Source organism: Mytilus trossulus, chromosome 1 (assembly GCF_036588685.1).
Source record: "Mytilus trossulus isolate FHL-02 chromosome 1, PNRI_Mtr1.1.1.hap1, whole genome shotgun sequence".
Classification (NCBI taxonomy): Eukaryota; Metazoa; Mollusca; class Bivalvia; order Mytilida; family Mytilidae; genus Mytilus; species Mytilus trossulus.
In genome coordinates this window covers 11808307-11869254 of record NC_086373.1, presented here as the reverse complement: position 1 = coordinate 11869254, position 60948 = coordinate 11808307, and the positions used below count along the sequence as shown (strand labels likewise).

The 60948-nt window shown below is 31.7% G+C and overlaps 5 protein-coding genes across 8 annotated transcripts; 2 read left to right on the top strand and 3 right to left on the bottom strand.

Annotated features, from left to right (window-relative positions):
* Positions 1–927: 927 nt before the first annotated feature.
* Positions 928–5710, bottom strand: LOC134715317 (general transcription factor 3C polypeptide 6-like). Its single transcript, XM_063577430.1, has 4 exons — positions 5598–5710; positions 4144–4252; positions 2347–2505; positions 928–1581 (listed from the first exon to the last, which is right to left on the bottom strand). The coding sequence occupies exons 1-4, from the start codon at positions 5637–5639 to the stop codon at positions 1496–1498; spliced, it is 396 nt and encodes a 131-aa protein (XP_063433500.1). The 5' UTR covers positions 5640–5710; the 3' UTR covers positions 928–1495.
* Positions 5711–10339: 4629 nt separating this feature from the next.
* On the bottom strand, positions 10340–14705 carry LOC134715306 (general transcription factor 3C polypeptide 6-like). The gene is made up of 4 exons (XM_063577422.1): positions 14590–14705; positions 13145–13253; positions 11349–11507; positions 10340–10586 (listed from the first exon to the last, which is right to left on the bottom strand). The coding sequence occupies exons 1-4, from the start codon at positions 14629–14631 to the stop codon at positions 10501–10503; spliced, it is 396 nt and encodes a 131-aa protein (XP_063433492.1). The 5' UTR covers positions 14632–14705; the 3' UTR covers positions 10340–10500.
* A 6368-nt stretch (positions 14706–21073) lies between these two features.
* LOC134715282 (general transcription factor 3C polypeptide 6-like) lies at positions 21074–26013 on the bottom strand. Of its 4 annotated transcripts, none has more exons than XM_063577387.1 (5): positions 25834–26013; positions 24751–24828; positions 24385–24493; positions 22088–22246; positions 21074–21320 (listed from the first exon to the last, which is right to left on the bottom strand). In XM_063577387.1, the coding sequence occupies exons 1-5, from the start codon at positions 25873–25875 to the stop codon at positions 21235–21237; spliced, it is 474 nt and encodes a 157-aa protein (XP_063433457.1). In that variant the 5' UTR covers positions 25876–26013; the 3' UTR covers positions 21074–21234. The 4 variants fall into 4 exon arrangements, with proteins under 4 accessions (XP_063433457.1, XP_063433471.1, XP_063433480.1 ...); XM_063577401.1 differs by having other exon boundaries at positions 25946–25967; XM_063577410.1 differs by lacking the exon at positions 25834–26013 and adding an exon at positions 25690–25712.
* A 2809-nt stretch (positions 26014–28822) lies between these two features.
* On the top strand, positions 28823–36940 carry LOC134715279 (high mobility group protein B1-like). The gene is made up of 5 exons (XM_063577374.1): positions 28823–29000; positions 30865–30989; positions 32270–32519; positions 35034–35140; positions 35998–36940. The coding sequence occupies exons 1-5, from the start codon at positions 28997–28999 to the stop codon at positions 36130–36132; spliced, it is 621 nt and encodes a 206-aa protein (XP_063433444.1). The 5' UTR covers positions 28823–28996; the 3' UTR covers positions 36133–36940.
* A 7428-nt stretch (positions 36941–44368) lies between these two features.
* LOC134715275 (pleckstrin-2-like) lies at positions 44369–56645 on the top strand. Its single transcript, XM_063577360.1, has 10 exons — positions 44369–44464; positions 47970–48128; positions 48845–48970; positions 49801–49853; positions 50909–51000; positions 52481–52653; positions 53001–53150; positions 54161–54250; positions 54753–54819; positions 56401–56645. Exons 1-10 carry the CDS (start codon positions 44417–44419, stop codon positions 56571–56573), a joined length of 1131 nt encoding a protein of 376 aa, XP_063433430.1. The 5' UTR covers positions 44369–44416; the 3' UTR covers positions 56574–56645.
* The last annotated feature ends 4303 nt before the right edge of the window (positions 56646–60948 follow it).

The following is a 60948-nucleotide window of genomic DNA, read 5'->3' as shown; positions in this document are numbered from 1 at the left end:
TTTTACCGCTAAACCACGAAAATGAGGTCAAGCCGTCAGATGAGACCTCCCAGTTGGACATATACACCTTACAAGCATTCCATACACCAAATATACTATTGCTTATAGTATCTGAGATATGGACTTGACCACCAAAACTTAACCTTGTTCGATGATGCATGAAATGAAGTGAAGGTCAAGGGAAAACTGTCTGAGGGGCATGGAACCTTGCAAGGTAGATTTTGGTATTTTAAAGTTATCTTCCCTGTCAGATTGTCTCATAATTAAAGATAATAGATTTTAACTCCTTGTGCTATTTTTAGGTTTGATATAAAAAAAGAAGATGAGGTTTGATTGCCACTGAGACAACTCTCTTCAAGAGACCAAAATGACACAGAAATTAACAACTATAGGTCACCGTACAGCCTTCAACAATGAGCAAACCCATACCGCAAAGTTAGCTACAAAAGGCCCTGAAAATGACAATGTAAAACCATACAGACGAGAAAACTAACAGCCTTATTTATATAAAAAGATGACTATATTGGTTGGCGGACTGGATCATCAAATGCCAAATTCAATACTCAAAGGTGATTGTGATCTAGTTTAGGTCCAAATGGCACAATAAATTCAGAGAAAAATTTTGGTAAATATTTAACAACTTTTGACGCCAAGTGATAAAAAAAGTTAACCTAACCTTAATCTCTCTGTTCCAGAAGCCACACAAGAAATAGACAACATGGCAGTTTAAATCAGATCAATATATGAAGCCATAATAAAAAAATAAAAAAAAAGACCTGAAAGATTTGTAATTGGTACCACAATATTCTCAAGCCACTTAGACTAGTGACAGGCATAATAACATTTTATCTTGCATAGCCAATGTGAAACAACAAAAATAATGCTCAATATTTCCCCATGGTTAGTTCAGTGTATAATAAAGACAAGTGCAATTGACGTTATTTATTACATAACAACATATTGATGTACAAGTAATACATTACTTATATTTATTAATTGAATGCTTCTTTTTGTAACTTCATTGGGGTGTTACTGTCAAAGTAAATTTTGTATGAAGCGCATAAGCACTTCATTCTAAAAATGTTTGCTCAGTGAACACTTTTAAAACCCTATAAAGTTACAAACAGAAGCAATTTAATACTTAACATTACATTTTTTAGCTAGAATCATGAAAACACGATTTTCATCAAGTTTTAATTGAATTTACCTGTGCACTTTATTGTGGGACCTCGTATAATGAATTTGATTAAGGAATAACGCAAGATTGCGGTGTAGCCAATCAGAATAACGTATTATAAAGAAAAATACATCTAATGTAATTATTAATGAATACATTCAGTCAGATCTTCGATTTATTTCAAGAACATAGTGATGATACAATTGTCTTCAACTATGTATTTCAATATTTCTCAAATGTTATGTCCTTGTTCACTTCTCACATAGCAAATCATAAATACAGATCGGCACTTTTGACAGCCTTTGAGTTTAATAGATTTCATCCGTCTGGACCTGTACTTGTCCTTGAACTTTCATCTTCTGCTGTCATATCTACATTCTCAACTGTATCTGAAGTTGATGGTTCTGAAAAAAATACCAGAAAAAAATAAAAATTGATAACCATGTCATCATACTGGTCATCCTATAAAAATGAAAAAAATCTCAGGTCATAATGCAGACAAACTTTTTTACAGTTGAATTTTTAGTATTTAGGGGACATTTCTTTATTTATCTTAAATCCAAAATATGCTCACATGGTGAATTACTAGCTGAACATAGGCTTTAATTTTATGTATGTAACCTATTTGAAAATAATACCATACTCACCCCACATATGAGTTTTAACAATTCAGATAATATAAATTGATTTTTTTTGGGGGGGGGGGGGGGGGGGTTGCAATAAGTTTGTGCAGTTATTTTCTGTATTTACAGTTGGCATAGTTAATTTTGATGCATTTAAGCTTCTTTTTTCAAATCAAAAGCTGTCATAACTCAGTTTTGGCAAATCAAAAGCTGTCTTAATTTTACAAATCCTGATTATTGTGTCAAGTTTCCCTTAACCCTGAGACAAAAAAAACTTTTTAACAGACTTCAGGCCCAAGGCTTGTCACAAACATTTAAAATATGATATGTTTCAAGTTAAAAATGTGTGCAAGTTTATAGGTGTAAGAAAGCACAAAAAAGATAAAGACTATGCGGTATGGGCTTTGCTCATTTTTGACGGCCGTATGGTGACCTATAGTTGTTAATGTCTGTGTCATTTTGGTCTCTTGTGGACAGTTGTCTCATTGGTAATACCACATTTTCTTTTTTTTCTCACATATATATGTTATAATTATTTTTGTATACCTCCATCAGTCTCATCCTCTGGTGTTAGAAATGCTCGCTTCATGATAAGTTTTTTGTTGACAGCATGAGAAAATTCTAAATCAACTGCTGTATTAATACTATCTTCTCCTAACAAATGATGTAATATATTTTGTCTTGTTTCCTTTAATTGGCTGGCTTCTGTATAAAAAAAAAAAGAATATTTCAAATGTTATCATGCCATATTTTGATATTGAAGAAAATTTTCGTTTATCACATGAATGGTTTCTTAAGTCTTTGATAATTTGATATGTTTTTTATTTAAATCTAAAGATTTTCATCAGTTTAAGATACAGAAAAATAATTCAGAAGATTAAATATGATCCCTTTGACTATGTTTTTAAACAGAACCTCAACATTGTTCAAGACTTAGCTGTTATAGATACACACAAAGACTTTCTTGAAAAGAGGGACAACATTCTAAAGCAAGTTAAAAACAAGAATGTGTCCAAAGTACACAGATGCCCCACTTGCACTATCCTTTTCCATGTTCCAAAATACGAAAGATTATATTATAGGGAACATGTGTACTAAGTTTCAAGTTGATTGGACTTCAATTTTATCAAAAACTACCTTGACCAAAAACTTTAACCTGAAATTCCCACTTTCATTTTCTATTTTCAGTGGACCGTGAAATTGGGTTATAATCTAATTTGGCATTAAAATAAGAAAGATTATATTATAGGGAACATGTGTACTAAGTTTCAAGTTGATTGGACTTCAATTTTATCAAAAACTACCTTGACCAAAAACTTTAACCTGAAATTCCCACTTTCATTTTCTATGATCAGTGGACCGTGAAATTGGGGTCAAAAGTCTAATTTGGCTTTAAAATTAGAAAGATCATATCATAAGCAACAAGTGTATTAAGTTTCAAGTTGATTGGACTTCAGCTTCGTCAAAAACTACCTTGACCAAAAACTTTAACCTGAAATTCCCACTTTCATTTTCTATGTTCAGTGGACCATGAAATTGGGGTCAAAAGTCTAATTTGGCTTTAAAATTAGAAAGATCATATCATAAGCAACAAGTGTACTAAGTTTCAAGTTGATTGGACTTCAGCTTCATCAAAAACTACCTTGACCAAAAACTTTAACCTGAACGGACGAACGGATGCACAGACGGACGCACAGACGAACGAACGAACGAACGGAGCCACAGACCAGAAAACATAATGCCCCTCTACTATCGCAGGTGGGGAATAATATTGTAGGTGGGGCATAATAATCTTAACATATCTAGAGAAAATTGTGACTGAATTTTTAAAGTTTTGTTCTTGTTAAATTCTTACCTTTTTCAAACTATACGTGTATGTGAAATAATCTGGAATATAACCGAACTCTCTATTCAATATTAAAAAAAAAATTGTTGTTTTTTAATCAACTCTCAGCCTCCTTAATTTTTATGCCCAATTTATGGATATTATGTTTTCTGATCTGTGGGTCCGTCTGTCTGTTGGTTCGTTCATCTGTTCGTCCGTCCTGCTCCAGGTTAAAGTTTTTGGTTGAGGTTGTTTTTGATAAAGTTGAAGTCCATTCAACTTGAAACTTAGTATGTATGTTCCTTAAGTTATGATATGATCTTTCTAATTTTAATGCGTAATCAGAAATTTTCCACCATTTTCATAGTTGGTTTAACATTGAAAATGATATTGCAGATGTGGCATCTGTGTACTTTGAACACATTCTTGTTTTAAATCTAGTTGAATTATTGTCACTTAAAAGTAATTGTAAATAAAGGATAGTGTAATTGTCCTTTTGGTAGGTGAGTTCTGTGTACCTGATTTGTCTCTTTCTTCAAATACTAGCCCTGTTCCTAGTGTGTCCTCATATTCCCCAGTAAATGTGTATTGTTCTAACTGTAGCAGTGGCTTGTCTGTATCTATGCCCTAAAATTAATGATGATTTAAGTGTCAGAATGTTTACTACAACATGTCTCCCCTTCAGTTTTGGGTAGATTAAAAATGTTACCTGCTATATCCTTATTTTTTCTGAATGTAAAATGTTGACTTACAATTCAACTTCATATCACACTCTGCAGTTAATCATTGAAATTTTTCAGAGTAACATATGTTCTTTATTTGCAGGCCAACTTATGCATTCTTGTTTTTCCAAACTAATTTAGTTTTAAACCCAAACACCTTATCAGTACTTGACAATTCCCTTTCACTTTACTTAGGAGATCAGAGTCCAGTATACCAGATAGCTCCACAATAAAAGTCATCTGCAAAATATTTAAAGTTAAAACTATTACTTTTTTTATAGCCAATTAAAGGATAATAAGACAACAGATTTATCATTGATACAGGATGTAGTTCTATCAGACTAACCTTGTTCTTGCTCTTTGATCATTCTCTTTTAATATTTAATTTCATGCATTTGTAATTAAAAGAGAAAATAAATACTAATAAAAAAGGGGGCTAACCCAGGACAGTGGAAAAAGGGGGGGGGGGGGTCCAACTACATGTCCCCATTCAAATGCCAAATGCATTGATCATCCCAAAAAAGGGGGGTTCCAACAAGTGGGTTAAAAAAAAATCTATAAATCTGTGAGTATTTTACTAGATCTGTTAAAGCTGTTTCAATTTTTTTTCTCACAAAAATTAATCTTACATAAACATGATAAATGCTCAAGCCAGACATGCAAAGAAATTATGAAATTATGAAAATCAAAACATTTAACAAAGTTACATACATTCAATATGGAACCATTATACTAGTATAATACAGAATCAATTGTATTAGTTTGGGTTATTTTTCTCCATTTTTTTTATAATTATTTGTAAGTTTGTGATTTATTTATGAGATTTTCTTTATATATATAAAATCAGAGATGAAGAACAGGAAAGCTTTAGATTTGATTTCTTACGTTGTTTTTATTCATATAAAAAATGTTATAATGAAAAAATTCTACCATGGCTGGGAACAATATATCTATCAAAAGATATGTTCCTGGTTATGGTCCGAATTTATTTTATGCCGAATTTGTATTGTAGATCAAGTTTTATGCGGCGAATGTGTTTAGTACGACACTAAATCGAAGTTTTAATTCGATACATGTGTTAGTCAAATTCATCACATCAGTTATACAATAAAACGTTATATTAATGACGAAGTCCAAGGGACTAACGCCATGTAGGCGATAGGGAATATGAAAGTAGAGGAAGGACGAAATGAACCAGGGTCGAAAGGACCCGGGTTCGTGTCATGTAAACACTTGCATAACTAACCTACCTCTTCTTCGTCATTAATGTCGGGAACGTTTTTATTTGACATTTTCTCGTATGGCGTTACAACTAAAACCTGTGAAGAATAATTCACTATATTGTATATATTTTTATTATACTGGTTTTATTATGAAAATTTCTTCAAAAAATATTTATTGCTTAAAAGGCATTCAAATATTTATATATGTTTCTAAAATTTGGTAATATACAAAAGTTTTCATAAATGTACAAATAAATATCTTCTCCTTTCCGTGTCAAATCAGAAGAAGTATGTTTCATCATAAACTTTAGAAAAACATGAATATTATGAAAATTTCTTCAAAAAAATATTTATTGCTTAAAAGGCATTCAAATATTTATATATGTTTCTATAATTATTTCAAAAAAATATTTTGATTTAATTTTCAATTTAAATGAATTACGATCATTGAATATGATTTTATTGTTATTTATTTTTTAATCCAGCTGAATCCAGGCAATGAATCGATATAAAGTTTAAATTGTGTAAAAAAAAAAAAGATTTATTATATACATTCCAACAGAGACGTAAGTATAATACGATTGGTCTGGTTTTAACAATATTGTATACTATACCCGATAATATCTATCGACAGAGTTATCGGTCCTGAATAGGACTGATATATATATAGTTGGGTATGATATGAAAGAATTAAGCAACAAAACTATAGAAAATTTAAATTTAATAAATCCAGCGTATATTGCTGTTTTTCATGTAACAATAACGCAATGTAACCGTAGCCTCAATAATTATTGTTACATTCTTAATTAATCGGTTCCTTACCCAACTTTGCATTCCGGCAATTAGTCTCCAATGTAACAATAATATTTTTATTAATATTGTTACATTTCCATGTAACCGTAGCCAGTGCCTTTTTATAAATGTACTGTTTGCAAAAGTATTAATTATTCGAAATACTAAGGATTTTCTTATTCCAGGCATAGATTACCCTAGCTGCATTTGGCCCAACTTTTTGGAATTTTTTGTCCTCAATGCTTTGTTTGGCTTTCTAACCATTTTGATCTAAGCATCACTGATGAATCTTATGTAGACAAAACGTGTGTCTGGCGTATCAAATTACAAGCCTGGTACCTTTGTTAAACTATGTATAAAATGATACACCATAAAATATTTTCATCCACCAAATATAGCTTACCTATTGCATATAGTATAGAGAAAAGTCCAAAACTCAAAAACTTATGTTTTACCGCTAAACCACGAAAATGAGGTCAAGCCGTCAGATGAGACCTGCCAGTTGGACATATACACCTTACAATCATTCCATACACTAGTTGATAGTTTATTAGAGAAAACTCAGCCGCAGAAGACTGCGTAACAGGAGCATATTTATATACACAATATTAATTACAACATAGTTCATCATACAAACATAATACATTTTTAAATTATACATCTTCAAAAATAAGTTTGTGTTTATTACAGTTTTAAATTAGACAAGCATCTTTTCTACCTTTTGAATAAAAATTGACAGCTTAGACAGCACATTACTATTACTATATTTAAGCATGCCAAGTACTTTTTTTTCATTTGGATATTTTAAATAATATGGAGGTATGAACTTCCCCCTTAAATCCTTAACTTCATAGTTAGTACATTTACATATATAGTGGTATACATCTCCAAGACCAGCTTTACAAAGTGGACAAATCCTCTCATTTCGTGGTACATTTCTCCATCTTCCTGTTTCGATGGGAAACTTTGTATTACATACCCTCAATTTACATATGTTTACCCTATGATCCCGCCTTAATTTTAACAGATATGGTTCCAAGCAAAACTCTTCTTTAAAGTGTAGATAAAATTCCCCCCTTGATGAATTGTTTATATCTGAGAACCATTTTTGAATAAACTGGTCCTGGAGACGCTGCCTTACATTAATTTTAATATAATTATAATCAACTTGCTCCGGAAAATTATATAGTTAACAAAAGCCACAATCATTAAACACAGATTTTACATAGTTAAACCACTTAAAATTACAACCTTCATGCTCATGCATGTACCAAAGTAACTTATAAAGTTTACCCGATAGTTTTTTATCATTTGTTGCTAGCTTGTGCCAAAAACATACCATTTTTAACTTGATCTGCAGTTCAAGCGGAAATCTTCCAAGTTCCCCATATACCATAAAATTTGGCGTAGATGATCGCACACCCAAAGTGCGCTTACAAAACTGTAGATGTAACTTTTCAGTATTATTTTTATTTTCAAACCCCCATATTTCCGAGGAATAGGTCAAAATAGGAACCACCAAAGCATCAAATAATTTTAGCTGTAGATCAATCGGAAGTGAGATATTTTGTATCTTCTTGTAAAGAGCATAAAGTGCTTTTTGAGCTTGGTCTACCAATTTTTTACGAGCTTGAACGAAATTTCCGTAGTAATTAAACAGCAGACCAAGATAAACATATGAATCTTTAATTTCAATAATTTCATTACATAATTTAAAAGTAACATTCTTATTATACTTTCTCTTTGAAAAAATTACAATCTTTGTTTTTGTAACATTAACAGTGAGTTTCCACTCAAAACAATATTGCTCAAAAACATCCAGAGCCTTTTGTAACCCTTCTGCCGATTCCGCAAAAATGATTGTGTCATCGGCGTACAGAAGAATAAATAACTTGATATACAAATCAAGATTCTCTGTAAATTTTCCATTAATAAATTTTAGACCATCCACAGAGTTTTCATCCAGATATTCCTCCAAGTCATTAAGGTATAAGGCAAAGAGAAAAGGTGACATTTTTTCTCCCTGTCTTACACCTACCTCACACGGGAAAAAATCTGTTTTCAGTTCTCCATTTTTAACACAAGACTTAATATCTGTATACATGCTCAATATAACTTTAAACATTTTCCCACCAATATTATATTTTAATAGTTTTTGCCATAGTCCCACCCTCCACACTGTGTCAAACGCTTTTCTAAAATCTACAAAAGCGCAAAATAATTTCTTTCCCGAACTCAAATATAATGAAATTAAAGCATGCATGATAAACATACTATCTTGGACAGAATATCCCTTACGAAAACCACCCTGGGCATCAGTTATAATCCCGATCTCGTCTGACAGAGCATTAAGTCTTGAATTAAGTATAGAGGTGAACACTTTTCCTAAATTCGATGTAAGACAAATAGCTCTGTAATTATCCAAATTATTTGGATCCCCCTTATTTTTAAATAACGGCTTAATGATACCAATAAGCCATGAATTTGGAACGATTCCAGAATCAAACACTAAATTAAATAACTTAGTGTAAATAGGCAAAAATTGATTCACCGTGCTTTTTATAAATTCGTTGACAATCTCATCTTCCCCTGGGGCTTTCCCATTACATAACTTTTTAACAGCTGACAGTATTTCGTCCTGTGTGATTTCCTGATCTATAATTTCAATAAAACCCTGATCTTTTATACCTTTAGCTAAATCCTCAAAATCAATATCATCATCTGGAACACCAAATATACTATTGCTTATAGTATCTGAGATATGGACTTGACCACCAAAACTTAACCTTGTTCGATGATGCATGAAATGAAGTGAAGGTCAAGGGAAAACTGTCTGAGGGGCATGGAACCTTGCAAGGTAGATTTTGGTATTTTAAAGTTATCTTCCCTGTCAGATTGTCTCATAATTAAAGATAATAGATTTTAACTCCTTGTGCTATTTTTAGGTTTGATATAAAAAAAGAAGATGAGGTTTGATTGCCACTGAGACAACTCTCTTCAAGAGACCAAAATGACACAGAAATTAACAACTATAGGTCACCGTACAGCCTTCAACAATGAGCAAACCCATACCGCAAAGTTAGCTACAAAAGGCCCTGAAAATGACAATGTAAAACCATACAGACGAGAAAACTAACAGCCTTATTTATATAAAAAGATGACTATATTGGTTGGCGGACTGGATCATCAAATGCCAAATTCAATACTCAAAGGTGATTGTGATCTAGTTTAGGTCCAAATGGCACAATAAATTCAGAGAAAAATTTTGGTAAATATTTAACAACTTTTGACGCCAAGTGATAAAAAAAGTTAACCTAACCTTAATCTCTCTGTTCCAGAAGCCACACAAGAAATAGACAACATGGCAGTTTAAATCAGATCAATATATGAAGCCATAATAAAAAAATAAAAAAAAAGACCTGAAAGATTTGTAATTGGTACCACAATATTCTCAAGCCACTTAGACTAGTGACAGGCATAATAACATTTTATCTTGCATAGCCAATGTGAAACAACAAAAATAATGCTCAATATTTCCCCATGGTTAGTTCAGTGTATAATAAAGACAAGTGCAATTGACGTTATTTATTACATAACAACATATTGATGTACAAGTAATACATTACTTATATTTATTAATTGAATGCTTCTTTTTGTAACTTCATTGGGGTGTTACTGTCAAAGTAAATTTTGTATGAAGCGCATAAGCACTTCATTCTAAAAATGTTTGCTCAGTGAACACTTTTAAAACCCTATAAAGTTACAAACAGAAGCAATTTAATACTTAACATTACATTTTTTAGCTAGAATCATGAAAACACGATTTTCATCAAGTTTTAATTGAATTTACCTGTGCACTTTATTGTGGGACCTCGTATAATGAATTTGATTAAGGAATAACGCAAGATTGCGGTGTAGCCAATCAGAATAACGTATTATAAAGAAAAATACATCTAATGTAATTATTAATGAATACATTCAGTCAGATCTTCGATTTATTTCAAGAACATAGTGATGATACAATTGTCTTCAACTATGTATTTCAATATTTCTCAAATGTTATGTCCTTGTTCACTTCTCACATAGCAAATCATAAATACAGATCGGCACTTTTGACAGCCTTTGAGTTTAATAGATTTCATCCGTCTGGACCTGTACTTGTCCTTGAACTTTCATCTTCTGCTGTCATATCTACATTCTCAACTGTATCTGAAGTTGATGGTTCTGAAAAAAATACAAGAAAAAAATAAAAATTGATAACCATGTCATCATACTGGTCATCCTATAAAAATGAAAAAAATCTCAGGTCATAATGCAGACAAACTTTTTTACAGTTGAATTTTTAGTATTTAGGGGACATTTCTTTATTTATCTTAAATCCAAAATATGCTCACATGGTGAATTACTAGCTGAACATAGGCTTTAATTTTATGTATGTAACCTATTTGAAAATAATACCATACTCACCCCACATATGAGTTTTAACAATTCAGATAATATAAATTGATTTTTTTTTTGGGGGGGGGGGGGGTTGCAATAAGTTTGTGCAGTTATTTTCTGTATTTACAGTTGGCATAGTTAATTTTGATGCATTTAAGCTTCTTTTTTCAAATCAAAAGCTGTCATAACTCAGTTTTGGCAAATCAAAAGCTGTCTTAATTTTACAAATCCTGATTATTGTGTCAAGTTTCCCTTAACCCTGAGACAAAAAAAACTTTTTAACAGACTTCAGGCCCAAGGCTTGTCACAAACATTTAAAATATGATATGTTTCAAGTTAAAAATGTGTGCAAGTTTATAGGTGTAAGAAAGCACAAAAAAGATAAAGACTATGCGGTATGGGCTTTGCTCATTTTTGACGGCCGTATGGTGACCTATAGTTGTTAATGTCTGTGTCATTTTGGTCTCTTGTGGACAGTTGTCTCATTGGTAATACCACATTTTCTTTTTTTTCTCACATATATATGTTATAATTATTTTTGTATACCTCCATCAGTCTCATCCTCTGGTGTTAGAAATGCTCGCTTCATGATAAGTTTTTTGTTGACAGCATGAGAAAATTCTAAATCAACTGCTGTATTAATACTATCTTCTCCTAACAAATGATGTAATATATTTTGTCTTGTTTCCTTTAATTGGCTGGCTTCTGTATAAAAAAAAAAGAATATTTCAAATGTTATCATGCCATATTTTGATATTGAAGAAAATTTTCGTTTATCACATGAATGGTTTCTTAAGTCTTTGATAATTTGATATGTTTTTTATTTAAATCTAAAGATTTTCATCAGTTTAAGATACAAAAAAATAATTCAGAAGATTAAATATGATCCCTTTGACTATGTTTTTAAACAGAACCTCAACATTGTTCAAGACTTAGCTGTTATAGATACACACAAAGACTTTCTTGAAAAGAGGGACAACATTCTAAAGCAAGTTAAAAACAAGAATGTGTCCAAAGTACACAGATGCCCCACTTGCACTATCCTTTTCCATGTTCCAAAATACGAAAGATTATATTATAGGGAACATGTGTACTAAGTTTCAAGTTGATTGGACTTCAATTTTATCAAAAACTACCTTGACCAAAAACTTTAACCTGAAATTCCCACTTTCATTTTCTATTTTCAGTGGACCGTGAAATTGGGTTATAATCTAATTTGGCATTAAAATAAGAAAGATTATATTATAGGGAACATGTGTACTAAGTTTCAAGTTGATTGGACTTCAATTTTATCAAAAACTACCTTGACCAAAAACTTTAACCTGAAATTCCCACTTTCATTTTCTATGATCAGTGGACCGTGAAATTGGGGTCAAAAGTCTAATTTGGCTTTAAAATTAGAAAGATCATATCATAAGCAACAAGTGTATTAAGTTTCAAGTTGATTGGACTTCAGCTTCGTCAAAAACTACCTTGACCAAAAACTTTAACCTGAAATTCCCACTTTCATTTTCTATGTTCAGTGGACCATGAAATTGGGGTCAAAAGTCTAATTTGGCTTTAAAATTAGAAAGATCATATCATAAGCAACAAGTGTACTAAGTTTCAAGTTGATTGGACTTCAGCTTCATCAAAAACTACCTTGACCAAAAACTTTAACCTGAACGGACGAACGGATGCACAGACGGACGCACAGACGAACGAACGAACGAACGGAGCCACAGACCAGAAAACATAATGCCCCTCTACTATCGCAGGTGGGGAATAATATTGTAGGTGGGGCATAATAATCTTAACATATCTAGAGAAAATTGTGACTGAATTTTTAAAGTTTTGTTCTTGTTAAATTCTTACCTTTTTCAAACTATACGTGTATGTGAAATAATCTGGAATATAACCGAACTCTCTATTCAATATTAAAAAAAAAATTGTTGTTTTTTAATCAACTCTCAGCCTCCTTAATTTTTATGCCCAATTTATGGATATTATGTTTTCTGATCTGTGGGTCCGTCTGTCTGTTGGTTCGTTCATCTGTTCGTCCGTCCTGCTCCAGGTTAAAGTTTTTGGTTGAGGTTGTTTTTGATAAAGTTGAAGTCCATTCAACTTGAAACTTAGTATGTATGTTCCTTAAGTTATGATATGATCTTTCTAATTTTAATGCGTAATCAGAAATTTTCCACCATTTTCATAGTTGGTTTAACATTGAAAATGATATTGCAGATGTGGCATCTGTGTACTTTGAACACATTCTTGTTTTAAATCTAGTTGAATTATTGTCACTTAAAAGTAATTGTAAATAAAGGATAGTGTAATTGTCCTTTTGGTAGGTGAGTTCTGTGTACCTGATTTGTCTCTTTCTTCAAATACTAGCCCTGTTCCTAGTGTGTCCTCATATTCCCCAGTAAATGTGTATTGTTCTAACTGTAGCAGTGGCTTGTCTGTATCTATGCCCTAAAATTAATGATGATTTAAGTGTCAGAATGTTTACTACAACATGTCTCCCCTTCAGTTTTGGGTAGATTAAAAATGTTACCTGCTATATCCTTATTTTTTCTGAATGTAAAATGTTGACTTACAATTCAACTTCATATCACACTCTGCAGTTAATCATTGAAATTTTTCAGAGTAACATATGTTCTTTATTTGCAGGCCAACTTATGCATTCTTGTTTTTCCAAACTAATTTAGTTTTAAACCCAAACACCTTATCAGTACTTGACAATTCCCTTTCACTTTACTTAGGAGATCAGAGTCCAGTATACCAGATAGCTCCACAATAAAAGTCATCTGCAAAATATTTAAAGTTAAAACTATTACTTTTTTTTATAGCCAATTAAAGGATAATAAGACAACAGATTTATCATTGATACAGGATGTAGTTCTATCAGACTAACCTTGTTCTTGCTCTTTGATCATTCTCTTTTAATATTTAATTTCATGCATTTGTAATTAAAAGAGAAAATAAATACTAATAAAAAAGGGGGCTAACCCAGGACAGTGGAAAAAGGGGGGGGGGGTCCAACTACATGTCCCCATTCAAATGCCAAATGCATTGATCATCCCAAAAAAGGGGGGTTCCAACAAGTGGGTTAAAAAAAAATCTATAAATCTGTGAGTATTTTACTAGATCTGTTAAAGCTGTTTCAATTTTTTTTCTCACAAAAATTAATCTTACATAAACATGATAAATGCTCAAGCCAGACATGCAAAGAAATTATGAAAATCAAAACATTTAACAAAGTTACATACATTCAATATGGAACCATTATACTAGTATAATACAGAATCAATTGTATTAGTTTGGGTTATTTTTCTCCATTTTTTTTATAATTATTTGTAAGTTTGTGATTTATTTATGAGATTTTCTTTATATATATAAAATCAGAGATGAAGAACAGGAAAGCTTTAGATTTGATTTCTTACGTTGTTTTTATTCATATAAAAAATGTTATAATGAAAAAATTCTACCATGGCTGGGAACAATATATCTATCAAAAGATATGTTCCTGGTTATGGTCCGAATTTATTTTATGCCGAATTTGTATTGTAGATCAAGTTTTATGCGGCGAATGTGTTTAGTACGACACTAAATCGAAGTTTTAATTCGATACATGTGTTAGTCAAATTCATCACATCAGTTATACAATAAAACGTTATATTAATGACGAAGTCCAAGGGACTAACGCCATGTAGGCGATAGTGAATATGAAAGTAGAGGAAGGACGAAATGAACCAGGGTCGAAAGGACCCGGGTTCGTGTCATGTAAACACTTGCATAACTAACCTACCTCTTCTTCGTCATTAATGTCGGGAACGTTTTTATTTGACATTTTCTCGTATGGCGTTACAACTAAAACCTGTGAAGAATAATTCACTATATTGTATATATTTTTATTATACTGGTTTTATTATGAAAATTTCTTCAAAAAATATTTATTGCTTAAAAGGCATTCAAATATTTATATATGTTTCTAAAATTTGGTAATATACAAAAGTTTTCATAAATGTACAAATAAATATCTTCTCCTTTCCGTGTCAAATCAGAAGAAGTATGTTTCATCATAAACTTTAGAAAAACATGAATATTATGAAAATTTCTTCAAAAAAATATTTATTGCTTAAAAGGCATTCAAATATTTATATATGTTTCTATAATTATTTCAAAAAAATATTTTGATTTAATTTTCAATTTAAATGAATTACGATCATTGAATATGATTTTATTGTTATTTATTTTTTAATCCAGCTGAATCCAGGCAATGAATCGATATAAAGTTTAAATTGTGTAAAAAAAAAAAAAGATTTATTATATACATTCCAACAGAGACGTAAGTATAATACGATTGGTCTGGTTTTAACAATATTGTATACTATACCCGATAATATCTATCGACAGAGTTATCGGTCCTGAATAGGACTGATATATATATAGTTGGGTATGATATGAAAGAATTAAGCAACAAAACTATAGAAAATTTAAATTTAATAAATCCAGCGTATATTGCTGTTTTTCATGTAACAATAACGCAATGTAACCGTAGCCTCAATAATTATTGTTACATTCTTAATTAATCGGTTCCTTACCCAACTTTGCATTCCGGCAATTAGTCTCCAATGTAACAATAATATTTTTATTAATATTGTTACATTTCCATGTAACCGTAGCCAGTGCCTTTTTATAAATGTACTGTTTGCAAAAGTATTAATTATTCGAAATACTAAGGATTTTCTTATTCCAGGCATAGATTACCCTAGCTGCATTTGGCCCAACTTTTTGGAATTTTTTGTCCTCAATGCTTTGTTTGGCTTTCTAACCATTTTGATCTAAGCATCACTGATGAATCTTATGTAGACAAAACGTGTGTCTGGCGTATCAAATTACAAGCCTGGTACCTTTGTTAAACTATGTATAAAATGATACACCATAAAATATTTTCATCCACCAAATATAGCTTACCTATTGCATATAGTATAGAGAAAAGTCCAAAACTCAAAAACTTATGTTTTACCGCTAAACCACGAAAATGAGGTCAAGCCGTCAGATGAGACCTGCCAGTTGGACATATACACCTTACAATCATTCCATACACTAGTTGATAGTTTATTAGAGAAAACTCAGCCGCAGAAGACTGCGTAACAGGAGCATATTTATATACACAATATTAATTACAACATAGTTCATCATACAAACATAATACATTTTTAAATTATACATCTTCAAAAATAAGTTTGTGTTTATTACAGTTTTAAATTAGACAAGCATCTTTTCTACCTTTTGAATAAAAATTGACAGCTTAGACAGCACATTACTATTACTATATTTAAGCATGCCAAGTACTTTTTTTTCATTTGGATATTTTAAATAATATGGAGGTATGAACTTCCCCCTTAAATCCTTAACTTCATAGTTAGTACATTTACATATATAGTGGTATACATCTCCAAGACCAGCTTTACAAAGTGGACAAATCCTCTCATTTCGTGGTACATTTCTCCATCTTCCTGTTTCGATGGGAAACTTTGTATTACATACCCTCAATTTACATATGTTTACCCTATGATCCCGCCTTAATTTTAACAGATATGGTTCCAAGCAAAACTCTTCTTTAAAGTGTAGATAAAATTCCCCCCTTGATGAATTGTTTATATCTGAGAACCATTTTTGAATAAACTGGTCCTGGAGACGCTGCCTTACATTAATTTTAATATAATTATAATCAACTTGCTCCGGAAAATTATATAGTTAACAAAAGCCACAATCATTAAACACAGATTTTACATAGTTAAACCACTTAAAATTACAACCTTCATGCTCATGCATGTACCAAAGTAACTTATAAAGTTTACCCGATAGTTTTTTATCATTTGTTGCTAGCTTGTGCCAAAAACATACCATTTTTAACTTGATCTGCAGTTCAAGCGGAAATCTTCCAAGTTCCCCATATACCATAAAATTTGGCGTAGATGATCGCACACCCAAAGTGCGCTTACAAAACTGTAGATGTAACTTTTCAGTATTATTTTTATTTTCAAACCCCCATATTTCCGAGGAATAGGTCAAAATAGGAACCACCAAAGCATCAAATAATTTTAGCTGTAGATCAATCGGAAGTGAGATATTTTGTATCTTCTTGTAAAGAGCATAAAGTGCTTTTTGAGCTTGGTCTACCAATTTTTTACGAGCTTGAAAGAAATTTCCGTAGTAATTAAACAGCAGACCAAGATAAACATATGAATCTTTAATTTCAATAATTTCATTACATAATTTAAAAGTAACATTCTTATTATACTTTCTCTTTGAAAAAATTACAATCTTTGTTTTTGTAACATTAACAGTGAGTTTCCACTCAAAACAATATTGCTCAAAAACATCCAGAGCCTTTTGTAACCCTTCTGCCGATTCCGCAAAAATGATTGTGTCATCGGCGTACAGAAGAATAAATAACTTGATATACAAATCAAGATTCTCTGTAAATTTTCCATTAATAAATTTTAGACCATCCACAGAGTTTTCATCCAGATATTCCTCCAAGTCATTAAGGTATAAGGCAAAGAGAAAAGGTGACATTTTTTCTCCCTGTCTTACACCTACCTCACACGGGAAAAAATCTGTTTTCAGTTCTCCATTTTTAACACAAGACTTAATATCTGTATACATGCTCAATATAACTTTAAACATTTTCCCACCAATATTATATTTTAATAGTTTTTGCCATAGTCCCACCCTCCACACTGTGTCAAACGCTTTTCTAAAATCTACAAAAGCGCAAAATAATTTCTTTCCCGAACTCAAATATAATGAAATTAAAGCATGCATGATAAACATACTATCTTGGACAGAATATCCCCCTGGGCATCAGTTATAATCCCGATCTCGTCTGACAGAGCATTAAGTCTTGAATAAAGTATAGAGGTGAACACTTTTCCTAAATTCGATGTAAGACAAATAGCTCTGTAATTATCCAAATTATTTGGATCCCCCTTATTTTTAAATAACGGCTTAATGATACCAATAAGCCATGAATTTGGAACGATTCCAGAATCAAACACTAAATTAAATAACTTAGTGTAAATAGGCAAAAATTGATTCACCGTGCTTTTTATAAATTCGTTGACAATCTCATCTTCCCCTGGGGCTTTCCCATTACATAACTTTTTAACAGCTGACAGTATTTCGTCCTGTGTGATTTCCTGATCTATAATTTCAATAAAACCCTGATCTTTTATACTTTTAGCTAAATCCTCAAAATCAATATCATCATCTGGAACACCAAATATACTATTGCTTATAGTATCTGAGATATGGACTTGACCACCAAAACTTAACCTTGTTCGATGGTGCATGAAATGAAGTGAAGGTCAAGGGAAAACTGTCTGAGGGGCATGGAACCTTGCAAGGTAGATTTTGGTATTTTAAAGTTATCTTCCCTGTCAGATTGTCTCATAATTAAAGATAATAGATTTTAACTCCTTGTGCTATTTTTAGGTTTGATATAAAAAAAGAAGATGAGGTTTGATTGCCACTGAGACAACTCTCTTCAAGAGACCAAAATGACACAGAAATTAACAACTATAGGTCACCGTACAGCCTTCAACAATGAGCAAACCCATACCGCAAAGTTAGCTACAAAAGGCCCTGAAAATGACAATGTAAAACCATACAGACGAGAAAACTAACAGCCTTATTTATATAAAAAGATGACTATATTGGTTGGCGGACTGGATCATCAAATGCCAAATTCAATACTCAATGGTGATTGTGATCTAGTTTAGGTCCAAATGGCACAATAAATTCGGAGAAAAATTTTGGTAAATATTTAACAACTTTTGACGCCAAGTGATAAAAAAAGTTAACCTAACCTTAATCTCTCTGTTCCAGAAGCCACACAAGAAATAGACAACATGGCAGTTTAAATCAGATCAATATATGAAGCCATAATAAAAAAATAAAAAAAAAGACCTGAAAGATTTGTAATTGGTACCACAATATTCTCAAGCCACTTAGACTAGTGACAGGCATAATAACATTTTATCTTGCATAGCCAATGTGAAACAACAAAAATAATGCTCAATATTTCCCCATGGTTAGTTCAGGGTATAATAAAGACAAGTGCAATTGACGTTATTTATTACATAACAACATATTGATGTACAAGTAATACATTACTTATATTTATTAATTGAATGCTTCTTTTTGTAACTTCATTGGGGTGTTACTGTCAAAGTAAATTTTGTATGAAGCTCATAAGCACTTCATTGCGTAAACCCCTGAGGGTTTACGCAGTATATATTGGACGAGTGATGTAGTCTTTCGGAACACCGGATGTTATTCGGAACACTTCTGTTCTTTTAATGACCACCTTTCAAATACATGCGCAATAGCTATGACCACATTTCAAATGCATGCGCAATAGCTTACTAATCTGTTGAATATGCATTAGCATCTTAAGTTGCTATAGAGATATTTTACGTATGATCTGAAATTTATTATGATATAATATTTTCTTGCACAGGATTACAAACTGCTAATATTAACCTACATGCGTAGTATTTAAATTAGTCAAACGACGAAACCAGCTGTGTTTAGATATGAGATAAGATTTCATGTAAACAATGCGCTTTATATTCTGAACGAGAATAATTAAAAATAAAATCTTTAGAAAAAGTTTGTAGTATTTTATTTTAGATTTTACGTTTAGTAAAGATGTACATGTTGTAAAAAGCAAGCAATTTATTTTTTTATACTGAAATTAAAGGAACGTCTTTCTTACAAACGATTAAATTACAGTTATTTTTTTTTTGTTAAATATTGCAACTTTAATAAAAAAAAAAAAATGTTATTAAAAATAACATTAAATAGATATTTAATGTGAAAAAATAAAATATTTTGAACGAGAACAATTAAAAATAAAATCTTTCAAAAAGGTATTAGTAGTTTTTGAAATTTTACGTCTAAGATAGACCAAGGACATGGAAATATAATCATAAATACGTGCCTCAAATAGGTGTAAAAACGAGGATTTTTCCCAAAAAAAATCGTTTATTGAAAACAACGTTCAAATTAATTATGAAAGTTATGTCCGTATTTATTTTCATTTATATTGCAAATTTAGAGTTATTTTATTTGTTTAAATATTGCAACATTATATATAGTTTTTTTTTAAACAGGGAGGTCACATAATAACCTCTGAATCCTTTTTGTCATTGAAATGCGACTGATAAGTATAGATATTCAATATGAAGGGGGGGAAATAACCGTGACTGAAATCTAAATCTAAAATTTATTTTAAAAAAAATACACATTTGACCATACACATGTAAGAAATGATACTTCAAGCAATGAAACAACGAATTAAATGTGCCACTTCAATTACGACTGATAACCTAGAAATGAATCATGCATGCATTTTTAGCAGACTTAACCCGGTCGGCGATAAGATATCGAACATAAAAAAGAAGATATGGTTTGGTGTCAATGAGACAACTATCTACAAGAAACCAAAATAACAAAGAAATACAAACTATGGGTCACCGTATGGCCTTCAACAACAGGAAAAGCACGTACCGCATAGTCGGCTATAAAAGGCCCCGAAATGACAATGTAAAACAATCAGTCAAAAAAGAAAATTTACATAGTCCGCATCATCGTATGCGTAACTTAGATGCTCACCAGAGGCGCTTGGTGAACGCTTTTACTTCAGGAAAAATTTAATGGAACATACAAAATTTCATTCAGCTCAAGCGTTTGTCAAGCGTGTACCTGTAATCTGCACGCACATAATATACACGCTACACGAGCGTTGAAAACGCTACAGTTAAGTTTGAGACACGTTAAGGGCACATTGCATACAAAAATACTCATTCAATGTCAGTTTCTAATTCTTATGCACAACAAAAGTAATATAAGACAATGCATCTTTATTAAACAATTATCTAATATAATGTATATATAATGCCAAACAAGCATTTGGGTTTACGATTGCATTTCTTTTTTTAAAGAAAGCAACTTGTTCTAAAAATGTTTGCACAGTGAACACTTTTAAAACCCTATAAAGTTACAAACAGAAGCAATTTAATACTTAACATTACATTTTTTAGCTAGAATCATGAAAACACGATTTTCATCAAGTTTTAATTGAATTTACCTGTGCACTTTATTGTGGGACCTCGTATAATGAATTTGATTAAGGAATAACGCAAGATTGCGGTGTAGCCAATCAGAATAACGTATTATAAAGAAAAATACATCTAATGTAATTATTAATGAATACATTCAGTCAGATCTTCGATTTATTTCAAGAACATAGTGATGATACAATTGTCTTCAACTATGTATTTCAATATTTCTCAAATGTTATGTCCTTGTTCACTTCTCACATAGCAAATCATAAATACAGATCGGCACTTTTGACAGCCTTTGAGTTTAATAGATTTCATCCGTCTGGACCTGTACTTGTCCTTGAACTTTCATCTTCTGCTGTCATATCTACATTCTCAACTGTATCTGAAGTTGATGGTTCTGAAAAAAATACCAGAAAAAAATAAAAATTGATAACCATGTCATCATACTGGTCATCCTATAAAAATGAAAAAAATCTCAGGTCATAATGCAGACAAACTTTTTTACAGTTGAATTTTTAGTATTTAGGGGACATTTCTTTATTTATCTTAAATCCAAAATATGCTCACATGGTGAATTACTAGCTGAACATAGGCTTTAATTTTATGTATGTAACCTATTTGAAAATAATACCATACTCACCCCACATATGAGTTTTAACAATTCAGATAATATAAATTGATTATTTTTTTTTTTGGGGGGGGGGGGGTGCAATAAGTTTGTGCAGTTATTTTCTGTATTTACAGTTGGCATAGTTAATTTTGATGCATTTAAGCTTCTTTTTTCAAATCAAAAGCTGTCATAACTCAGTTTTGGCAAATCAAAAGCTGTCTTAATTTTACAAATCCTGATTATTGTGTCAAGTTTCCCTTAACCCTGAAACAAAAAAAACTTTTTAACAGACTTCAGGCCCAAGGCTTGTCACAAACATTTAAAATATGATATGTTACAAGTTAAAAATGTGTGCAAGTTTATAGGTGTAAGAAAGCACAAAAAATATAAAGACTATGCGGTATGGGCTTTGCTCATTGTTGACGGCCGTATGGTCACCTATAGTTGTTAATGTCTGTGTCATTTTGGTCTCTTGTGGACAGTTGTCTCATTGGTAATCATACCACATTTTCTTTTTTTTCTCACATATATATGTTATAATTATTTTTGTATACCTCCATCAGTCTCATCCTCTGGTGTTAGAAATGCTCGCTTCATGATAAGTTTTTTGTTGACAGCATGAGAAAATTCTAAATCAACTGCTGTATTAATACTATCTTCTCCTAACAAATGATGTAATATATTTTGTCTTGTTTCCTTTAATTGGCTGGCTTCTGTATAAAAAAAAAAGAATATTTCAAATGTTATCATGCCATATTTTGATATTGAAGAAAATTTTCGTTTATCACATGAATGGTTTCTTAAGTCTTTGATAATTTGATATGTTTTTTATTTAAATCTAAAGATTTTCATCAGTTTAAGATACAAAAAAATAATTCAGAAGATTAAATATGATCCCTTTGACTATGTTTTTAAACAGAACCTCAACATTGTTCAAGACTTAGCTGTTATAGATACACACAAAGACTTTCTTGAAAAGAGGGACAACATTCTAAAGCAAGTTAAAAACAAGAATGTGTCCAAAGTACACAGATGCCCCACTTGCACTATCCTTTTCCATGTTCCAAAATACGAAAGATTATATTATAGGGAACATGTGTACTAAGTTTCAAGTTGATTGGACTTCAATTTTATCAAAAACTACCTTGACCAAAAACTTTAACCTGAAATTCCCACTTTCATTTTCTATTTTCAGTGGACTGTGAAATTGGGTTATAATCTAATTTGGCATTAAAATAAGAAAGATTATATTATAGGGAACATGTGTACTAAGTTTCAAGTTGATTGGACTTCAATTTTATCAAAAACTACCTTGACCAAAAACTTTAACCTGAAATTCCCACTTTCATTTTTTATGTTCAGTGGACCGTGAAATTGGGTAATAATCTAATTTGGCATTTAAATAAGAAATATTATATTATAGGGAACATGTGTACTAAGTTTCAAGTTGATTGGACTTCAATTTTATCAAAAACTACCTTGACCAAAAACTTGAACCTGAAATTCCCACTTTCATTTTCTATTTTCAGTGGACCGTGAAATTGGGTTATAATCTAATTTGGCATTAAAATAAGAAAGATTATATTATAGGGAACATGTGTACTAAGTTTCAAGTTGATTGGACTTCAATTTTATCAAAAACTACCTTGACCAAAAACTTTAACCTGAAATTCCCACTTTCATTTTTTATGTTCAGTGGACCGTGAAATTGGTTTATAATCTAATTTGGCATTAAAATAAGAAAGATTATATTATAGGGAACATGTGTACTAAGTTTCAAGTTGATTGGACTTCAATTTTATCAAAAACTACCTTGACCAAAAACTTTAACCTGAAATTCCCACTTTCATTTTCTATGATCAGTGGACCGTGAAATTGGGGTCAAAAGTCTAATTTGGCTTTAAAATTAGAAAGATCATATCATAAGCAACAAGTGTATTAAGTTTCAAGTTGATTGGACTTCAGCTTCGTCAAAAACTACCTTGACCAAAAACTTTAACCTGAAATTCCCACTTTCATTTTCTATGTTCAGTGGACCATGAAATTGGGGTCAAAAGTCTAATTTGGCTTTAAAATTAGAAAGATCATATCATAAGCAACAAGTGTACTAAGTTTCAAGTTGATTGGACTTCAGCTTCATCAAAAACAACCTTGACCAAAAACTTTAACCTGAACGGACGAACGGATGCACAGACGGACGCACAGACGAACGAACGAACGAACGGAGCCACAGACCAGAAAACATAATGCCCCTCTACTATCGCAGGTGGGGCATAATATTGTAGGTGGGGCATAATAATCTTAACATATCTAGAGAAAATTGTGACTGAATTTTTAAAGTTTTGTTCTTGTTAAATTCTTACCTTTTTCAAACTATACGTGTATGTGAAATAATCTGGAATATAACCGAACTCTCTATTCAATATTAAAAAAAAAATTGTTGTTTTTTAATCAACTCTCAGCCTCCTTAATTTTTATGCCCAATTTATGGGTATTATGTTTTCTGATCTGTGGGTCCGTCTGTCTGTTGGTTCGTTCATCTGTTCGTCCGTCCTGCTCCAGGTTAAAGTTTTTGGTTGAGGTTGTTTTTGATAAAGTTGAAGTCCATTCAACTTGAAACTTAGTATGTATGTTCCTTAAGTTATGATATGATCTTTCTAATTTTAATGCGTAATCAGAAATTTTCCACCATTTTCATAGTTGGTTTAACATTGAAAATGATATTGCAGATGTGGCATCTGTGTACTTTGAACACATTCTTGTTTTAAATCTAGTTGAATTATTGTCACTTAAAAGTAATTGTAAATAAAGGATAGTGTAATTGTCCTTTTGGTAGGTGAGTTCTGTGTACCTGATTTGTCTCTTTCTTCAAATACTAGCCCTGTTCCTAGTGTGTCCTCATATTCCCCAGTAAATGTGTATTGTTCTAACTGTAGCAGTGGCTTGTCTGTATCTATGCCCTAAAATTAATGATGATTTAAGTGTCAGAATGTTTACTACAACATGTCTCCCCTTCAGTTTTGGGTAGATTAAAAATGTTACCTGCTATATCCTTATTTTTTCTGAATGTAAAATGTTGACTTACAATTCAACTTCATATCACACTCTGCAGTTAATCATTGAAATTTTTCAGAGTAACATATGTTCTTTATTTGCAGGCCAACTTATGCATTCTTGTTTTTCCAAACTAATTTAGTTTTAAACCCAAACACCTTACCAGTACTTGACAATTCCCTTTCACTTTACTTAGGAGATCAGAGTCCAGTATACCAGATAGCTCCACAATAAAAGTCATCTGCAAAATATTTAAAGTTAAAACTATTACTTTTTTTTATAGCCAATTAAAGGATAATAAGACAACAGATTTATCATTGATACAGGATGTAGTTCTATCAGACTAACCTTGTTCTTGCTCTTTGATCATTCTCTTTTAATATTTAATTTCATGCATTTGTAATTAAAAGAGAAAATAAATACTAATAAAAAAAGGGGGCTAACCCAGGACAGTGGAAAAAGGGGGGGGGGGGTCCAACTACATGTCCCCATTCAAATGCCAAATGCATTGATCATCCCAAAAAAGGGGGGTTCCAACAAGTGGGTTAAAAAAAAATCTATAAATCTGTGAGTATTTTACTAGATCTGTTAAAGCTGTTTCAATTTTTTTTCTCACAAAAATTAATCTTACATAAACATGATAAATGCTCAAGCCAGACATGCAAAGAAATTATGAAAATCAAAACATTTAACAAAGTTACATACATTCAATATGGAACCATTATACTAGTATAATACAGAATCAATTGTATTAGTTTGGGTTATTTTTCTCCATTTTTTTTTTATAATTATTTGTAAGTTTGTGATTTATTTATGAGATTTTCTTTATATATATAAAATCAGAGATGAAGAACAGGAAAGCTTTAGATTTGATTTCTTACGTTGTTTTTATTCATATAAAAAATGTTATAATGAAAAAATTCTACCATGGCTGGGAACAATATATCTATCAAAAGATATGTTCCTGGTTATGGTCCGAATTTATTTTATGCCGAATTTGTATTGTAGATCAAGTTTTATGCGGCGAATGTGTTTAGTACGACACTAAATCGAAGTTTTAATTCGATACATGTGTTAGTCAAATTCATCACATCAGTTATACAATAAAACGTTATATTAATGACGAAGTCCAAGGGACTAACGCCATGTAGGCGATAGTGAATATGAAAGTAGAGGAAGGACGAAATGAACCAGGGTCGAAAGGACCCGGGTTCGTGTCATGTAAACACTTGCATAACTAACCTACCTCTTCTTCGTCATTAATGTCGGGAACGTTTTTATTTGACATTTTCTCGTATGGCGTTACAACTAAAACCTGTGAAGAATAATTCACTATATTGTATATATTTTTATTATACTGGTTTTCTTGTCTGTATCTGTTAAGCTCCAGATGTAGGTACCCGTATGTGAAAGAAGCAGAGGACCAGTCGAAACAATTTAATGTCAAAACTGTTTAAAAGAAGTACTGACACTCCGGGTCTGTAACAAGTCGAGTTTACTTTAAACATATTTAAAAAAAAATCATGTACTTGACATACACATATAAATGCAGTGATAAAATGTTAGAAAGGGATTCGGAAACAAGGTTTCCCTTATATTAATCGTCTCCCTTTAAGTCGAGCTTGTTTTCAGATAACAGTACCCAAATTGCACTGATTACCAAATTGAAATCTACTCAGGAAAAAAAGTCGATGGAAGTCTTACTGTAGAGTATTTTTTTTAGAAACTGAACATTTCAAATTTAATCTTTATCATTCGTCACTTATGAAATTCTTGTTACGACGGTTCGACCTGAATGGACTGAGATCATCATCCGGGAAGTTTTATTTCTCCTATAGACTTTTATCCCACATCCCTTATTCATTTATAAAAAAATATATGATTCGCTGTTATGTTGTTGTGAAGTTTAATTCTATATAGTATGCGTATGATGTTCTGGTGGCCGATTGTGACTCAATGGCAATTACATCCCTAATATTGATACTATAAGAGCAGAACTAGCCAGACTCTAAGAACACAAATCGTCATATCATCTACTTAGTAATTGGACCATTTGGTCATGTCTGAACATACATTGAATTATGCAATTGGGAAAGAAACCCCTTTCAAACGCTTGACTTTAGGTAGTGGCTATTTTACCGGATCCGGCAAAATTTATATAGAGTTTTGCTATCATTTGCTGGTCTTAAAGATTAAAATAGAAGTATAGAAATTAAAAATAGAAAAAATATAGAAACATACACTTCAATAAGCATTTCTCTATACACATATATGTGTCTTCTTTAAACATTTATGCAAAACGTGCATATCAGTAAAATCATATTATTTCAGTCCTTTAATAAGTCTCTAAGAATATGTCTTTTAAAATATTTTAAAAAGCATAAATATTAAAATTGATACTAGTATATTTTCTTTGTAATTGGAAGTCTAAAATAAATATTAAAATTGAGTCTAGTACTTGTTATGCCCCACCTACGCGATAGCAGAGGGGCATTATGTTTTCTGGCCTGTATATCTGTCCGTTCGTCCGTCTGTTCGTTCGTTCGTTTGTCCGTCTGTTCGTTCGTCCGTCCGTTCGTCCGTCGTCCGTCCGTCTGTCCAGCGTAAACATGTTGCACCGTAACTTGAGAACGACTTATCCAAATTTCATGAAACTTAATATTGTTGTTTCTTATGATGGTCAAATGATCTGTATACTTTTTGGTGAAAATTAGATTAAAACTTTTGATTTACGGGACTTTGTAATTAAACAGGGTTTTTTTTTTTTGTTCCCAAATTATATTGCGCCGTATCTCAAAAAAGATTTATGATTATTGCTTAAAAATTACACACTTCTTAGTTATGTTAATTTAAAGATCTGTATACTTTTTTTGGTTTTGATTCAAAATTTTAAATTTGAGTTATTGAGTATTTTGTTAAAAAAAAAGGTGGGAGTTTTTTTTTTTGTTTTTTTTTTACATGTCGTGCCGTATCTCAAAAACAATTTATGATTATTGCTTAAAACTTACACACTTCTAAGTTATATTAATCTAAAGATCTGTATACGTTTTGGTTTTGATTCAAATTTTTATTTTAGAGATATTGAGTTATTGTAAAAAAGGGAGGGGTATCACATGTCGCGCCGTATCTCAAAAACAATTTATGATTAATGGCTAAAACTTTACACACTTCTTAGTTATATAAATCTTAAGATCAGTATACTTTTTGGTGATGAGTCAAAATTCTATTTAAGAGTTTTTGAGTTTTTTTATAAAAAAAAAAAGTGTGTTTTCACATGTCGCTCTTTATCTCAGATACTACAGTGGCCGGGGGTCCGGGGTTGGACCCCCCTTTTTTTGACCGATCAATGTATTTGAATGGGGAGATATAGTTGGAACCCCCTCTTTATCCTGGGTTGGGACCCCCCCCCCTTTTAAAATGGCTGGATCCGCCCCAGTACTATCTATGATTATTGCATAAAACGATGGGTGTATCATGCGTACATGGCGCAATTATTTATTTCACATGTTACGCTGTATCTCAAAAATGATTTATGTTAATTGCTTAAAACTTTACACACTTCTCAGTTATAGATTTTTTTAATTTTTGGTGATGATTTAAAATTTTATTTTTGAGTATTTTGTAAAAAAAAGGGGGATAGGGTTTTTACTTGTCGTTCAGTATCTCAAAAACAATTTATGATTATTGCTTAAAATTTTCACACTTCTGAGTTATATAAATCTTAAAATCTGTTCCTTTTTGCTTATGATTCAAAATTCAAATGAACTAAATATGATTTCCTACCTCTGTGTATGAATGGAAACATATTTTAGTGTCCAGTTAAACAGTTATAGTTTTTTTTAAGTTAAATGAAGCTAATGCTTCATTAAAGTCTAATAATTTTCCGACTTTTCTGTAATTTAGTTTTGATGACCTTTTTCTACGCTACTTTTTTTTGAAAAAAAAAATCAAATGCAATTTCTGTGAAACACCAATAGTTTTTTTTTAAATTTAAATGTAGCTTATGCTTCATTAAAGTCTAATAATTTTCTGACTTTTCTGTAATTTAGTTTTGATGTTCTTTTTCTACGCTACTTTTTTTTTGAAAAAAAATCAAATGCAATTTCTGTGAAACACCAATAGTTTTTTTTTTAAGTAAAATGTAACTATGCTTCATTAAACTTCCGACTTTTCTGTAATTTAGTTGTCCTTTTTTTACGTTACTTTTTTTTCGAAAAAAATTTCAAATGCAAGGGCTTTGGTTCCAGGCCTAGATTGGTACTACTTATTTTAGCGCTCTCTTGGCGGGAAAAATGCTTCAATTCTATTGGTTAATTGATTAACACATTTGTTTACGGCGTCTTTTAACAAACTCGCAATTCACCGATTACCATTTTGAAAGAACTAGACACAGAAAATCATTTAGAAAAATGGGTGAGTAAATTAAGATTTAAGTTAACGTAGGCTTTTTACACATATATTAATTGATCATTATGAAACAGTATAAGTAAGTCATGTCTGGTAAGTAGACACCACGCTTTGTTTTCTTTGTTCTTAAACTTTGAAAATTTTTGCTCGTAAATATTATCAAATGGAGATTATTTGTGTATGCGAGAAACTTTTGCAGCTCGAGCCGTAGAGTGGTCAAATTTGACTTTGACCAGGTCAGCTTTCAAAAGGTTTCATGATAATTATGTTTATTTTTTTATCCTTGTAAAATTATGCAACTTGCGATGTGTTCTTTTGATAACAGAGGCATGTACCAGTACATACATCCACTTTAGTCCAAATAGTTATGACCGGTGACTCAAAAGAATATTTTATTTTTTGGCATCGGTCTATATTATGTGACGTTTTAAGCTGGAGCCATCAATGAGGGTCTGGATGGGGGAGTCTGTTATTCTGTAAACATTTAATTTTCACCCCTTTTCTCTAATCTTCATTTTTTAAGGGCATTATTCTGTAATCATTTAACCCCATCCAAACCCTCATCATTTGTGGTTGTTCTTTTGAGTATGAATTTCTCTACTATGAAACTTAGATTTTTTTTTTATGTCAGACACAAGATTTTTGTTTATAAAAAAATTATAAAATGTACAAATTGTTTTTATTTTTTGTGATTGTTCAAAATGGTTACAATTCTCATTTCTGCACCAAACATGTTCAGTGGAGTCCATGGTGTCGACACAGCCGGCGATACAGCGCATTAGCTGATTTCGTCATACATGTATCAACAAAGGAACACAAATACAAAATGTACAATTGTTCTTGTTATTGTTTTAAAATAACCTTCTGACTGGATATAAAGGAATTAAATTGATAAGTTCAAGAGTTAAATAATAATTCATTATGTTCAATTTCCATTAAAAATTTACATCATCAGATTAAATTTGTTTTATTTAAGTCAAATTTATATCTGACAGATATGTGTCCGATTGAAATCATTTTTGCTTTGCATGCTTGACAGTTAGTCCGTGATATCTCTGACGTCCGATGGCTGTTAAGCCAGACAAACTGGGGCCGTGGGATGTCAGAGCTTGTTCCATATCAAAAAGTGGGTATTTGCCCACCCAAAATAGATGCGCTGCTTCCTCGTTTCTGGAGCCAACTGAGGGCCTTTTTACCATAATTTTGTATTCGAAACTATATTCCCAGGTGAAAGGTCATATTGTGCAGGTGTATCGTCTTACTTGAATGAGTTTACGGGTTTGTGTGTAAGACATTGGATGAATTTAAATATTTTTTTTCTCCGATAAAAAGATCGAGGGACTTGGAATTTTTTATTTTCTTTGGTCGGTAGGTATAGAAATTATTGTTTTTCTCCACATCAGCTTTAAAAACTTTTGAGTCGGGGTCTGAAGGACAGTCGGTCGGGTTATTGCATTCATATTGAATAGAGGTAGATTTTCATAGTGGAATTGCCTTGATAAATATGGGGAAACATCATTGAAAAAGTAACAGCTGCTTGGTAATATGCACACACAAGAATTCTCGTGCTTTCTTGCTGGTATGCTCTATCCTAAAATCGGCAGCAATCACAACAAAGTGGCCTTTTTTCCAGAAGATATATTTATATAATTCAGACACTATGGTCTGTCAAATTTTACATGTATCATAAAGAAAAATATGCTAAAAAGTTACAACACACACTTCTTGCCTTTGATCTGTGGTTCAAAATGAATTTTAAATGTCTGATGAAGGAAATGTACAAAATAAATAAACCTTTTCACTTGCTATTCAGGAAAGAGTATACAGTCATTCATGACTTTACATTTCACATTTATTTCATCTATTACAGGTCGAACAAAAGCAGGCAAAAGACCAAAGGATGAAAACAAACCTAAAAGATCAGTGTCTGCCTATTTTTATTACCTTGCCCAATGTAGAGAAGATGCCAAAGCAAGTGGTAAAGCTATGACCAAGGTACATATATAGAAACATAAAGTTACGATAGTCTTTCTGGCAGTTTTCTTAAAAGATCCTTCTAAATTCATCAAATGGCACTCCAGCCTCTGCTGTTATTAAATTATAATGTTTGCACTGCTTCTTTTTGAGTCCATCTCAGGGCTCACACTACTAAAGAATTATAGGGAGAAGTGACTTCTCTTTTTGAAACTGATTGGGAGAAGTGGTGAGATTTGAAAGAGAAGTGCTCATTCGTGTGGTGCGCTACAATGTTTGGATTTTACTATAGTAAGAGTCATATGTAAATAATGTTCTTTTTAAAATTATGAAGCTGGGCCATAATATATTGATATTAGTGTAATAGTCTCAAGAGTTGAAGCAACTTTAAATTGACAATAGTTTGAAACAATCCATAAAAAATAACGCGGGAATTATATACACCAATCAATTAGAAGTAACCAAAAGTCTCTTAATCATTAATGCGTTAGAACACGCAATTTTTCCCTTTGGGGTCAATATTCTTCTGTCCGCAATTCCATTTGTGCGTCTGTGGTATAAATTATTGAAAAAGTACGGATTTCGGTCATAGCTGGTCCGGTTCAGATCCATACTTAAGGAATCGGTCAATGGCGGACAATTGCAAGAAAATTTACAAAAATAAATGATGTTTGACAAGTTATTTGGAAAGGAACATGACATTTTTAATGCAATAAATGGATTTAACATTTACTGGAGGCAATTTTCATCACATCTAAATAAAGTAACAATCTTATTTTGCCGCTCAAATTTAGGTTGATGTACGTTTTTGACTAACAAGCACCAGAACTTGCAAAAATGCATGAAGTGATAAAAAGTTGTATTTTTATCAAATAACCTGCTACACACTGCAAATACAATGCTTCAACCTCTTTTCTTAAGATAATGAATAGTTTTTGTCTTTATTTCTATAATTATCAATAAAAAATTGATGTTTCATCAACTTGGTAAATATTGAAAATGTCCGATGACGAAAGCAACTGAAAGTGAGTATCGTCAAGAACAGGGCGACTTGTTTTTGCTTTTTGGGGGGATGGGTAAAGCGGAGTGACGGTTGAGAAAGCGACTTCTTCGCCCAAGTCACCTGGTATTGTGAGCCATGCCATCTTGGATAAACTTAACTACATTTGAAAAGATAAGAAACCTGCCCTAAAGAACAGCCATATATAAATGGTTTCTTGTTTTAATGAAGAAGAAAGTTTAATGTGCATACTTTTTTTTATGTAGCCTTATTTAACTAATGAAAACTTGATACATTACAGGTTGGTGAATTTACCAAAGAAGCTTCAGTTAAATGGGGTGCTATGAATGATGCACAGAAAAAGAAGTTCAACGACTTGGCAGCTAAAGATAAAGCAAGATACAATGAAGAGATGCAAGCATTCACAGGGAAACCAATGAAAGATGAAAACAAACCCAAAAGACCACAGTCTGCATACTTCTTGTTTTTAGCTGATTACAGAATTAAAATGAAAGGTTCCGATATAAGCAATAAAGATCTGATATGTAGTGGTAAGTTAGATGAATTAAATTGCTCCCAGTGATTGCCTTGGTAATCTTGGTTCCGCTCAACATTTAGTCTAGTTTAAGTCTTGCATCAATGTTTCGTTACAAGAGTCTTTCAAAACTGTTTTGGCAGACAAAATGTTAAAGAATTTCTTATTATACTGCAATTGTGATACACTACTCTGTTATTTTGTTTTGTACAAGAAAGGACAAACAAATGCAATGGCAGTAATTATTTTGTCTGACTTTTCTATATAAATATTTTATAATGACATCAGTTTCATTCATGTATCTGTTTTTCATTTTACAGAAAATTTTGTGTTTTAAATGCTTTTTATACGACCGCAAATTTTGAAAAAAATTTCGTCGTATATTGCTATCACGTTGGCGGCGTCGTCGTCGTCTGAATACTTTTAGTTTTCGCACTCTAACTTTAGTAAAAGTGAATAGAAATCTATGAAATTTTAACACAAGGTTTATGACCATAAAAGGAAGGCTGGTATTGATTTTGGGAGTTTTGGTCCCAATATTTTAGGAATTAGGGGCCAAAAAGGGCCCAAATAAGCATTTTCTTGGTTTTCGCACTATAACTTTAGTTTAAGTTAATAGAAATCTATGAAATTTTGACACAAGGTTTATGACCACAAAAGAAAGGTTGGGATTGATTTTGGGAGTTTTGGTTTCAACAGTTTAGGAATAAGGGGCCAAAAAAGGGCCCAAATAAGCATTATTCTTGGTTTTCGCATAATAACTTTAGTTTAAGTAAATAGAAATCAATGAAATTTAAACAAAATGTTTATGACCACAAAAGGAAGGTTGGTATTGATTTTGGGAGTTTTGGTCCCAATATTTTAGGAATTAGGGGCCAAAAAGGGCCCAAATAAGCATTTTCTTGGTTTTCGCACTATAACTTTAGTTTAAGTTAATAGAAATCTATGAAATTTTGACACAAGGTTTATGACCTCAAAAGAAAGGTTGGAATTGATTTTGGGAGTTTTGGTTTCAACAGTTTAGGAATTAGGGGCCAAAAAAGGGCCCAAATAAGCATTATTCTTGGTTTTCGCACAATAACTTTAGTTTAAGTAAATAGAAATCAATGAAATTTAAACACAATGTTTATGACCACAAAAGGAAGGTTGGTATTGATTTTGGGAGTTTTGGTCCCAACAGTTAAGGAAGATGGGGCCCAAAGGGTCCAAAATTAAACTTTGTTTGATTTCATCAAAATTGAATAATTGGGGTTCTTTAATATGCCGAATCTAACTGTGTATGTAGATTCTTAATTTTTGGTCCCGTTTTCAAATTGGTCTACATTAAGGTCCAAAGGGTCCAAAATTAAACTTAGTTTGATTTTAACAAAAATTAAAACCTTGAGGTTCTTTGATATGCTGAATATAAAAATGTACTTAGATTTTTGATTATTGGCCCAGTTTTCAAGTTGGCCCAAATCAAGGTCCAAAATTAAACATTGTTTGATTTCATCAAAAATTGAATAATTGGGGTTCTTTGATATGCCAAATCTAACTGTGTATGTAGATTCTTAATTTTTGGTCCAGTTTTAAAATTGGTCTAAATTAAAGTGCAAAGGGTCCAAAATTAAACTAAGTTTGATTTTAACAAAAATCAAATTCTTGGGCCTCTTTGATATGCTGAATCTAAACATGTACTTAGATTTTTGATTATGGGCCCAGTTTTCAAGCTGGTTTAAATCAGGATCTAAAATTATTATATTAAGTATTGTGCAATAGCAAGTCTTTTCAATTGCACAGTATTGTGCAATGGCAAGAAATATCTAATTTCATAATATTGTGAAATAGCAATTTTTTTTTTAATTAAGAGTTATCTTTCTTTGTCCAGTAAAGTAAGCAAAAAATATCTGCAAGAATTTTTTTTAATTGGAGTTATCTTTCTTTGTCCAGAATCAACTTAAATCTTTGTTATATACAATATACAATGTATATTCACTTTTTACTACCAACTGATAAATTTAAATAATCTTTACCATTCAGTGATAACAAGCAGTTTTTTTACATCTTAATATTTTATGATGTATTTAAATGAGTAGTAATTGTTGCAAACTCCATTAGAATATTTGAATTGAAATTAGTTTTGGAATAAGGGAAAGGGGGATGTGATTAAAAAATTGGGTTCAATTTTTCTCATTTGAAATTTCATAAATAAAAAGAAAATTTCTTCAAACATTTTTTTGAGAGGATTAATATTCAACAGCATAGTGAATTGCTCTAAGAGAAAACAAAAATTTAAAGTTCATTTGAATACATTCATTCTGTGTCAGAAACCTATGCTGTGTCAACTATTTAATCACAATCCAAATTTAGAGCGGAATCCAGCTTGAATGTTGTGTCCATACTTGCCCCAACTGTTCAGGGTTCAACCTCTGCGGTCGTATAAAGCTACGCCCTGCGGAGCATCTGGTTATTTCATATTAAAAAAAGATAGAAGCAAATATCCCTTTACTTTTGATTGGTATGTATATAGATTTTTTGTTTCAAATTGCAGCTGGAAAAGTTTGGGGTGACATGTCAAGTAAAGAAAAGAAACCTTATCAAGACAAAAATGGAGAAGAAGTAAAGAAATATGAAAAAGAGATGAAAGATTACAAGGAGGTAAGAACAACGTGTCACTCGCTTTAGCAATATTGCATGAATAAAAGTAAGGAGTTCTTGTCTAACCAGGGTTCATCTGACCTTGACACTTTTCATGTGCCATTCATAAATGTCATGTTGATGAAACATGACCTTGACATTAATGATGTTCAACATATTACAAATCCATGACTATCAGGATGATGTTCTTGTTTCACAAATTCTCCTTCTGGTTTTGAAACAAAATAAAACTACATGTCAGAGTTGTAAATTATCATGTTTATGCTCCCAACTAAATGTTTCGAAACTTATACTTGATGCCTATCACCACAAACCATGTTTGATTTATGGTGGCGTCACTTTTAACTGTTTAAGAGTTATGTCCTTTCACAAATCAGTCTTCACTGTTAGCACTTGTCTGATACCCATCATATGACAAGTAAAATTTCATTTGGACTAGTAAGTTTTTGTTAAACTTTGTTTAGACGAATAGGAAAAATGTTGGAATATTGGTCTTCAGACTAGTAGTTGAAAAAGTTTTTGGTGCAGACTGCACAAATTAAAAAAATTATTCCAACAATTTTGTTCAACTCTCTGACTTAGTTTACTGTAACAAGATGTTATGAAACTTGTACACAATGCTAACTGCCACAAAACACATATCCGGTTTGAAATTTGGTAGTGTCACTTTTACCTTTCTAGAGTCCTGCATGCCCCTTTTCAAAAGGAAAATTGCTAGAATTTGAGTCAGTTCTCTTAACTTTAATTTGCCTCAACTAAATGCTCAATTTTAGGTACTGTTGCTTTTCTCTGTAAGTCCAGTAGAATTTAAGCAGAGTATTTTTATGGAGTTAATCAACTGACATTTTTATTTTCAGAATGGAGGAGCAGCATCAGCAGCAAAGAAAGCCAAAGTAGTAGAACCAGAGCCCAATGGTGCATCAGAGGAAGAAGATGATGAAGAGGAGGATGAGGAAGAAGACGATGAGGAGGAGGAGGAGGATGACGAATGAAGAGATATATTTTATTACGGTGGCCAGTCCTAAACACCTGATGTTCAAAATGCCAGTCCAATAACATCTTTTATTAATTGAAAACAGTTATTTAAAAGCCAGCATTGTTTATTTGTTGTAAATTAAGTTATATTGTAACAGAAAGAGTTGTCATAACATATTTGTGGATATTAAGTTATTTTCTCTTTCGAAATTAGTATGTATGCTGAATTGGTGGAAAAAGCAGTAATGAAAACTTGTCCCAAGTCTTTGTATAAAAAATGGAAGGATAAAAATCAAGTATATTAAAAATTTCTTCTTCTTCAAGCTCTTAATTGACTTGTATACTACAACTTCTCGTAGTAATCTTTTCTGGCTATTTTCAGTAATAATATTACAAAATACATGACAATTTTTTTCATAGTTTTATGTACTAGACATATCATCTCATGGGACACTTGCTGTAATGTTAATTAGGTGTCCACTTGTTTTCATGTATATTACTCATTATCACAATCAGGAAAAAAATCATTAGGTTTCAACAGTAACTTTAGTTACAATATGTTTCCTTGTTGAATTATTCATTGACATTTTCATGTAATAATGTACATAATCACTCATTCATGAAATTACATCTGATGGCATAGTAGTTTTATGATTTATGTTAGCATAAAATCAAAAGAATGAACACCCCAATCTGGTGCTCAATGGTTGTATTTATATATGTCTTTATTTTAACTAGATTTTTACAACATAACTCCATTTTATCATGTAGTTTTTACCATCATTGCTTGTACATGTCATATAGAATTAAAGAAAATAGTGGTAATCATTCTTATTATTAACCAAATGTGCAATATGCAGGCTTACTTGATGGTCTCCTGTAAGCTTACTACGATTGCAGAAGGCTGTGGGTTTTATTTCTACCGTGATCAAATCAAGACTTGAAATAGTTATTTGGTGCTTCTCAAGTCACATGGATTTAAGTTGTATTATTAATAATCTAAGAATGGATCTGTCAAGTTGAGACTAAAAAATAAATTCACAAGTGAGGAAAATCAACTTTTACTTAATACAAAGAAAGATTGAAGCCCACTTTGATGGTTTGCAATATAAACACGTAAATCATTGCTGAGATACTCTAAAGCCATCAAGCAGGATGTTGGTTGTTTTTGATTTAAACTTATTTATGAACCTATTATTCTCTGAGCATATTTAAAAAATTCCCAAAAGTGTCTGTTGAATAAATTTGCCATACAATCTATCAGTTTGTTTAAAACACTTTCATGTAGGAGAAAAGGCAAATTTTAAAAAGTCCCAAAAAACTTTACTGACAATTTCCCATCATGTTACGTAACAAGATTTTTTAGTGCTAAAAACTAAATTTTGACAATATGTTGCGCATATTTGAGTATTTCAGTCACATTTTCAACCTATTTGATTCAGTATCAATGCAAGCATTTATAGGCACCCCTATGGCCTTCAACAACAAGAAAAACCAATACAAGTCGGCTACTAGTATTTATACTGCACTCTTCCTATTTGAGCAGTCTAAATGCGTTGACTATATTTCTATGTCATATACAGTCACTGACCCGATATCACTTTTTCTCTGGAATATTTAAATAGAAGTTGCCGAAATAACATTTAATTATTCATACGACCTCTTCAACCTGTTCTTGTTTCCAATGCGTGGAAAGACTCAACCTTGTTTCTTGGCACAGCCTTGCATTTCTCCGTTTCTAAGCCTCGTCCCTATATGGTTGATATGTCAAGTCAATGCACTATTCTTGTCTATATATCATATGCACACAGCCAAGACAAATATGAAACAATTCAATTGTCACTGTTAAACATATTTGAAGGTGCTGGCCTAGGACAGTGATGTAACCGTACAACATAACTACAAATCTATCTGGTCAATACAAAGCAGAAAATTATAGACATCCTTTGCAACCAGAAAGTCAAAAGTTCTGAGAGTATTTACTTGTAGCTAGTAAAAAAAGCACATTTAATATTTTTTAAAATATTAGAATCGCTAAGGGACACTTCCTTGTGCAATTGAACATTCAGTTTCATGATGAATTTACCAAATTGAAATAAAAAAAAAGATTAAAAGACGTTAATAATTAAGGAATACTGAATTGAAGGACAGACCCTCGCAGTTGCATGTTAGAAGCTCGATATACGTTGGTAAGCAGTTTCAGATTGACCCTCTTGTGTGTTTGCCATTACTCTATAAACAAATGGTTGAAAAATTAATGAGATGAAGCCATGAAAGAATCTAATGTAGTTGGTAGAAGTTTCCATTGCGTTATTGTGAATGGGATAAATCAAAATCTATTCTTTCTGGTTCTTTAGTCTGATGGAATAATAATTGTGCTAGATGGTACAGCAACAAGATGTGTGATTTTGTACAACACAACCAAGCGTGCACATACTCTGTGTTGTAAAAATTGTGGTTAGTGTATTTAGCATGTTTGATGCACTTCTAGTATTATGATGCCTATTACGGGCAAAACGAGCCCCTCGACCATCTCTATTTTTATGATAGATTCTGAACTCCCAAATAGAGCAGAAATATTTGGAGTTGGGCACGTACAAGTGCTTTGTAAGCCTGGCTCTTGATATGTCTGTTATATGTTTTCAGGTTTCTTCTAAGAAAGCCAAGTGTTTTATTTGCTAGGATTTTTTGTCATCTATATGTTTTTCCCATTTGAGGTTAGACTTTTAGTGAGATGCCTAGGCATTTAGCAGATGTAACAGTTTCTAGTATAATTTTGAAAAGTGTAGTTAAAGTTGTGACCGAAAGAACAGTACAATTGTTTGGGTGGATGGCCATCAGCCCACTTCTCATATCGCTGTTGTATCAACATTAGCTCGCAGTTTGAGGCAGTCACTTGGATTTCAGTGGCATGTACTAGTATATGATACTGTCATCAGCAAATAATATGATTTTTCTATGAGTAAAGTAGTCTAGAGTGTCGTTGTATAGGACTAAGACAGTACCGGCTTGTGAAACTCCAGAGGGGACTGGGACTGATTGATGATCTTCCCTCTAAACAACTGTCTTGAGTACTGTTTGAGAGAAATGCAGAGAATCAATTTAATGTGTTGCCATTGATACCAAAAATATCTAATTTGTAGAGTAAGTAGCGATGCAGACCTTTATCAAAGGCTTTTGCAAAGTCTATTATTATTAGATCTGTTTGTGTAAAAATACGAATTGTTTGTAGGTGAAGTTCTTTGATGGATTGAAGTTATGTTCCTCAAGATCGATAGTTCCGAAAGTAATTTTGGAGTCGGCGTACAAGATATTACTTGATCCAAAATGTTCCATAATTTGTGATGTTACTAAGTGCTCAATTGCAAGTTAAAAAGATTGATCGATTGTTTACCGGTTTATGTTCGTCCACTTTTGAGCTCACTGGTGCCCCATATGAGCTTGTCATCGCTTGACAACCGTCGTCGTAAACTATTTCAAAAATCTTTTCTGTAACTACTTGGCCAAATACTTCAAACTGTAACTAAATTTTCTAGGGTATCTTGTTTATAAATTGTATCCGAAGTTTTGGTCCGACCATCGACAAACATGGCCACCATGGCTAAAAATAGAACATAGGAGTCAAATGCAGTTTTTAAACGACTGCAAAATTTATTTTTGGTCGCATATTGGTATCACGTACGTCGTCAGCATCATAATCATATCTAGTATGCGATCTTTATTTGTTGGTGTATTGACAATTTTGTGTAAGTTTGTGTCATTCTAAAGAGACTTTGGTGAAGTTGTATATCTGCCTGGCATTATGCCATTTACACGAGTTTAAGGAATCAATATGCCCGAAGTTAAAATCACCCCGGCCCCAACGATGATGGTTGTATTTGATTGATATTGATACGATTGAGAGTACACCACACAGCATTGGTTGTTGGAACTTAGTGCCCTGTCATTGAGATACACATTATAGGTCTGACGGAAAGTAATGCTCATAAGAAGTGCTTTGGTCTAGTAAGTTTAATAATTAATACAGAGAGAGAAAAAAAACATGAAAAAAAACCTTCGGAAATGAATGACCCCTTATACAAACCCTCCTCTATAAAACAAGGTTCTAAGAACCAGCGGTTGGATATGATACACATGGATGATCATGGCTATTCAAATATATATTTATATATATAGTCTCCTTCAATTTCGTCAAAATTTACTCTGTTGAAGGGTATATTCAATTAGCTGCAACATATGAGAGTAAGACAATAACAATCAAAACCAAGGAGTAAACAAAGACTCACAAAATCAAAGGACATTTACATCAACAGTTATAAATAATAATTAAGAAACAACACGAACTCCACTAAAAACCGGGAGTTAAATCAGGTGCACCGGAAGAGTAAGCATTTCTTGCACCGTATACGGCACCCGTCGTGTTATTTTTTTTGTTCAGTTCGGTAATGATGGAAGGTTATTATGACTGAGGAAGAATATCAGATATGATTTCTTACACACTTATGTCATAATGGCCATGCAATCAGATTATGATGGGGACCTTAAAATTTCTTGAGTGATGACCTTGATTTGATTGATTCGTAGCCCTGTCTTAGCAACTTTTGAAATAGCAGTATTCCTCGTTCAACAAAATCAACGTACTTTAAGCTAGCTCCAGAGTAACGTGTCAATTGAGACACGTATACTTCATATTCTGGTGCCGCTGGGATGTTGCTACACAGAAATGGAAAGTTGACTATAGGAAAGTTAAATCATCGCGTTTGTCTTAAATTTTGTTATTCAACCTACCATCAGTAGTCATTTCGAGAAAACGGTCTAAATATGAAGCAGATTTATCTGTGTCGGTAGTATCTTTAATTTCAAGTTCACTTGGATATATTAAAGGTAAGTGATCAATGAATCTATTATAATTTAGAGACAGTACATCATCAATATATGTCAGTGATGTGAAATTAAAAGACTTGGCTAATTTCTTCTCCTTTCTGTACAAGCCCTTGGATAAATTCTGCTTCATAGGAATATAAACAAATCTGCAAGTAGAGGAACACATTGAAACAATTTTATCCACAGGTATCATATAGGATAGGTACTTGAGCCTTTCCCCTTCTTTTTTTCTTCCAAAATCCGCTGTCTTGTTTTCTATTTATTTAATTATTTTCGCATTTTTCCATATTGTACGAACATACATATACTATAAATACTATAAATAACTAATATTTGCAATCCATTATAGAAATTGACTATCCACAGTAGACCGGTCACAGATATGATATATTTATTCTACCGTAGTAGAATTAATAGAAAACAAATAAAATACGGATTTTGTAGAGGACTAAAAAAACGGTCCTGTCCCAAGAACGTGTGACCGATAGTAATGACCAGTATTGGATCATGATGGTGACCAAGAATTTGTAGAATAATACTGACCGTAGTTCAAGATCCATGTGATAAAGTTACATATTCTACATAGTCTTATATAGTCTATACCTGAGTGCTGGATCACTCCACTATGCTCAGATCTTCAGTTATTTGCTGACTTGTTTCGGTTCCGGTTCCTGTGTCAGCTTTTGCTCTATAGTTATATTTCACGTCACTATTTGTCCAAAATTTATCTAGGCGGCTTTCAAATGTCTGAATAGTTGGTGCATTTACAACATTGCTGGGTAAGCTGTTCCATATTGGTGCAATTCGTTGTGTGAAGAAGTTAGATCTTATATTTTTATTGCATCTTTGGATGCCATCATGGTCAGTTTTTTGTTGTGTCCTCTAGTTGCAGATGTGGTGTTGTATGTGAGTAGGCTAGGTAGCGCTTCGTCGTATATTCCAGATGTTAATTTGTAAGCTTCTATCATGGTACCTCTCATGCGTCTGTATTTCAGTGTTGGTAGTTTAAGCTTTTTTAACCGTTCTTCATACTCTAGGTCTTTCAATGTTGGTATCAGTTTCGTTGCTCGCCTTTGAACATTTTCAATTGCTGTTATATCTTTAACTTTGAATGGGCTCCATATAGCATTGGCATATTCAAGGTTTGGTCTTGCTAATGCTTTATACAGTAATAGGTACATTTCCTCATTGATGCAGGTAAATGTCCTTCTAATTAGTCCCATAATGCTATTGGCTTTATTTATCTTTTCATTCATATGTTGTTCGAAATTTAGTTTACTATCAATGGTCACTCCTATGTCTTTTTCTTTGTCAACATGTTCTAGTGTTGTGTTACACAAGTTGTATTTGTGGTTTTTATCATGTTGTTTCCCTGTTGTTAGGACTTTACATTTATCTGGGTGGAATCTTAGCAACCAAGTATATGACCAAGTTTCTAGATGAGATAAGTCTGTTTGAAGTGCATCACTATCCTTTGTTGTTTGTATTTGTCGAAAGACTTTGGTATCATCAGCAAACATGAAGCAATCCGAGTCAAGCATTTCTGGTAGATCATTTATGTAGATGACAAACAATATGGGACCCAGGACACTGCCTTGAGGGATGCCGCTTGTTACATGTTTGAATTCTGAGTAGCTGTCGTTGACACGTACTTGTTGTTTTCTACCACTAAGGAATGATGTTACCCATGATATTATCTCTTCTGATATTCCGTAACTCTTTAATTTTCCAATCAGTCGTTTGTGGGGGACAGTATCAACTGCCTTCATGAAATCAAGGTATATAGTATCTATGGCCCTCCATTATCGAGAATCTTAGTCCATTTTTCGAGAACATGTAGTAGTTGTAATGTAGTCGACCTTCCTGATAGAAATCCGAACTGGTAATCACTAAATAGTTTATTTAGCCTCATGTGTGACACCATATGGTCTCTAACAAATGTTTCTTACAGTTTGCAAAGTATGCACGTTTAGCTTACTGGCCTGTAATTTGATGCCTGTTTTCGATTGCCCTTCTTGAATATGGCTGTAATACATTCTTCTTTCCAATCTCGAGGTATAGTTTTTTCTTTCAGGGACGTATTGAAAATTATGGTTATTGGTGTTGATAGTGCATCACACACGTCATGTAAAAGTCTAGGATGAATATTATCGGGTCCTTGTGATTTATTTGTGTTCAGGTTTTTCAGGCGTTTTTGAACATTCTCCTGTTTAATTACGAGATAATTCATGGCTTCCTTGACAGTTTGGCCTTTAAGTTTTGGAATGTCTCCATCGTCCTCCTTTGTAAAGACGCTGGCAAAGAAACTCGAAAGTGTTTCTGCCTTTTCTTTGTCGTTGGTTGTTAATACATCATTACCATCTTGTGTGTTCATGACGAGATCGGATATTCCAGTTCTAGTTTTAGTTTTGGATTTGACATAATGCCAGAACTTTTTCGGATTATTTTTTTACTTGCTTTGCAATTTCTTCCTCTTTCATCTTGACTGCTTTTCTGGTAAGTTTCTTGACCTTGTTTCTAGTTTTACAGAATTCTTTATATTTTTTGCTACTTTTTGTTTCCATATACCTTGTCCAGCATCTGTGTTTTTTTCCTTATTGCTTTCAATGTTTCTTGGTTAAGACCTACAGCTTTATTTTTTTTGCTCGCCGTTGTCCTATCTTTTTATGTGGTATGTGTTTACTTTGGAGTTCCAAGAGTTTGTCTTTAAAAAATATCCATTGTTCATTTATAGACTTTTCTTTCATTATGTTTTACCAGTCTATATTGCTCAGGGGCGGATGCAGGAATTTTCGAAAAGGGGGGGGGGGGGTGCAAAACATATGTCCCGATACAAATGCATTGATCGGCAAAAATAAAGGGGGGGTGCGCACCCCCAGACCCCCCCCTTCTGGATCCGCCACTGTTGCTCAGATCTGTCCTTAATCCATCTAAGTCTACTTTATCGTAGTAAAACTTTATCCTTTCTGAGTTTGTTTCTTCAATGTAACAGTTAAATTTGAATGTCAATACTGACAATAACACAACTTTTTTTTTTATAAATTCCTAAGACAATTTCTGCCTGTTGTTGATTTTTCTGCATTTATAGATTGTTAACAGTTTTGAGTGAACCCTTTTATCATTTCTGCTCGCAAGTACCGACTTTATCTGGGACTTTATACTAATTAGTATAATACTAAAATAGTAAATTAATTGTCTAAGACTTTATTCACAAATGTTTTGCCACAGGCACTTGTCTCAAAAAAATTTCCTATATAGATCTACATACCTTAATATATTAAGGTATATAGGCATTTTTTTTGGAGACAAGTGCCTTTTTGCGGTGGATACTATTTTTGGCGACGGAAGATTATCACGTTTTCGACCGAACTTGATGCTAAAATTATAATCGCTTTATTCCGGAAGTAGCAGACAAGAATGGAAAAAGAAGTTCAATGTTTGAAAAATGGATTTCTATTGCGATTGGTAATTTCTGACGACTCGAAACTTTTATCTGAAGTATTTACATGCAACTCACAATACTTGAGAAGCTCTTATCATATTACTTTGCTATTTCTTGTCAAAAATTTATCCCAAAAATCGTAATGACCTCATCCATCTGCTATTTTAGCTTTCAGTTACTTGTTTACAAAGCATTGTAAGAACGCTTTTCTTAGTGAGTTCATTTCATAAAATTAGAAATAAGGAATTTGAGATGATATTTATAGGCTGGACAATTTTCCATTATCACTCTCTTCTACTTATAAAAGTGTCAAAAAGTTGTTGGCTGTTGTTGTAAACTATGGGTGCCATGCAGCATATACTTTTAACATTTTCATACATGTAAGAATGGCTAAGAGTTTAAACTAATTTATACTTGATTCTGTAGTATATCCCTACCCCACCCATCATATCTTAGAACCAGTATATACACAAAACAAAATATATATGAATACTATATCCCCTATAAAGAGACAGTCTGTGAAAAAGCTGTTTTTGCAAAGTGCAACCTATAAAATGAATTAAACAACATTTTTAATGCTCCTGCTCTCTAAATTTTAACTAAACTATCACTGTATCTAAGATTTGTCTCCTCCCCAATTATTTTGAAGTCTTTTAAGAGATGTACATACATAGAACTCTTGTGTTTTATACCTGGAAATAATGATTTGCAAAGAAATCTTTTCTGGAAATTCTTAATGACTTCAGTAAAAATTATGTGGAAATTACCCTACCCTTGGAAAAAAATCATGGAATTTCTTGTGCACTGATAGACAAAAAGTTTGGAAATTTTTTGTCCAGTTTGGAAATTTGTCTGGAAATTTAGAAAAAATCAAGAAAAAAAAATCTGGAATTCCAATGTCTTCCATAGGGGGGGGATGGATTATTTCTGGAATAGCCCATTGGGCTCTAAGGATGACACGGGATTGTCGATTTTTTCGTAAGCGTAAAACTTGAAAGTCGCTTTATTGTGTTGTGAAAACAGGAAATAAAGTCTTGCGGAACCAGGAAATGACAAAAAAATGAGAATTGCTTCCGTGCATAGTGTAAGCGTCATAGCGGGATACAGGGATTTGACAAAACAGTAAGTGGGATCGGGGATCAAAACCCCCCAATGAGACCCCTAAACTGGTAAAAACAAGCGCCTTGCTTGAAAACAGTAAATTGATGTTCGTGGGAAAAATTTGATTGATTATATAGGGAATCATTGAAGCATGACTAGAGCACGCCCCCCTTAGGAAAAGTTCTGGGTCCAACACAATCAACTGACACAATCCATACCTGGGACTACAGTAATAGGAAGGTCTGAAATGGACCACCCACATTTCAAATGTAACTTAGAAAGCAAATTCTGCACTAGACTTTCTAAAGACATAACTTGAGATTCTACCCAACACTTGCCCAAAAGACTAAGAAAACCTCATACATTTCATTAGTGAGATGTATAATGAAATATGGTGCAATTTTTTGGGACCATGATACATCAAACATCATCAACCAATTAAAAAGAATCCAAAGAAGAGCATCACAATTCATCACAGGGGACTACAAATAAATAGAAGAAGGATCGGTCACCACATGCCTACTTCACAACCTGTAGACATGACATTTTTATACAAAAGATTATATAATTATTATCAGATATCAATTCTCTGTGTAACATCTTCTCTACATGTATTTTTTTTAAGTGGTAATAACAGTTATTTGTCGCAGGAAGAATGGGACACCATATAATATCGACTTGGGATGAGGGATAAATCACCATAAACCCATAAACTTGTCGTTGTAATGCATGTGGGCCATTTTTGCATTTAATGAGTCGTCCAATATATAAATACTTTATTATATATAAATCTGCAAGTATACAAATTGTAAACCAAGTTTACAATTATGTTCCAATAAATATGAACAATATATATACTGAAATATTTGCATGCAACAGAGCTTTATTCTGACATAACTTATATACCAAAATGCTACTTTCAAGCCATACTGAATTCTATATATGAAATACTAAAATAACTTTACTTTAATTGAAACATTTTAAACATTGCTAAAAGAATAAATAAATTTACAAGTACCTTCAGCGTAGACATTAGTCTGCCGCCTCCCCGGTTGTAATAATGACCAGTGACTAACTTTAAAAGTGAAATTGTATTAATATATATATGGTTAGTATATTGCCGCGCTTTAAGCTCATGCATAACTCATGCTATTTAAATATAAATATATATCATTTAAATAATAATAAGAATCGCTTTAACTTTCTATTGTACTAATTTAAATATTGAGTACGTAAAGCAAAGCATAGCGTATAAAGCTATAGTCTATTTCAAAATATGCAGCGCAAAACTCATGTCGTCAATCGTCAAGAAACATGATGATATGAAATATGAATATGATATGAATGGAAAACATATAACACGGAAAACCCAATTAATATGAAATGCATAATAATGAACCAAAATGGATAAATATATCCGGTGACATATTTATAATTACTCACTTCAAGCCAGATTATTAAAGAAAACGATAACAAATAAATAGTTAGTCTGTGCTGAGTGAGCCTGATATGACTGCAGAGATTGAATCCTGAACAGTTGTGGCAAATTTGGAAACAATATTCAAGCTTGATTCTGACTGAATTTGGATTGTGATCAAATTTTTGACATAGTAAAGGTGTTCTGACTCAAATTAAATGTCAAGATCTTACAAATATAAAGCACAATACTGTGTAATTAAAGATTTTTCTTGAAAATTTTCAAATTTTGACAAATTTTAGGGGAAAAAATTGAACCCCTTTAAAAAAAATGGTCCCCCAAACTTTTTGAACCCCCCTCTTGGAGCAATAACCCCCACACTCAATCCCAGCCTTCCTTTTGTGATATGGAACTTTGTGGTACAATGTAAGAGAGACCCATACACTTACACACAAGTTATTGTCCAGAAACTACAAAAATGCAAGTTTTTGGCCCTCAATACCTAAACTGTTGGCACGATAACCCCCAAAATGAATCCAAACCTTCTACTTGTAGTATTAAACAATGGTACAATATTAGAGCAATTGAAATATTTATACACAAGTTAATATCCTGAAAGTAGATAAATGCTTGTTTGGGACCCCTTTTAAATTCCAAAACGGTTAGGACCATCATCCCAAAATTTAATCCCAACCTTCCTGTTGTAGTATTTTAAATCGTCTTATATAAAATTTTATAGAGACCCATTCACCTAAATTAAAGTTATTGTCCGGACACCAAATGTGTCTTTGGAAGACGCTGACGACAACAACGACATACCATTATACAATCCCAAAAAAAAATTTGCGGCTGTATAAAAATTACACAGATTAAGATAATAAAATCCAAGTTCATGTATTCATTTTATTAGAAAGAAATTTTGGTCAAACATGATGGAAATTACTAGCTGTATAATTAGGGTTTCTTAGAAAAACAGTTCAGACTATAATAGATTGCTTTTGCAATTTCAGGAGCAAAACAAAAAATGGAAGATAAGATGGTTTACATTGGAAGAAGATCAGCTGGTGTGTCATCCAAAGAGAGATAGATACGTGGTTATAGATACAATCAATTTACATGGGGCATCAGTTGTCTGCCCCTCATTGACAAGCTTCAAAGCAGAGAATTTGGTTTGTATACTTTTAATATGGAAGTCCTCATCAATACACTGATATTATCATACAATTTATAGTCAGAGATTTTATAGCTGTTACTTTTATGTTAGCAGCTGCAGTATTAGCAATTGTAATTAATTTTCTAGCTCTTTCATCAAGTTTAATCAAAATTTGAATCAACTTTTTTGTCAGCTTGTGACCTAATTAATAGTTCTTGGTGTTCTCAGAAACTTTCCATCATAACTGCATTTAATGTCATATAATTGACCATAAACTAGTGTTTTTTGGTTGTTTTCTTTTTTCTCTTCTTGAAATTCACATACTTGAAAAGTTCTTTTACAATTAAAGTGAGGGCAAGCTGTGATGATATTTATATGATCATCTAATTATGCATATATCATATAAACATGACCTCAATTTGACACAAGGCCAAATAAAAATAGAGTTGTGTTTCCTTTAATATACCCTTCCCATTTTTTAAGCTAAAAGACAAATGAAAGATAACCTACCCTTAAGTTTTTTTGGTCATTTTTCAACAAGCACTGTTTAAGTCAGAATATTTTTCCCATAGACTGAATGTTCAAATAAATTGTAAAATAAATATTTTTTTTTACTTACCTACCCTTTTTTTTACAAAGATGTACATTTTTGTAATAGAAAACACACATATTATTATTTTGGACTTATGATTATTAGGATTCAGATGCAATAATGTATTTATTGCATTACAGGGCGAGTTTCATATCCACACACCAAAGGGAGAGGAACTATGCTTTAGAGCTGCAGGAAAAGAGGATTGTGATGGATGGGCTCATGCTATTGGTGCTGTCCTGAGGTCACTGACTGTGTCCAACCAGGTAAAATTATAAACTTACTCTACTTTTAGCTGATATAAGAATTTACCTATAAGCGGATTATTATTCTGGACATTTAGATTGTAAATATTTAAAAAGGTATGAAAGCTGTCTTGACTCTTGTTTTAAATTTGAAAAATTTGATTTTTTTTTTTTTTTTAAATATTATCATGTGAAAGAGATTGTTAAATAATTTTTCCTTAAAGTTTTAATACAACTTCATTTTTGATATACACTAAATACTATTGAAATATGCAAAGAGATCTTTTCACCAAATATTTTGTAAAGTGTTCTTTGGTTTATAGGTTTTTAAGGTAAAATAAAACAAAATCATTCAACTATCAGTGACAGAGTGCAGGCAGAAAAAGATCTTACATTGAATTTTTGAATTATGAAATAAAAATTCCTGAAGCAAAACATCAAAAGAAATAGCAAAAGCAAGATGAAGGGATTACTTTGGGTTAAAATAGTTGATATTGATATTCTCAGCAAATTTTTAAAAATTAATTTGATCACAGTTATACCATATCTTTTTTTGTGATAATTTTCATATCATGCTTCTCGCTTGAGATGGAAAAATTATCGCTAGAAACTAAGGAGGCCACGTGGCGTTACTAAAGAAATTGACATTGAAATTGACAACGTTGTCATAGGTAAAATAGCGATAAACAGATTATCATTGGTCATCTCAACTCGATTGCTTTTCTCACTTTCGCTGTACCAGCTCAAGCAAGAAAATCAATCTCGTTGAGATAATCAACGATAATCTATAAGTACCAACTTTTAAAAAAATAAAGAAATAATTTAATATTGAATATAACATTTTATTATAGGATTCAGAGAAAAATGTTCCATTCCAACCATTTAGAGTAAATACAAATGTCAGGTAAGGCAGATGTGATAATTTCTACATTATACTATTTTTGAATGTAAGAATGTTAGAATACACTACTGACAAGAGAATATGTTTTACATTCAGTGTTTTTGTAGACCCTTACCTACAAAAATTACTGATGTAATTGTAAGAATTGTTTTGTGACAGTATTTGAAATTTTTGAAAAGACAATAATCAGATTTTCAAAAGATATGTCAGATACAGAAAAGAATAATAAATGAAACCAAGGACATTGTATGTTACAAGTACTGTGTATTCATTTATTTTCATGGGAATTAATTTTTCGTGGGTTGAGGAAAACTTGCATTTTTTCATGGATATTATATTCATGGCTTCAGCAAAGTCTGCATTCTTGCCTTTAGAAAATTTGTAATTAGTTGAACTTTTAATTTGTGGTTCCTCTGTACCAACAAAATCCACGAAAATTGCTATCCAATGAATATTAATGAATCCACAGTATTCCAACATAAAATGTGATCATAACTTATCAGCTCACCTGGCCCAAAAACATGAGCTATTGTCATAACAAAATGTCTGTTGTTTGGCTATCCTAAAATAAATTTACAAATCTGTTGCTAGTGCTTTAAGACGCCTTCAAGCATTTGTGTAAAACTTTTAGTTTATATGTATATTTTAATGTTTTAGATTGACATAATTAATATTTTTCAAAAATGAAAATATGTATGTTTTGAAACTTTTGCACAAAGTTATCAACTTCTTATGTTTAAAGTCATGTAACGGTAATACATGAATTTTTACACACATTTTGGTTACTTGCAAAGTTGCAACAGACTAAGACTAATATAGTTTTAAATTATATGAATCACTTTTTTCTCTTTAGAACTATGCCCTTTGATTATATAGATTGTAACTAGATATAAGATTAATGAAATCATTTTATTTTAATCTTTGCATACATATTTATTGCTAGGAACATTTTCACATTTAAATTTATTACGGCTTGTTTCAGTGTTTTAAAACATTTTAACTTGTTTGTAGTTTCTGTGTAACTGTATTTATTAATGTAGTTTGATATTTGATTGTAGTGAGATCCTTGGTGCTCTTCAGGAACCTGAAGCTGGAGTAGAACTTGGTAGTCATGTCAGAAATGGTGACGTTCATAAAAACTGCTTTGAAGGTCAATTTTCATTACATTTATTGTCGAGCCTTCGACTTTAGTCGAAAAAGCGAGACTAAGCGATCCTACATTCCGTCGGCGGCGGCGGCGTCAACAAATATTCACTCTGTGGTTAAAGTTTTTGAAAATTTAATAACTTTCTTAAACTTTACTGGATTTCTACCAAACTTTGACAGAAGCTTGTTTATGATCATAAGATAGTATCCAGAAGTAAATTTTGTAAAAATAAAATTCCATTTTTTCCGTATTTTACTTATAAATGGACTTAGTTTTTTCTGCGGGGAAATATTACATTCACTCAGTGGTTAAAGTTTTTAGAATTTTAATAACTTTCTTAAACTATCTTGGGTTTGTACCAAACTTGAACAGAAGCTTGTTTATGATCATAAGATAGTATCCAGAAGTAAATTTTGTAAATAAATAAATCCATTTTTTCCATATTTTACTTTTAAATGGACTTAGTTTTTCTGCCCGGAACCATTACATTCACTCTGTGGTTAAAGTTTTTAAAATTTTAATAATTTTCTTAAACTATCCTGGGTTTGTACCAAACTTGGACAGAGGCTTATTTATGATCATAAGATTGTATCCAGAAGTAAAGTTTGTAAAAAGGTTACTCCGTTTTTTCTGTAATTTACTTTTAAATGGACTTAGATTTTCTTACAATCATAAAATAGTAACAAGAGGAATATTTTTATTGATTTTTTTCCTCATTGTTGTTGAGCCTGCGATTTACAGCAAAAATAGGCGAGACACTGGGTTCCGCGGAATCCTTATAAATTTTATTGATTTCAAATGATATTTATGACCTGTCACAAAGATCCCTGTTAAGGTTCTCATGTGTGTTAAAGAATTTATAAGTCAATAAGACAGCAACTTATCATAAAAACATCAAGGACATCTAAAGATCAACAATGTAGACTTTAACAACAGACTAGGTTCTGTACCATATATCAAGATCTGTTAATTCACAAGGCTGGAATTTTATAAATAAATGGAACAGTCACTACCTGCTATCATAAAAGACTTACCTTGTTATAAGAGATGGTGACAATGTATTGTTTCTTGACATTTTGAAGTTACATTCTCTATGAATTGTTTTCTCTATTTCTGTTTTTTGGAAAGATAAATATGGAAAGATGGTCTATAATAAAAATGTTTTATTAAAAAGTCTATAGTTAAAAATTTGGATTCAGATTTGTATGCTACACTTCATTTGGAGGTGGTCTATTATTTTAAAATTTGAATTTGTATTGTGTATACTAGACCTCAATTCGCCTTTTCAGAATCTAAAGGACTGTGGGTAATCTCATTATGTGTACACCAAAAAAAAAACGTTAAGTCATTGGATGGATTCACATTGTTTAGAATGTATTGAACCAATCACAACGATTTGGTGTACGCTTTTGAAAATATTACGCAGAATGCATTAGATTCTGAAACTGCGTATTGTAGTCTATTTCAAGAATTTCTTTTATAGGCCACAGTATAGTGGACTGGCTAGAAAGATGGTCCATTATAAGGAGAAGAGATGATGGCGTTGCTATGGCACAGACGTTATTGAAACTAGGTCATCTCCAGGAAGTAGATATTTTAGATGGTGCTGCTGGTGCTGCAAGAAAATTTGTTGATGGAGACAAACTTTATAGATTTGTAAGACTTTGATTGTTATTTCTATCAAGATATTGAATAGATTTATTTATTTAAACTTGAATATGACTTTCTGCTTTTACTTGGTGTATGAAATTATCATATGTTTAAATAAATAAATTTTAGGTGGATCCTTACACAAGCCATTTTAGTTATTTTAGTTAGGATTTCTATAGTAGTATGTCTAACTCAAGGATTTCTAAAAGAGTATGTCTAACTAAAACTTAGCAAGGAAAGTGGAATGGAAATAATTAACTTTAAAATCATAACTGTATGTTAGTAAAATAAAATATGCATCAGAAATGTTTCATCAAAAATTTTCTTGTTTATTGATATAAATAATTTTGCAGACTTCATTAAATCTTGGTATGAAGAGGAACAGTTTTTATGATAGTACAGACAGTGAATCAAGTTCATCAGAAGATGAAGATGACACTACTGAAGATTTAACCAAACTAAGGAAAGGCAAAATAATCAAAGCAGGTTACCTTTGGAAAAGGGTAATTACTTAGATTAATAGGGAAACAAAAGATATGGCATATTCTATCGATGACCCAAAATCAGAACATACACAACAACAGACAATACACACACAAACCAAAGGAACAGTATTAGTGCTTTTATTGCTGTTTTATATCTCAAAGTCACAGTGAGGCCTTCAACATGGAATAAAACACTCACCTTACAGCAAGTTTAAGACAGCCCCTAGGACTGTCTTAAGCAGAATTCTTTGCCAAAATAATTTGTATAGACTTTGTAAGATGTAACACCATCTAATAAAAAAAGATGTACTGGAAAGTTGTTCATCCTTTAAACAAAATAGTTTCGTATGCACACGTTTTAACTTTTAACTATGTACCATACATTTTAGTAATTTAAAAGGTATCAGATGAAAGGTGAAATGCTGGTGAAATGCCTTAAAAGGAAGCCATGCATAATAACTATAAACCTTGCAATGACAATGGAACTAGGTATTTTTAAATCCATTGTACAAACAATCAAGAGATAGTTTTGGCTTTAAACACTTTACACTATTCTAAGTTTGTAAGAAGATGATAATCGACTTCTTCAAGATTAATTAGAAGCGTTGGCATTCTCTTACATTCTCTTTAATATTTTATATGTTGTATGGTCTAATATCTGATTTTACTTTACCTCATGCAACAAAGTTGTGGAGGATATAATGTTTTGACCCGTCCTTCCGTCTGTCTGTCCGTCGGTCCTGTTCTTTTCGTCTCAACTCCTCTGAAACCACACCACAAATTTCATGAAACTTTGTTGATAATAAGGACATACTATGTAGATGTGCATATCAACAGGAAATTATGATTGAATTTTTTTTTCTCAGAGTTATTAGATTTGTTCTGTAACAATGTGGGCGCACTCACTAAGGTTCTTTAATTAAATTTGTATTTAGAGGAGATATATTTAAAGCATTTTAAAAGTTCATTACATTTATTTGCATCAAAACATCTTTCTATTTGTTACTTTCACTTTTCTTTATTTTTAGAAAAATATAAGGAAAGAATGGCGAGTCAGAAGAGTAACCGTTCATCAAAATCCTTCTGTAATGGCTTACAGTCGACCTGTTTCACCAGAGGTTGGTTTGGTTATCTGTTATAACATATATGAATAAGGGCTCAACATGAATATCCTGAAATGAAGTAATGGGAAACTTATTGTACCCCTAATGTTGGGTTATCCAGTGATCATTGTGTTCATTCATTTCTTCATTTGTCTGTCTGTTGGCACATTTGTATCCCTAAATCGATAGATTTTACCAGTACATATATTTTCTAATAGATGATCTCAGCTCACAGTTTATTTTATTCTGTCATCACATTGATTTTAGTCAATCCTACCATATTATATACATAATTACAACAAACATTTTACTTTCACAATAGGGGTTTGAGTTATCTCCCTTTATGTCAGAGTTATTTCCCCTCGTTTGACAAAGATGAAAAATATTAGTCAAACATACATTTTCTGTTTTCTTTCATAATACAGCCCTAAATGATAAAACATGGGCTTGCTTGATATTCTTGCTGATAAGTCAGTATCAAAAACAAAAATGCAATTATTCTATATGAATTTTTCAGGGTATTGAGCCAAAATATAAAGTGATAGAACTGAATCGTGGCAGCTTACAAGAATCAAAGAAAGCAGGTAAGATCATTAATCAAAGAAAATTGGCACCCAGGAATATAAATGAACCCTTAATAGTTTACACCTTCAGCTTTATTTCATATGCAGCCCCTTTATAATCTCCTTCGAACTCTTAAAGGAGAATAGTATGATAGAGCCACACTTTTTGGCCATTTGAGTAACAACTATAAATCTATCAAAAATATTCTCCAGATTGTCTCAAGCTATCCATTTGTCTATCAAAAATATCAATTTTAAAATACAGTAACCTGCATAAACTGGATAGCTATGGGACTATGAAAAAGGGCCAGTTTTGTCAGTGAGCTGGTTTATTCAGGTTTCCATTTTGACCGGATGTAAATTACTTTTGACACGATATATTGCATTTAAAAGTTCTATCTGATGGTAAATCATAAACTGATAAATTTAAATGCAAAATGCAACAAAGTAATAACGTATGATCATTGTTTTGAATCTAAATATTCATGGGCTATAGAAATTTAAGAAACTGGTTGTTCCTGGAATTACATATCCTCTCATATCAAATGGACTACGGTAGCATCATTCTCAGACTTGTCAATTTCCCTTTCTCATTGTTTTCATTTGCATCATAATACTCACATTGTTTGGATTATGAGACGACAGGTTCAATTTACTTCCATGATCGTTAATTTGAAATGTTGGTATGGCCAGAATATAATCAAACAAAATTTAACACCTGGCTAATTGATTATCCTGAAAAGCCATATTGTTTAAACAAATATGTTTTAATTGCATATCGATTTTGAAATTAATTAGACAAACCGGTTTTGACAGGTTATAATTGATGTAATTAAGAGTATTGGGACTGCATCATATGACCAGAATTCAGAATACACAGGGTCAGGTTTACAAAGGGTAGTTTAACAAGATTTTGAAGGAAAAAAATGGGACTTAAATTTTTGGGAAGAATGGATAGGAGAATGGAAAGTTTTATTCAGGGTCTTGCTTACTCATGTTTGACTGTATTTGAAGAATCTTAAATATTTGCTTAAGGGGCTCAAACTTATTGCATTTAGATAAAAACTACAAAATCTTTTAGAATAGCCTCATTTTTAGAAATTGCCATTAATATTTACACATCTTACATGAGCCAAAGCTTAAACAATAGTAAGTTTTGATATTAAAAGACAAAGTCTGCAGTACTTAACAAATGCATGGTTATGAGTACAATGTATTGAGGTTTATCTTGACATCCTATCCTATAGATTCTGTTTTGTTCATGGTATGATCAGTATGCACCAGTATTTCCATTTCACAATTATTGAATCAGAAATTTGATGTAAATTTCAAATAATATAGAGGAGTTTATATGAAATATGACCAGCCTTAGATAAGGATGATTGAATTTTTTACATGTATGCTTGTTTATCAGACTGATTTTAAATACTGCTGTAAGATTAATTCTGCAATAATTATACACTGATTGATCATCTTTTGTTACTTATGCTTGATAGTGATATAATTAAAGGTCCTCTATTAGTATCTTTTTTAACAGATTTATACCTTTTTTTATTATTGAAATACTAACAGATTTATACCTGATATTGCTGTTTTTTTCAGGAGGTAATAAAAGTAAGATGACTATCAAAGATCAGACAGGAAGATTGCATGTGTTCAAGTTCAAAGACGAAGCAGAAAAATCTCAGTGGATGACAGTTGTACAACCACTTTGTCAGAGCATCAAACCAAAAGAACCAGTTTGTCAGAGCACCAAACCGAAAGAAAAGGCTTGATAAACATATGAAATAGTCGGGTATTGTCAAACAAAAAAGTTGGCATTTGTTTTATAGAGTATTTGTTAAATACTTTGACAATTTTGAAATGAATGTCGAAGAAGGATTTTTTTACTCTTAATTTTTTCTATTAAAGGGTAAATACTTTTACATAATTTGAATATACTTTTTCATCTTTATATTTTCTTACAATATATGTACTTATCCAGTTTCACATTCCAACTTCAATTTAATCTAATAATGAAAGGTGCTTGATTAAATTTTATATCAGCCAATATTTATTTTTGAATTATCTTTAATAAAGGAAGATGATTTGGTATGAATGTCAATTGGCTAACAGTTTAAAATTCAACTTGAAATCTGCAGGGCAACAATGATCAACCTTCTTAAGGTAATGGTTGAAAAGTTATAAGAAGTGGTTTGGAATACATTCCGTTAAATGGTTCCAAAATTTATAAATTATGAGACCTAACGCCTCATCAAATTAATTTGTAGCGCTTTGATTTTGTACATATCTATTTTTATCAGATAAACTTCATCGATGTCCTTAATTTTCTTAAAATTGTAAGACACCCACCTCTCCTATGATAAGCTCAAAATAGATTTATTTATGTCAAAGTAGCTGTATATACAGTAAACTATACAGAAAGTTTTTTTTTTCTTTTTTTTAAGTTGAATATTCACTTTCAATTGTTTTCCTTCTAGTCTTTGGTGATTTGAAGTGTTACTGTTTAATGGGTCATTAAACTGTATAAAAATGTAGAACCATAAAAAGTATTTAGTTTTACTATTTATATGTGAAGAAAGGTATCTTTGGGAAAAAAATATCTATGTCCTAGACATTACTAGAATATACATACTTTGTATTTAACCTAATGAATATTTAATTGGCCAGTTTATGAGGGAGTTGTAAGTTCTTTGATTATTATTAAGTGGAATGTATTTAGAAGTTAACATCCACATTTGTTTTTGGGAAGAAATATACTTGAATACACCTTATTTATTGACCACCATGTGGTTCACATACATGTATTATTGTGTATTTTGAGGGACATTTATTTACCTGACGTATCACAGTATTTGGATGTATAGGGCACTAACAAACCTGTGCATGTCATTTATTCAGTGCAATATTATATTTTTACTTTTTTAATGTATTGATTTAACAATATTAATTAAAACTAATATATATAACCTGATTCAATTTTGTAGTTATTATACAAGGTTCTGTTATAAAATAATTGATTAATCTTCTGAGTATTGTCTTTTTTATTATTAAGTTTTCAATTTTTTATTCATTCTTACAGATAAACAATTATAATGCATTTAGTTTTATACTATTCATATATACTGGAAAAGAACATAAAATGTATATCAGAACCTATATGAAATCATTTACACAAGAATGTAATATCATATAGTAATGATATCAAGATTTTTAGCCATCCTCACAATATATAAAATGATGCAGTATGATTTATTGAATTATCATATTATCTAAGGTTTTGTCTAATTACTACCATTTGGCCAGATATAATGATTCATGCAGATTTTATTTATTCATTTAACATAACATGATGTTTTATTAAGGAAAATGACATAAAGACAAGACAACTATACTAATTTATACATACTTAAACATTCTAAGTTTTATTTCATGTCAAATTTTAAGAATTTATAGAACACCTAGCATGATTGGCCAGTTTAGAATGTTGTAGTCACTTTCCATCCATTATCCATCTTCAGATTGTCAATCAGTTTTGGGTCATATAATTTTTTTTTTAGATTTCCTCTTTTCGCAGATATAAAGGGGATGGTTAGTAAATAGTTGAAATTTTTAGTACTTAATTAAGTGAGATTATGATTGTGTAAATTTTGTTTAGATCTACTCACACTTTAATCGTTTTTGCATCCTTTAGACACACAAATGACAGTATGATGTTGAGGTTAAATTTAGTTTAGAATTGTAAAATAATTAGCTACAGATCTCCTTCTTTTGATCTAGATACAGCTTCCTAATTTCAAGGAAACATTTTTTTCTTCTTTAAAAAAACCAAAACTAACTCAGAACTTAAGTGTTATTACTATGCATAGATTCCAGATTGACTATACAAGCTGCTTAGAGTTCTCCTATTGTTTGTTATGTTGTTTGTTTTTTAGTTTGGATTCACTATAATTTTTGATTACCTATGCAATCTTGGTTTTTATGCAGTTTATTTGTGCCATGCTACTTAACTTTTTCCAGAAACAAATATGCTGCTGAAAAACAGTCAAATATGCAAATTAGCAGGTGATAAGATAAATAATGTAGATTCAGAAATTTTTGTGAATTTTTCATTATTGCGAAAAGTTGCAACAAGATAGATATTGTGAGAATAGACAGTTGCATTTTGAATCTGATCAAATTAATCTTATGCATTATAACTTGAATGGGATTAATAATGTCAATTTTGTTTTTTTCTTTTAATAATTGCATGTAACAATTTCTGAATTTACAGTGAACAGGGGAAAAAATATAAGATGAATCTTATAATATGCAGTTCCTTGTACATCCCACCATTCCTCTTTATACATTCATAATTAACTTTTGTGGTTTGTATTATGTATGATTATTAACATATAGTAATTTATAGGTGTTATGTTAACATATTTACCAAACTTAAAACATATATGTTAACATATTTACCAAACTTTTGTTCTAGACTGACACTGCTGTGAAACCATTTTATTACAACTTTTTGCCAAGAAGAACTAATAACCATTAATGTTTGATTTGTTGCATTTTCATCCTGGCATTTTCTTTTCTATATAGTATATGACAAGGTGCTGTCCCTTAGTCCTACTTCAGGGATTTCGGAATTTAACTTTTGTTGAAATGTATCATTTTCTGAATAAGTTTGATTGTAAACAAGAACTTTCACTCGACCATTGATATATGATTTGCTGTTGCAATAGCATATCTTTGTCTTGGTGTTGATCAGAGTTTTTGTAACTTTCACTCTTTATTTTTCATACTTTTATAATTGTCAGAATCTTGTTTACTTTGTTTTGTCATTAGGTGATGAATTAGCATTATGTCTATATGTTCCACTGTTATTTTATTATATTGCTCTATTTAAAGTATTATTGTACTGTGTATTCTTATAATATCTGTGGGTACCAATCTTAGTGGATACCTGATTTCTTGGTGTTTATGGGAATCTGTTTTCCATGTTTTTAGAAAATTTGGTATTCATTGAACATTATTTCACCATGAAATTCTAAAAATGATTACCCCATGAATAAAACTGAATTCACAGTACTTGGGTTTAAACTGATTTTTTACGTCTTTGAAAATGTAGAATTTATATGTTAGATTTATTTATTATGGTTTGAATTTGACTTGTAAAAGATGTTGTAACTTTGCTAGCATGAAAGTCTTGTTTGTTTTTTATTGATAAGATGAGTGATTATATTGTACGGTATAGGCAAATGGATTTTAATTGTTTAAGATCAGTACAGAAAAGTGAGCCTTGGTGCTGTGAAATTTGGAAAAGCTATAGATGTGGATTATGTATGCTTATTGTTGACATTGTTTTAATACATGTTGTTTTTGAATTGAAAGTTTTTCATGTTTTCAACACAATTATTAATACTTTGTTTATACACACAACGTTTTAAAAGTAATCTTTAGTCAAATCAAGAGTGTTACAGCTACTCAGATCATATCACATCATTAGGTTATTGATATATGTTATGTGTCAGATATCACAAGAACAAAAATATCCAAACTTCTGTACAACTGTATAAAAATAGTTATCCTTTCATATACTATTGTGATGGTAGATAATCCAAGAGTACTGTAGAATTGTTTGAGGATGTATTTAAGTATAATTAGCTTATTGTTGTAATAGAGCTTATAAAATTTTTAGAAAATTGACCAATAATACGAATAATAATTTATCTGTTTTTTCTACACTATTGCCAATTTCTGAATTGTCCTCTTCTTATGTCTTCAAACCTAAAAAAAACCCCATCCCAAATCATTTAAAAACATGATAATCAACCTTTACAATTTAATATTATAACATTCCAATTATTCCTAGCTATACACATCTTCGCTAGCCAAGGGTTACGATCCACTCCCGTTCTCTTCAAGAGAGGTGGAGTGGATCGTAACCCTTGACTAGCAAAGACAAAGATGAGCTATACAATGAAGGTTCAAATAATGATCTGAGTAGCTTCCAAACTTTTTATGACACCATTGATTTTTTGTCCACCAGCTTGCCACCAAGTTTTTATTATTTTGTGTGATCTCAGTAAGTCAATGTTACATATTATTTAAATTTATTTATTTTGTGATTTTAAATGTGTTATTTTATAAACAAGTGCTTGT

Coding starts and splice junctions, on each gene's coding strand:
- LOC134715306 (XM_063577422.1), bottom strand. CDS start 14,631: ATGTCAAATAAAAACGTTCCCGACATTAATGACGAAGAAGAG. Junction 13,254..14,589: donor ACATTAATGACGAAGAAGAG/GTAGGTTAGTTA, acceptor CATTAATTTTAG/GGCATAGATACAGACAAGCC. Junction 10,587..11,348: donor AGAGGATGAGACTGATGGAG/GTATACAAAAAT, acceptor TATTTTTTTCAG/AACCATCAACTTCAGATACA.
- LOC134715275 (XM_063577360.1), top strand. CDS start 44,417: ATGGAAAAAGAAGTTCAATGTTTGAAAAATGGATTTCTATTGCGATTG. Junction 44,465..47,969: donor ATGGATTTCTATTGCGATTG/GTAATTTCTGAC, acceptor TTGCAATTTCAG/GAGCAAAACAAAAAATGGAA. Junction 53,151..54,160: donor CAGGTTACCTTTGGAAAAGG/GTAATTACTTAG, acceptor CTTTATTTTTAG/AAAAATATAAGGAAAGAATG.
- LOC134715317 (XM_063577430.1), bottom strand. CDS start 5,639: ATGTCAAATAAAAACGTTCCCGACATTAATGACGAAGAAGAG. Junction 2,506..4,143: donor TGAAGAAAGAGACAAATCAG/GTACACAGAACT, acceptor TTTTTTATACAG/AAGCCAGCCAATTAAAGGAA. Junction 1,582..2,346: donor AGAGGATGAGACTGATGGAG/GTATACAAAAAT, acceptor TATTTTTTTCAG/AACCATCAACTTCAGATACA.
- LOC134715282 (XM_063577387.1), bottom strand. CDS start 25,875: ATGTCAAATAAAAACGTTCCCGACATTAATGACGAAGAAGAG. Junction 24,829..25,833: donor ACATTAATGACGAAGAAGAG/GTAGGTTAGTTA, acceptor AATATTTTGCAG/ATGACTTTTATTGTGGAGCT. Junction 21,321..22,087: donor AGAGGATGAGACTGATGGAG/GTATACAAAAAT, acceptor TATTTTTTTCAG/AACCATCAACTTCAGATACA.
- LOC134715279 (XM_063577374.1), top strand. Junction 30,990..32,269: donor GTGGTAAAGCTATGACCAAG/GTACATATATAG, acceptor GATACATTACAG/GTTGGTGAATTTACCAAAGA. Junction 32,520..35,033: donor TAAAGATCTGATATGTAGTG/GTAAGTTAGATG, acceptor TTCAAATTGCAG/CTGGAAAAGTTTGGGGTGAC.